Here is a 72,089-nt window from a genome sequence, read left to right on the forward strand (position 1 = left end):
TAGACATCACGGGAACATTCCTATGAAAACGTTAGTTAGTGACCTAATGAGACGCTTAAGGAAATGTTCTCTAACATTGTGGGAACGTTTGTTGTTACCTGGGTAGCCATGTTAGACAAAATAATGGCCTGCCCAACATTTTTATACATTACACTAAGCATGATGGGATGTTAATTGCTTAATTAACTCAGGAACCACACCTGTGTGAAAGCACCTGCTTTCAATATACTTTGTGTCCCTCATTTACTCAAGTGTTTCCATTATTTTGTCAGTTACCTGTACACCTGGACATCAAGATAAAAGACATCATGAACTACTGAGTGGCTAGTGAGAGAGTGCATCAACATTTTACATTTATATTTTAGTCATGTAGCAGACGCCCTTATCCAGAATGACTTACAGATAATCTTAAGATAGAGTAGCTAGGTGGGACAACCACGTATCACAGGCATAGTAAGTACATTTTTCCTCAATAAAGTTGATATCAGCAGAGGCAGAGCTAGTGCCGGGTCAGGATAATGTTTTTATTTATTTAAGATACTCTTTGAAGAGGTAGGGTTTCAGGTGCTTTCGGAAAATGGGGAGGGAATCTGCTGTCCTAGCTTCAGGGGGAAGCTGGTTCCATCATTGGGATGCCAGGACAGAGAAGAGCTTTGACAGGGCTGAGCAGGATCTGGGGTGGGAGGGCCAAGAGACCAGAGGTGGCAGAATGGAGTGTTTGGGTTGGCTAGTAGGGTTTGAACATAACCTGAAGATGGGGATGGGCAGTTCCTCTTGCTGCTCCATAGGCATCACCATGGTGTTGTAGTGGATGTGAGCCTCAACTGGAAGCCACTGGATGTGCGGAGGAGCGGGGTGACATGGGAGAACTTGGGAAGGTTGAAAACCAGGTGGGCTGCAGCGTTCTGGATAAGTTGCAGGGGTTTGATGGCACAAGCTCCTGAGTGGCGCAGTGGTCTAAGGCACTGCATCGCAGTGCAAAACTGTGCCACTAGATCCTGGTTCGAATCCAGGCTCTGTCGCAGCCGGCCGCGACCGGGAGACTCATGGGCGGCGCACAATTGGCCCAGCGTCGTCCAGGGTAGGGGAGGGAATGGCCGGCAGGGATGTAGCTCAGTTGATAGAGCATGGCGTTTGCAACGCCAGGGTTGTGGGTTCGATTCCCACAGGGGGCCAGTATAAAAAAAATAAAAAAAAATAATAATATGTAAGTCGCTCTGGATAAGAGCGTCTGCTAAATGACTAAAAATGTAAATGTAAACAAGCAGGGAGCTCAGCCAACAGCGAGTTGCAGTAGTCCAGATGGGAGATGAAAAGTGTCTGGATTAGGACCTGCGCCACTTGCTGTGTCAACCATTCAACCATATAAAGAAAGCCAGCTTGTCCAGACAAACCAGTCTGGAAAAGTCCCGAACCTTCTGAAGTTCCATTTTCTAAATCAGAACCAATAGAAAAATGGACGATGGCGTTATCATCAGTTACTAGGGTGAGAGATGTGTGTAGTCCCATCGACGCCCCAACTCAAATATCACATCAAAGAATGAGTGGCACAAGGCAACAAAAAAAAAAAAATACCTTTTGTTTCTTTGTAACAATTTTAAGTACAATTTCACCTCAAATTGCACATTATTTTGAATAAATATCAAGACGATGATAGGACCAAGTGTGTGTGTGTATGTGTGTGTGTGTGTGTTTCAGCTGTCATGGGCAGCCTCGCTGTTTGGAGAAGGAGGTGCTTTCTGTACCCTTGAGTGCCATGCATACAGGGACCTTTGAAATGTTTGGATCCTTTTTTAGTAAATTTGATTGGTGGATTCAAATAAAGTATTTAAAATGTGTGTGTGTGTGTGTGTGTGTGTGTGTGTGTGTGTGTGTGTGTGTGTGCTGTGTGAAGAGATCATATGAAAATGCAATCATGCACTTTTACGTTGATAATGAAACCAGTGTCAAACATATTAGAGTCAAATATGCAGAGGAGTGTAAGCGAAACTGCAAAATGAATCAAACCAGTACAGAGCATCAATGCCTGTTGATTACAAGCCCAGCAGTGTGCCCTGAGGAGGCAAAGACACCAAAGGGAACATACCTCCAACTGACCTGAGATTACCCTGTTCTGCAGAAATATGCCTGAGGCAGTTTGGGAAATCACCTGACATTACCAGTCTTCAAGGTTATTAAAAACCCATACATTGCTCCATTCCATTATTCAGGGTAGGCCTACCCTACATATATACATAAATACATAAATACATACTGTATGTACATACATACATACATACATACATACATACATACATACATACATACATACATACATACATACATACATACATACATACATACATACATACATACATACATACATACATACATACATACATACATACATACATACATACATACATACATACATAATACATAATTTGCAATACAAACCCTGCATAGAAGAAACACCAGAGGTTCACAAAATGGGAATTTACAATCCCTAGTGAAAGTCTACAAATCCCTTGCACAGCCTTCACATTTCACTGTCTTCAAATTTAACAAAAAAGGGATTGAATTAGATTTTTTCCCTACAGATCTACACAACCTACTCCACTTTCAAAGTGAAAGAAAAATTATAGAAAATGTTCAGAATTAATCAAATAAGAAAAATGAAGATGTATTGATGTCTTCACACCCCAGTTAATATTTGGTGGAAGCACCTTTGGCAACCATTACAGCTGTGAATCATTTTGAATAAGATTCTACTAACCTTACACAACTCTCATTCCTAATTGGCACATATCACTCCTCACCTCTCCACCTGATAGCTAATGTGTGATGAGCGTTCTGGCTCAAATTGGTTGCCATGTATCCGCCAAGTGAGTGCTACACATTGGTGGTGGGATGAGGTGAGTTTCCCCCTAACTATGTAAAGTGCTTTGGGTCTCTAGAAAAGCACTATATAAGTCAAATCAACTAATTAAAAAAGTCAACATATATCATTACAGCAACATACAGTATATCCATTGTTTTTGTCAAAATTGCTTAAGCTCAGTAAATTTGTTTGGGAATAATTGATGGACAGCAATATTCTAATCTTGATTTTCAATCAGATTAAGTCAGGACTGAGACTGGACCATTTAGGAACACTCAACACCTCTTGGAAAGCTATTCTGGTGTCTTTGGCATTAACACTTGTGTAATTGTCCCGCTGAAAAATAAAACTCTCTTTCAGGTTGAGGTTTTCAGAAGATTACGGCGGGTTTTCCTATAACTTTATACGTGGGATTTGCTCCTTTCATATTTATTTTGATACTGACAAACTCCCCAGTCCTTCCCAGTGACACGCATACCCAAAACATGATGTTGCTACCATAATACTTGAAAATACAGAGGATCAACCACATTGCATTCCCTCCACATTACTGGCCTGTATGACAAAGTGAAAAGAAGGAAGCCTGTGTTAAAAAAATACACTCCAGATCATCCATTCAGTTTGCTACAAGGCTACACTGCAAGACAACACGGCATGGAAATAAAGTGTTGTGCCTAAATTAAAGTATTGTAATATATAATATATACCATTTAGCATACAGTGGGGAAAAAAGTATTTAGTCAGCCACCAATTGTGCAAGTTCTCCCACTTAAAAAGATGAGAGAGGCCTGTAATTTTCATCATAGGTACACGTCAACTATGACAGACAAATTGAGAAAAAAAAATCCAGAAAATCACATTGTAGGATTTTTAATGAATTTATTTGCAAATTATGGTGGAAAATAAGTATTTGGTCACCTACAAACAAACAAGATTTCTGGCTCTCACAGACCTGTAACTTCTTCTTTAAGAGGCTCCTCTGTCCTCCACTCGTTACCTGTATTAATGGCACCTGTTTGAACTTGTTATCAGTAATAAAAGACACCTGTCCACAACCTCAAACAGTCACACTCCAAACTCCACTATGGCCAAGACCAAAGAGCTGTCAAAGGACACCAGAAACAAAATTGTAGACCTGCACCAGGCTGGGAAGACTGAATCTGCAATAGGTAAGCAGCTTGGTTTGAAGAAATCAACTGTGGGAGCAATTATTAGGAAATGGAAGACATACAAGACCACTGATAATCTCCCTCGATCTGGGGCTCCACGCAAGATCTCACCCCGTGGGGTCAAAATGATCACAAGAACGGTGAGCAAAAATCCCAGAACCACACGGGGGGACCTAGTGAATGACCTGCAGAGAGCTGGGACCAAAGTAACAAAGCCTACCATCAGTAACACACTACGCCGCCAGGGACTCAAATCCTGCAGTGCCAGACGTGTCCCCCTGCTTAAGCCAGTACATGTCCAGGCCCGTCTGAAGTTTGCTAGAGTGCATTTGGATGATTCAGAAGAGGATTGGGAGAATGTCATATGGTCAGATGAAACCAAAATAGAACTTTTTGGTAAAAACTCAACTCGTCGTGTTTGGAGGACAAAGAATGCTGAGTTGCATCCAAAGAACACCATACCTACTGTGAAGCATGGGGGTGGAAACATCATGCTTTGGGGCTGTTTTTCTGCAAAGGGACCAGGACGACTGATCCGTGTAAAGGAAAGAATGAATGGGGCCATGTATTGTGAGATTTTGAGTGAAAACCTCCTTCCATCAGCAAGGGCATTGAAGATGAAATGTGGCTGGGTCTTTCAGCATGACAATGATCCCAAACACACCGCCCGGGCAATGAAGGAGTGGCTTCGTAAGAAGCATTTCAAGGTCCTGGAGTGGCCTAGCCATTCTCCAGATCTCAACCTCATAGAAAATCTTTGGAGGGAGTTGAAAGTCCGTGTTGCCCAGCGACAGCCCCAAAACATCACTGCTCTAGAGGAGATCTGCATGGAGGAATGGGCCAAAATACCAGCAACAGTGTGTGAAAACCTTGTGAAGACTTACAGAAAACATTTGACCTGTGTCATTGCCAACAAAGGGTATATAACAAAGTATTGAGAAACTTTTGTTATTGACCAAATACTTATTTTCCACCATAATTTGCAAATAAATTCATTAAAAATCTTACATTGTGATTTTCTGGAGAAAAAAAATCTCATTTTGTCTGTCATAGTTGACGTGTACCTATGATGAAAATTACAGGCCTCTCTCATCTTTTTAAGTGGGAGAACTTGCACAATTGGTGGCTGACTAAATACTTTTTTCCCCCACTGTATATCCAAAGCGACTTGCAGTCATGCATGTATAAATTTTATGTATGGGTGGGCCCGGGGATTAAAACCTACTATCCTGACATTGTAAATTCCATGCTCTACCAACTGAGCTACTGAGCCACATCGTGTTATGGGTATACTTGTCACAGGCAAGGACTGGGGAGTTTGTCAGGATCAAAATAAATATGAAAGGTTAAAGGAAAACCCTTCTCAAACTACTGAAAACCCTGGGATAGAGTTTCATCTCTTGTTTCTCTTCTCTACTCTGCTGTGGCCACTTCTTCCTCATTCCAACCCTCATCCTGGGTTCAGACTAGGGAGGTGGTTGTTTACACTTCCCCTATTCAAAGGCCATGGTTTGGAAAGTCCCATCACTCTTCTGTTTCAGTTCAGTTGCTACATATTAGCCAATAGGAAAACAAAATGCATTGTTTTTCTCAAAGTATCAGCTGTTGTCAGGGAGAGGTGTAATTCTGGTCCGAGTGAATGAAACACAGCAGACTACAGTGAACGCTGAGGCTGAGGTAGGAGGACACAGTCTCCTCATGATGGACATAAGGGTACATTACAGCTACATGTTTGTCCATTTCCTTCTTATAAGGTCCACACATATTTTCACCATATTAGGATTATATTGGGATTTTATATAGGGATATTTTCAAATCCTACCACATGCTGTACTCATCCCAGATTCAGCTACCGTTTTCTGTTTACTAAAGGTTAATAAACTGATTTACTTAATGAACCTTGACCTGCAAATAAAGTTTAAAAATGTAAATAATACATAAAAATGTACAATCAAGTCCTTTCAGTTTTAATTATCCACGGTTGAGCCAATGGCAGAAGCAGAAGAAGATCATGTATGGATGCATCACTCATTGTCAAGGAAAGTTCCCTTTTCAGGTTCAAGTAGACCTGTGTTCTTCAAAAAAAAACATTGCATACCAATATAGAACGATCCGTTCACAAATGTTTCCTTACAGATATTGCGTGATCTGTACAGGAGTGCATACAAATGTAGCAGAGGTAGTTTACTGAATGATGCCTTTAAAAAGACAAGTAAACAACTTGTCTGAGACCTGTAAACCAACAAACCTAGTCAGTTACACAAACACAGCTTTAGTAGTCATAGAGGTACAGCATGGCAGCAAGTCTCATAGTTTCCAGGATGAGACAGAGCAACAGGTGAATGTATTAGGGCATACCATGTAGAGTACTGAGTATCAGATGGTACACTCCTACATAGCCATAGCCATACAGAGTGTATACAGTATGTAGTATTGAAATGATCCGAATGGATATAGAAAAGCAGCTTGTACATTGCAGTTTCTGGGTCCATGTGGCCCTCATACCTCTGTGTGTGTGTGTGTAATATGTAAAGATATGGAGAGTTCTAGCCCAGGGTTTCCCGGACTGAGGAGTTCCTTGGTGATTCACAGCACATTCTCACTGGGCTGTAGCTCAAGACTCACCATACGTGTCTAGAAACATGTACCGTAATTTTCGGACTATAAGCAGCGCCTTTTTTCCAATTTTTCGACCCTGCGGCTTATATAACGGTGTGGCTAATCTATGGATTTTTACAGCTAACGGCCACTAGAAGACCTCCTAAATCTATGGATTTTACAGGTTACAGTCCACCAACTTTAACTCTATGGGCTCTATGACCGGTCCGCGCCCCCCACCAAGCTGGAGGCCGGAAAAGAGTTAGACAGGTAGCGCGCAAAAGTAAAAGTGGAACCGAGAGTGGTACGAGAGACAGAACGAGAGCAAGACAGACAGACATTACTAGAGCGAGACAGTTTGTCTCTTTCCCGACAATCCCCTCTGTGCACGAACCCTTACATATGGTAATTAAACATTAAAACACCTGCGGCTTATAGTCCAGTGCGGCTTATATATGTACACATCATTCAATATCATTCAATTTAGCTGCTGTGGCTTATACTTATAATATGTCCCAGCCTTATAGTGCGGAAAATACGGTATTTTTATTATCTAGAAAATGACAAGAACATTTGAAAGCCTTTAGGTGGGTCACCACATTAAATTGTCGTCAGTCACTCTGCAGACTCTGGACTGATGGCTCTTGACCCTGTGTTGGACAGAGTAAAGCAGATGAAACCCATTCAGCCCTGACAGTGTTCTCTAGGACAGGTCTTGTGTCTAGACAATAACATGTCCGGTTCCTCAAACAGAAACTAAATATAGAGAGGTATGCACAGTATATGTACAGTTGACATGCAATATACTGTACATGCCAATAATTTGTACAATAACTAGATTAGTATATTATTGAAATGTAGCCTATAGTAGTAAAGAGCATAAGCTTATGAGAAATGCAACTGACAAATGTAATCCATTATGCCTAATAGCATCAGTCTACAACATAACCTTTGTACTGTGTTCATGACATCACCCTGGTCCCTGTGATCATATGTGATACCCTATCTGTCACGATCGTTCATAGACGGGTCAGACCAAGGCGCAGCGGGATATGCATACATGTTTATTTTAAACTTAATAAACAACGACAAAACAATAAACAAACGAAACGTGACGTCCAAAGGTAACACACAACAAACCTCACACGGAACAAGATCCCACAACTTAACGAGTGCCAATAGGCTGCCTAAGTATGATCCCCAATCAGAGACAACGAGTGACACCTGCCTCTGATTGGGAACCACACCGGCCAACATAGAACTACACATACTAGACTTATAACATAGACCTACACCACATAGAAAATACACACCCTGACTCAACAAATAAGAGTCCCCTGAGTCAGGGCGTGACACTATCAGAAGGCAGGTGAAGTAATGACCATACTGTTTAAACCTTCTTGATCCTTTCAGATCTAGAGGAGTTCCTAGGGAGTAGGGGATAGGGATCGATTTAGGATTCAGAACAAGAATGTCACACCAACCACAACCACAGGGGAGTTACAGATACACAACTTGTTCAAGGCCACTGTCATTTTGCCTCAGATACCAAGAAAACATCAAACCCAACCTTAGTAAACAGAGACACTACATCATGACATGTATAATGGTTTATTGAAAAGCTTGTATCATATCAAAGGAATGTCAAAAATATGTCCCAGTTATATAGAAGATCTGAAACCACAACCATGATTGAGCAGCAAATGAGCAACACGCAAATGAAGGGAGCTGAAATCAATCATATAAAAACGTTATCAATGTGACACCTAGGAGGTTACTTTCCAGGTGTGTAATGTCAGTACAGAGTGATATTTAGTCTAAAACATATAGAAGTTTAAACAAAGACTGAACCTATTTTCCATTCTCATCCAGCGTTTTAAAACTTCAGTATTACCACACAATATTTTCACCATTTAAATATTGCTCATTTAATTAAGAACAAGTTTGTATTTTAGTGAAAAAGACACAGAACAGTGCAGCTGAGTAAAGTACCCCAAGCACAGTGGACTGCTGTATATTCTGCCCACTCAAAATAACTTACAGTGTTATAGTAGGTCAGATAAAGCAGTTTTCTACCAGATCTATTAAGTTAATAAACAATTGATTGCATGATTCTCATAGCACTATTTGTCTTATTACTATCAAGCCTAAAGTTGTTAATGGATTGATTATGAAAGGAGTACGGATAATATATGTTATCAAAAATATGCATTAAGAAAGTATAGATTAATGTTCAGTTATACACTCCAGCAGTAGACGTCTTGTCAGGAACACTGGTTCATAACAAGCAAGAAAATCGCATTTTGGATCAATTTCTGCAGCAGATACAGCAATGTGCCTTCAAGGCTGAAAATATAGCAAACAAGTATTATTAGTGAGACATCAAATGATCATCATGACATCTTTGACATGAGCCATTGTAACTGGTAATTTATCAGAATAGGAGTCTCACCTTAGCTCGTTGCTTCTAGAGCACCCCTGTTATAGAAGGAAGAGCAAGAGAGAGAATAAGAATCATGTTATTCCAGTAAATGAATAGAGATACCATCCCATATGCTGTTACATACACTACTACATTACGTTTTCATAATTCCTTACATGTGCTGTATAAAGATACTATACTACTAGAAACTTCTATGACCTCTCCAGAGTGTATACAGTATGTATGTTTTCTACACACTGATGACCCTCACCAGAAGACTTCTTCTTGTAGTAGATCAGTCCTGCTAATGCTAAGATGGCTCCCAGCACCAGACCAGACGCTCCGATCGCTATCTTATTCCTCTCAGACTCAGGCAGGGACGGGTCTGTCAAAGAGAAAGGATCATTTCATCAACAATATTACTGTGATTCAATAACAGTATTTCTATTAAATACACAACACACACAGCATACTCTGTGTAGCACTCTTACCTCACTCACACCTCACACCTCACTCACACTCTTACCTCACTCACACTCTTACCTCACTCTTATCTCACTCACACTCTTACCTCACTCTTACCTCACTCATACTCTTAACTCACTCACACTCCTACTTCACTCACACTCTTACCCCACTCACACCTCCTTACTCCACATACACCCCTTAACCTACTCACACAACCTCACCCACTCACACCCCATTACCCCACTCAAACAATCTTACCCCACTCACACCCATAAACCTACTCTCAACCCATTACCACACTCACACACCTTTACCCCACTCATACCCCATTACCCCACTCACACCCCATTATCCCACACTATCACCCTTACCCCCTCACACCCCCATTATCCCACACTATCACCCTTACCCCACTTACACCCCATTATCCTCACACTATCACCCTTACCCCACTCACACCCCATTATCCCACACTATCACCCTTACCCCACTCCTCCCCCATTATCCCACACTATCACCCTTGCCCTACTCACACCCCATTATCCCACACTATCACCCTTACCCCACTCCTCCCTCATTATCACACACTATCACCCTTGCCCCACTCACACCCCATTACCCCACTCTCACACCTTTACCCCACACTATCACCCTTACCCCACTCACACCCCATTACCCCATACTATCACCCTTACCCCACTCACACCCCATTACCCCATACTATCACCCTTACCCCACTCCTCCCCCATTATCCCACACTATCACCCTTGCCCTACTCACACCCCATTATCCCACACTATCACCCTTACACCACTCCTCCCTCATTATCACACACTATCACCCTTGCCCAACTCACACCCCATTACCCCACTCTCACACCTTTACCCCACACTATCACCCTTACCCCACTCACACCCCATTACCCCACACTATCACCCTTACCCCACTCACACCCCATTATCCCACACTATCACCATTACACGACTCACACCCCATTACCCCACTCGCACACCCTTAACCCACTCACACTCCTTTACCCCACTCGTACCCCATTACCCCACTCACACCCCATTATCCCACACTATCACCCTTACCCCACTCCTCCCCTAGTATCACACACTATCACCTTTGCCCTACTCACACCCCATTATCACACACTATCACCCTTACCCCACTCACACCCCATTACCCCACTCTCACACCTTTACCCCACACTATCACACTTACCCCACTCACACCCCATTATCCCACACTATCACCCTTACACGCCTCACACCCCATTACCCCACTCACCCCCCATTATCCCACACTATCACCCTTATAACACTCACACCCCATTATCCCACACTATCACCCTTATCCCACTCACACCCCATTATCCCCCACTATCACCCCTTACCCCAGTGATACATCATGGGCTCAGTAAGGCTGATGTGCTCCACCATACAGGAGATCTTCTCTCCAGACTTGGGTGTGTACTCCAGGTTGGAGTGGATCTGGTAGTACCAGTCCCCGTTAGCCAGCTCCTCAGTGGAGGTCACATCAGATTTCACCTCTTGTCCGTCCCTCAGCCAGGTCACTCTGATTGGTTTGGGGTAGAAGTCATAGGCGCTGCACATCAGCATGGCAGGGTGTCTGCCACTGGGGGGAGTCACTGAGCTCAGTCTGACATGGGGCTCAGCTAATGGAGGAAACAAAACATTTGTCAGCACAGTTCACTTTATATGATTGGATGCATAATATATATTCCATAGTTTTGATATCATTGAACCTAGGCTGTGCTTTAGAAATGAGACTTCATTAGATAGATTAGCTGGAATGTACATATAGTAGATGATTAGGAATGAACTGTCAATACATAGCTGACTAAAGTCATACTGTATATGTTCTGTCTATTAATATTCTGTTTGTTGTCGGATGCAACTCAGAGGCACTAGAAGTATACTCAATGTTTTAAATATAGTTGCAGCTATATAACTATTCAAGAAAAAATATGTTATTTATCCATACAATTGAGATAATAAATCTTGTTTTAAGCTTTTACCTTTAGTCTAGCTAGCTAGATCTTTATGAATCCATACATTTTACATATATTTTACATTTTAGTCATTTAGCAGACGCTCTTATCCAGAGCGACTTACATATTATTATTATTATTATTATTTATTTATTTTTATACTGGCCCCCTGTGGGAAACGAACCCACAACCCTGGCGTTGCAAACGCCATGCTCTATCAACTGAGCTACATCCCTGCCGGCCATTCCCTCCCCTACCCTGGACGACGCTGGGCCAATTGTGCGCCGCCCATGAGTCTCCCGGTCGCGGCCGGCTGCGACAGAGCCTGGATTCGAACCAGGATCTAGTGGAACAGTTTTGCACTGCGATGCAGTGCCTTAGACCACTGCGCCACTCAGGAGAAACTCAGGAGAAACATACCAATATCATCAAATCAAATCAAATGTTATTTGTCACATACACATGTTTAGCAGATGTTATTGCGGGTGTAGCGAAATGCTTGTCGCAAAGTTTCCTAAGAGCTAGTCGTGATGCTGCCATCTTCGTCGGCGCCAGGATCAACCTATATATATCAACCTATATATAGAGATCATCAGACAGATTCTCCTGAATAAAATCAAGTAATTGTCTTCACTTGATCAGTCAGAGGACTGTAAGTGGTGCTAAGGAGCCCTGCTCACCTGTCTTATCCAGTATGGCCCTGTAGTAGATAGGATCGTTATGCTTACAGAAACGCTCCAGCTCCCCTAGCGCTCGTACCAGTTCCTGACCTTTGTTCCATGCTTCTGCATTCTTCACACCATGCTCAGTGTATCCAACATACTTTCCTACAGTGCTGTTGAATCTGATATGTTCAACCTTATTGAAAACATAAGAGTTTATATACTCTATACCATGCAGGTCCTTTGAGGTGAATTGGCACTGTGCCACCCTCTGATAAAAATATCCATCTAAAAGGAAAACATAAACACAGGTAATTGTTTTTTCAGATGAAAAGAGACCATCAATATTCCATATAGTTACTTATACTAGTATTCTGCCAATTGTATTCACTTTTTTATTTTCAATTTTTTACAAGGAATCATGTCACAATGTATACTCATTTACATAAAATATGGTCGATTTTTATCCAACCATGTTGTATTCCTATTCCACTATATCATGTTTGACAATATAGTTTAGTTGGCAGATTATTAATTCAGTGTAACTACGTGAAGCTTAAACAGAAGCTTAATATGAGGATTTAAAACCATCTCGTTCTATTGCTAATTGATGCTTTGTTATGGAAGGTAATGCTTACTAGTCTTATAGGACTACAAGCATTATTTAACTTGTGGCTGATGTTTGACATTACAAACACACTGGTTTACACTTAATGCAAGTATTGCACCATCACCATCACCTAGGCCTACACTGTCAGAGTCAAGAGAACAATTTCAGGGTTCTGAAGATTCTGCATATTATTGAATATTGCATAATTACTTATAATATCAGTCCTTCAGGTAATGTTGAACATACAAATAAAAATAACAACAACAACAATAATAATAATAATAATAATAATAATAACAACAACAACTCAGACATGATTTTAAGCATGAGCAACACACTTTTTTTTGTTCTCAACTTACCTGTTCCAGAGAATATGGACAAAAACAGGGTCAGGCAAATGTAGAAGGCAATTAGCATCGACATGTTCCTCTGCTGAGTGTGAGAGTAAAATAAAGACAGCAGCACAGTGGGAAAGGAATGAACTGTTGAGGAAATGGGCTACTCCTCTGCTGCAGACACACAGCGTCACATGTTACTAGGCAGACCCTACAAGATCACCTTAAATGAAATGGGGATAAACTGTCCCTAGGAAGATGTGTAATATTATGTAGCTAAATTGTATTTGAATCAATTGTATCAAACTTTTCAATATCCCTAGGCTAAGGGTCCAAATACCCTGAAAAATTAAAAACCCTTTTAATGAAACAATATATTGCGAGGACCTCTACACTGGCCGCTCCGAAAGGGAAGGCACATCCCTGTGCTTCGACCCCCTCACACATCCTGCCTCAAGGCTGCCATCCCCCCTGACACCAATGTAGCGAAAAGTGGGGTAGGGAAGTGAACCTGGATCACTGGGGTGAATGGCAAACACCCTACACATCACACCAGAAGAAGGGCCTAAAAATTGTCAAAGACTCCAGCCACTCAAGTCATAGAGTATTCTCTCTGCTACCGCACGGTAAGTGGTACCGGAGTGTCAAATCTAGGTCCAAAAGGCTTCATAACAGCTTCTACCCCCAAGCCATAAGACTGCTGAACAGTTAATCATCCGGACTATTTGCATTGACCCCCTGCTGCTACTCGCTGTTTATTATCTATGTATAGTCACTTTACCCCTACCTACATGTACATATTACCTAAATTACCTCGACTAACCTGTACCCAAGCACATTGACTTGGTATAGGTACCCCCTGTATATAGCCTCGCTATTGTTATTTTATTGTGTTACTTTTTTAAAAACTTTGTTTATTTAGAAAGTATTTTCTTACTCTGAATTGTTGATTAAGGGCTTATAAGTAAGCATTTCATGGGTAAGGCCTCAACCTGTTGAATTCAGCGCATGTGACAAATAACATTTGATTTGAATTTGATAAACTCACGTTGTGGTGGGAATTCACTACAGTATTTATAAATGTCAAGTAAAATAAAGTTTCAAAAAGCTTTTCAAAAGGTTTAAAGGGCGAATAAAATACTTTTCATTATCTAAGAATTTAACTGTGGGTAGAAAACAATGCACATGTTATATTCAGTAAAATATACCTTAAACAGGTCAGTCATAACTTTGATTGCAGTCCTCCCTACATGACCACCAAATCTTGGAACCTTTCGAGCTGCTGGATGCAGGTCTGCAGATTTCTTCTGTTAAAAATCTGAGAATCTGGCTACTCAGTTCAGCATAAATTAAAGTTTATTTATTAATGCATATGGTAGCAGAAGTGTTTCCGCTGAATTTCATGGTAATATTTACAATCGCATAATCCAAAAGTTTGAACAATAAAAATGCAACATTTAGCCAAGTCAGAACTGAGAAAAGAAACAAAAATGAAACACACTTGTTAGTATATTGCAGTGCATCTGGAAGCATAGCATTGTGATATGCAGCCACAAGTACATGATTTAATAATGACATATTCCTCTCCTGCTTTCCCAACATGAACACACATCCTTTTATGCCCTACTATGTTTGAATGAATGTCCAAATAATGTGGTAATACTTTATTTGGATAGACCACTACAGGTGGTTTACTAACTATTAAGACACTGTTAACTATCTACTAACTAACCCTAGCCCTAACCCTTTAACCCAGACACCATACCCAGTCCCTGGTCTAACCCTAACATGTAACAAGCTGTTGCATCAATAGAGTTGCATCTTATACTTACAGTATCGTTAACAGACACAGAGTCTAATACAGCGTAGAATAAATGTGATACTGTTGCAGCACTTGTCATATTCATAACCAAGGAGTTTCACTCGTGTTAATTTTAGTCACACAGTGTTCAACATGATCCATTTTAAACATTAGAAGCTCTCGAAAGCAAGTTTTTGGTGATATAATATAATATTTTCTTTCACTCATCAACTGAATAATATTTACTTACCTTTGGCTTCTGCATACACCTGACAGTAGAGGATGAGGACAATCACAGAGCTCTTCATGTTCAGACAACAGAGAGGCATGCAGGAGGACTATACAGTAGAGATACCTTCTGACTGGTGTGAACCTTCACTGGAGGGATTCAACTATTTTCCTCTAAATGCAAGCAGCTTCCTGAACAATATGACCAATCAGGTCACTTGTTTCATCCTTACTCAGCTGTAACTAGGTAGACACCATCACTCACATTTCTGTTTAGGCTTTAAGAATCTTCCTTCCCAGATTATGTACACACATACATATATATTGTATTATTTATTTTTTATTGTATTGTTTTATATTTATTGCAGAAATGAATAAATTGTAAATAAAATAAATGACATGTAGTATAGTTCACTGAACCACCTTCTCTATAACATTTCTCCCCCTTTGACCTACTCATATCCCATAACAACCCATGCAGCTGTTAATCAACTCTGTGATCAGGGTCACAGCACCAGTGTGACTGACCCAGTATCAAACCTGGTTGGCTGAGACCTGATGACTTAGCTCCAAAAGCTCATGGATAGGCTTTAGCACAGTAGGTTAACATAGTATTGAGTCGTGCAGATAACATGACAGGTACTGACACAGCCAGTTGAAAATACATCTAGTGCATGTGCATCCAGCACATTTAACAGGTAAGTATGATATCACTTGACATAAAATAAAACACTCCCTCATTGTTAAAGGCCCCCAAAGAGCAGACTTTGAGACCATCTTTACCGTGAATCTCTGTGAGTGGTCCACTTCACATCTCAGAACACAGAGAGGGAAACATGAACTACTGAGTGGAGAGTGAGAGAGTGCATCAACCATTCAACCATAGAAAGAAAGACAGCTTGTCCAAACAAACCAGTCTGGAAAAGTCTTGAACCTTGTGAAGTTTGATTTTCTAAATCTGAACCAATAGAAAAATGGACGATGGCGTTCTCACCAGTTACTAGGGAGAGATGTGAGTGTAGTCCCATTGGTGCCACAGCTGAACTGTCATGTCAAAGAATGAATCTAAAATAAACACTGACCTTTATAATACTGTTTATGTGTAACATTTGCAACATTGTCAACTTTAAGTAAAATGTCACCTCAAATGTCACATTATTTGTAATAAATATCAAGATGATGATAAGACCAAGTGTGTGTGTGTGTTGTGTGTGTGTGTGTGTGTGTATGTGTGTGTGTGTGTGTGTGTGTGTGTGTGTGTGTGTGTTTGTATGTGTGTGTGTGTGTGTGTGTGTGTATGTGTGTGTGTGCGTATGTGTGTGTGTGTGTGTATGTGTGTGTGTGTGTGTGTGTGAAGATTATGATTCTGCTTTGCTTTTCATGTACTGTTGTGTTTAATAACGTGTATTTTAATGTGTATATGGATATTTAGTTTCATGTATTTATTGTAATTGGATGTGTATTGTGGTGTTAACAGGGCTCATCTGGAAAAGAGACCTTGGTCTCAGTATTGACTCCCTGTCAAAATAAATGTTAAATAAAAATACATTTAAAAAAAGCTCTGAGCTACTGAGTGTGTGTCATGTGACCCAGCATGAGGAAGACAGAGAGAAGCCAAACACACGCTGGTGATGCTTGTGGAAATGCTGCCTACCATTATGAGGCTGTATCACTGTGATACCATTATTATTATTATTTTTAATTTAACCTTTATTTAACCAGGTAAGCCAGTTGAGAACAAGTTCTCATTTACAACTGCGACCTGGCCAAGATAAAGCAAAGCAGTGCGATAAAAACAACAACACAGAGTTACATATGGGGTAAAACAAAACATAAAGTCAAAAATACAACAGAAAATATATATACAGTGTGTGCAAATGTAGCAAGTTATGGAGGTAAGGCAATAAATAGGCCATAGTGCAAAATAATTACAATTAGTATTAACACTGGAATGATAGATGTGCAAGAGTTGATGTGCAAATAGAGATACTGGGGTGCAAATGAGCAAAATAAATAACAATATGGGGATGAGGTAGTTGGGTGGGCTGATTTCAGATGGGCTGTGTACAGGTGCAGTGATCGGTAAGGTGCTCTGACAGCTGATGCTTAAAGTTAGTGAGGGAGATAAGAGTCTCCAGCTTCAGAGAGTGTATTATGTTGACAACAGACTGGCCATGCCAGAAGAGTCTATGATATAAAGCCAATGAAAACCTCATACTGCAGTCAGGAAAAACTAATACACCATCAATCATTCACTCAATCACATTGTATTTTCATAATAATAATAATATATGCCATTTAGCTTTTAGCTTCTTATAGTCATCAAACCTAAACCCCCAAAGCATGCCAAGGGCAATGATGGCCAGGAAAACTCCAGCGAGAGTTTGTTTCACATGATCATTTTGCTAACAGAGATTATGCACTTTTATAATGATAATGAAACCAGTGTCAAACTTATTAGAGTCAAACAAGCAAAGGAGTGTAATCAAAACTGCAATATTAAATCAGTGTTCCATCCAACTATTCAGGGTAGGCCTACCCTACATACATACAGTACATACCCAATACCTAATGAATTAACAAACGCTTGTCTGTTGCATAAAATGCTGGGGCATTTTATAGGCCTGTCCTCTCTCATCTACAAACCCCAGGATGCTCTCTCTAGCACCCATTAACCTGGATGAGAAATGTATTGTTGATGAACTCCAGGCAGTATTTAATTGGTCAAACCCTGCTATAGTTGAAGGTTAGTGTTTTTTTTTTTTTTTTAGCATTGGGTTTAATTTTCAATAAATAGTTTTTTAAGAAACCATCGTAGAATCACAGACAAAATATAACAGTCTTACAATTCATAAAATACAGTTCAGCAACAAGACATTAGCAACTTCTATTTTTGAAAGACCAAGTTCATCATAGATCATGAGGGGAAACTGATACTTATATACTGTAACAAAATATATTTCAAAAACATGAATGTCATGCAGAATGACTGTTGCTTTCAGCACTAACTCCTGTCTAGTTTCTTCTGTGCCCCAGTACAGGCAGGGGGCTTGCCTCCCTTGTACATTTTGGAGACCAAGTAAAAAAGTGATGACATTGCTTTGTCCTGAAAGGCATCTGTGTATTCCCCATTAATAGTCACCCAGGGGATGTGTGTTTTGGCCAGATTGAGAGCTTTGGTCTTCAGGGTGTTCTCATGCATTAGTTTGAAGCCAAGCTCTCCCTTCACACAAGACGTGACACTGTCCCACATCATGGAGGGGACGTGCAGCTGCAAGCAAGGTTGGGCAGCATCAAGAACATTAGCTGCAGATTCCATGCAGTAAATTACCAGGAATGCTGAGTACAGACCCACTGAATATAGAATACATGCCTCAGTCATGTTACCATGACACTCTGGTTCTCCATGTTGACAGATGAAGGGAGAATTCCCTGAGGGAAGCTCCTGTTCATTGCCGTAGGGCACCAGTTTGACATCGATGATGTCGTGGAGCATGGCCCAGGTGGGGAAGAGCTGCTGGGTGAGGAAGGCCCTGCAGCCTCCACTCGGGGTACCGCCAAGTTGGGCCTGGTGGCATTGAGCTCTAGATACTGCTTCTGAACCCTACATTCTATTGCAATTTCCCAACTCCTACACCACTGTGACGGGGGGGGGGGGTTTGGGCTGTGTTACAACTCAAAATATGATGCCCTTTGGTAAATGTCTTGAGTGTAATAGCCTATCCTCTACAGCAGGGCTGCAAATCTCAGGCTTCCACAGTCCTGCTGGTGTTAAATGTTTCCCTGACAGTGGTACACGTCCCTCAATGACTGGAGCTATGCACCCCCTGGTCTAACACCACTAGTGTTTATCTTCTCTGCTCTGATCTGTGGCCACTTCTTCCTCATTCCAACCCTCACCCTGGGTTATGACTAGAGACGTGATTGTTTACACTTCCCCTATTCAAAGGCCATGGTTTGGAAAGTCCCATCACTCTTCTGTTTCAGTTCAGCCAATAGGAAAATCTAATTGAGAGTTTTTCTCAATGTATCACGTGTTGCCGGGGAGAGGTGTAATCCTACTGTACTGGGTGAGTGAATGAAACACAGCAGACTACAGTGAACACTGAGGCAGGACGATCAGTCTCCCCCTGATGGACATAAAGGTCAATTACAACTACATGTTTGTCCATTTCCTTTTTATAATGTCCACACATTTGACCATATTAGGATTGGGATTATGTATGGAATATTTTCAAATCCTACTATGCTGTATTAATCCCAGATTCAGATACCGTTTACTGTTTACTAAAGGTTAATACACTAAGTTACTCAAAGAACCCTGACCTCAACATTTCCCATAACAACCGCTGCAGCTGTTAATCAACTTTGTGATCAGTGTCACAGCACCAATGTGATTGACCCGGTATCAAACCCTGGTTGGTTGAGACCGATGACTTTATTTTAGCTTTCAAAGCTAATGCACTGGCTTTAGCTCAGTGGGTTAACACGGTATTGAGGCGCAGATAACATGACAGTAAATTGTAAATACACATAGTTTATGTGCATTTATCAGATTATACATGTGCAGGACATACTGTGCTCGAATTCAAGGGTTATGTGGTGGTACGCCATACCCCTTGTCAGAAAAAGTGTCAAAAAGCGTACCGCTTGTTAGCTTAAAAAAGGGGGAAATGGATCCCGATTATACCTAGAGTCGAAATCTAATTTGTATAATAAAAAATCTCCATCAAAATCCATCTGTTTAAATTAGAGATAGCTGAGAATTTGTTTAAACGAAATATTTTTTGCCTGGGCTGCGTCTCAATCCACCACATCTGCCGATGTCGGCTTTCCGCATATGCGGTGGAAGGTGGCAGAGCTACAGACCAGGAGACATCCCGAAAATGTGTCTTCTCACGAAAGAGTCAAAACGGTTTGGGCTAGACCCCCAACGTAGAACATTTTGCTCTATGACCCCCACAAGCGTCACGGGACTCGTCTGAAGTCGAGTCGTTACCGCTGATGTGACAACTTCTGTCTGTAGAATCTGAACGGTTTGAGCTACAAACCATTGAAAGCTGAGACTCTCACAAACACGTACATGTTGGTTGTTTTGCTCTACAATGCCCACAAGCCATACAAGCCTCATCTGAAATTAACCCGTTACCGGGCCGAAATTTTTTTTCTGCAATGCTTTAGATTGTAAATTCCACAAGAAAGACGTGACTCCGATACATATGTGAATATCTTTCATTTGTCTCTATGACATTGAGAGGCTGAGTTACGCTAACCCTTACCCTGCTAATGTTGAGGAGTAAACAAATACTTTGGAAGTATAACGCGCCATTTGGAGGGTTCGCATTGTGGAACATCAGCTATATTAAAGATAAGGTTGTGTTTTCCTGCTCAGACGATGCTGACGCATGCCAGATCTTACAACAATAAAAATGTTTACATTGTAGCCTATACTCTATACTCTATTTAGCACAGTTGTGCCTTACAGCACACATTAACATTGTAGCCCCAGACAAAACACACCTGATTCAACTCATTGAGGCCCTGATGATTAGTTGAGAAGCTGAATCAGGTGTGCTTGTCTGGGACTACAATAAAAATGTGTGCTGTTGGGGTACTCAAGGACTGGAGTTGGGAACCACTGATTTAGCAGACGCTCTTATACAGAGCAAAATTAAAGGAACAATCAGGGTTAAGCGCTCATCAGCAGATCTTTCACCTTTACGTATCAGCTAACTACATCATAGTTATATCAATCTGGCACCGACAGCACAGTCGATGAAATGCCACAAAACTATTGGTTGATGCATGCAACGCCTGACCAGGGGAACACGACTTAAGACTCGAACATGAGACAGCATACAGAGCTCTGCAGGACATTTCTTTATTCTGGGTCAGGCCGGAACGGCTCATAGGGGCAGGAACCTAGCTTCGGTTTCTGTAGCGTGAAGTAAACCCCCTGGACCGGATGCTAGTCTATTGCAGCAAGGCCATACCCCCAATCTATGTCATTAATGCTGAGTGTCAAGCACAGACACATCGGGTCCCATTTTTACTGTCTTTGGTATTACTCAGCCGGGGATCAAACTCCCAACCGTCTAATCTCAGGGTGGACATTCTAACCACCAGGACACTGTGTTGGGTCAGGCAAACTCCATATTAATTAGTTCATGTGAAAGACAGGAATTTATAGTCACACGTAAGGCATTTCTAATCAATCACGAACATCCAATTCTCATCCTTACAGAAGTAATCTAATGTGCTATCCATTGAGCTAATCACTTTCCTGAAAAAGATGCTTAACTAAATTGATACTTGATTGTTCATATAAATTACAATTGTATAACATATTTGTTAGTGAAAGAACATTTGTGAAAATAGTGTATACTTTATTTTCTCTATCCATATTATATATTATATGAAATTATAATAAATTCCCAAAAGATGTCATGAGTCATGTTTCACTAAGTAAAATTGCAGGAAATTAGCTTCAAAACAAACAAAAAATCCTAGTGTCCTGAATTAAACAGAACCAACTTTTGGTAATATATTTAACGTATCTCAATGCACAATAATTCAAATACACCCAAATGCTGTCACGTTCGTTTACACACGGGTCAGACCAAGGCGCAGCGTGATATGCATACATGTTTATTTAAATGAATAAACAACCGAAAAAACAACAAACCAACGAAACGTGAAGTCCAAGGCAACACAACATACCTTAACCGGAACAAGATCCCACAACCCACTAGTGCCAATAGGCTGCCTAAGTATGGTCCCCAATCAGAGACAACGAGCGACAGCTGCCTCTGATTGGGAACCACACCGGCCAACATAGAAATACACATACTAGAAAACCAACATAGAAATAAACAACATAGAACATACACACCCTGACTCAACATATACGAGTCCCCAGAGTCAGGGCGTGACAGTACCCCCCCCAAAGGAGGGGGCTGACGTCTGGGTCTGGACTGGAACCACTGACTGGAGCTGGACTGGACCCCGGTGGAGCGGATTGCTCTGGCTCCGGAGTGGAGCCGCTGACCGGAGCTGAACTGGGCACCGGTGGAGCGGACTGCTCTGGCTCCGGAGTGGATCCACTGACCGGAGATGGACTGGACCCCGGTGGAGCGGATTGCTCTGGCTCATGAGTGGAGCAGCTAACCGGAGCTGGATCAGGCACCGGTGGAGCGGACTGCTCTGGCTCCGGAGTGGAGCAGCTGACTGGAGCTGGATCAGGCACCGGTGGAGCGGACTGCTCTGGCTCCGGAGTGGAGCCGCTGACCGGAGCTGTACTGGACCCCGGTGAAGCGGATTGCTCTGGCTCCGGAGTGGAGCAGCTGACCGGAGCTGAACTGGGCACCGGTGGAGCGGACTGCTCTGGCTCCGGAGTAGAGCAGCTGAACAGGCACGGGCCGTGCCGGACTGGACACACGCACCACTGGCTTGGTGCGAGGGGCAGGAACAGGCCGGGCCGGGCTGGCGACGCGCACCACTGGCTTGGTGCGAGGGACAGGAACAGGCCGGACCGGGCTGGCGACGCGCACCACTGGCTTGGTGCGAGGGGCAGGAACAGGCCGGACCGGGCTGGCGACGCGCACCACTGGCTTGGTGCGAGGGGCAGGAACAGGCCGGGCCGGGCTGGCGACGCGCACCACTAGCTTGGTGCGAGGGGCAGGAACAGGCCGGACCAGGCTGACAACGCGCACCACTGGCTTGGTGCGAGGGGCAGGAACAGGCCGGGCCGGGCTGGCGACACGCACCACTGGCTTGGTGCGAGGGACAGGAACAGGCCGGACCGGGCTGGCGACGCGCACCACTGGCTTAGTGCGGGGAGCAGGAACGGGCCGGACCGGACTGGCGACACGCACCACTTGCTTGGTGCGAGGAGCGGGACTGGATTCCTTTATTAATCCCCGCTCCTTCTGCTGCCTAACCAGCTCCTCTCGCCGTGCCTCTACACTTTCCTTCTCCCTTTTAGCCTCCTGTAGCCTCGTCATCCACCCTGTGTGCCCCCCCCCAAAATGTTCTTGGGGTTGCCTCTCGGGTCTCCGTCGTCGGCGAAGGTAGATGCCCAGGCACGTCACCTCTCCTGCCTGGGCATCTACCTTCGCCCATGGCCCTTTCCCCGCAAATATCTCCTCCCATGACCACCATTTGCCCACCTGTGACATGGCTATTCGCTCTTCCTGGAAACGCTGCTTGGTCCTCGTTTGGTGGGATCTTCTGTCATGTTCGTTTACACACGGGTCAGACCAAGGCGCAGCGTGATATGCATACATGTTTATTTAAATGAATAAACAACCAACAAACCAACGAAACGTGAAGTCCAAGGCAACACAACATACCTTAACCGGAACAAGATCCCACAACCCACTAGTGCCAATAGGCTGCCTAAGTATGGTCCCCAATCAGAGACAACGAGCGACAGCTGCCTCTGATTAGGAACCACACCGGCCAACATAGAAATACACATACTAGAAAACCAACATAGAAATACACAACATAGAACATACACACCCTGACTCAACATATACGAGTCCCCTGAGTCAGGGCGTGACAAATGCAGGCATTTTTGCCTCCAACCTTGACAACCTCACATTTACCACACATCTGTTGAACCTATTTGTTCTTTCACAATAGGTAATGTAAGTCAGTGGAACAATTCTCATTCCTTATGATGGGCAAACATATAGGGTAATTAGAGTGCTTGTGTCAGGAAGAACATTACTGTTACTCTCCATACTTCTTCTATTAATCCGCTTCTGCACAGTTTTGCTGGTGCATCTACTTGTTTTAAGCTATGTCCTGGACAGTGTTGTAAGTCATTAAAATGACAAAATGCCTCAAGTATCTTGTTTTGTACTTTTAGTACTTCCAACCAAGTCGTCAAGTTTTGAATGTTCATTCAACTTTCAAACCATCCTGAATACACCTGACTTGTGATTTTATTGTAAATAAATGCCAGCCTGGTCATAAGCCTAACCCTCCCAGGAGTCCTCAGAATTGGCCAATTATCAGTTGACAGAAGAAAAAAAAACACTTCCACACTGCTAAAAGTCCCCAAAGAGCAGAGTTTGGGACCATCTTTACAGTAAATACCTGTGAGTGCTCCAGTTCACAGCTCAGACAACAGAGGGAAATAACTATATTATTAGATATTGCATTCATTGTCTGTGTATCAAGTTTACAAACTATCATTTCAAGTTGACCAAAGTTTCACATATTCAACTTTTCAGATTCATTTTTCAAATTCAGTTCTCTAAATTCAGATTCAAAACAACATCCAGCACTTTACCAGCCAGGAAAGGTAGAGGAGCACAGATAGAAGCAAACACTCTGTGGTAAACAGAAGCTAGCAGTACCAATGGAGCGGTTTCTGAAGCCAATATGGCATGTTAAATTTGTCTGTAGCATTTCAACCATTTGGGCTTTAAGCTACTATTTCATTCCTGAAAGCTAAGACTATCTGGAACATGCCTTCTGTTTCCCTCTATGATACTCACAGGCCGCACAAAACACATTAGAAGAGAGTGTGACCACAACAAAAATGCAATTTGGCCCCCATAAGAATATGTTGAATAGCCCTGTGTAGCAGAGCCTGGGGAGAGGCCACTGCTACGGACCAGAGCTAGGAGGGTTTCAGGGTACAACGGCTCAGTGAGACAGAGTAAACTGTTTAAACTTAGGGTTTTATTACATAACTTGTACTAACTAGGCTGAGTGTATGTTTGGTGTAACTCTGGACATTGTATATGGTAATGAGTTACAGCTGTTACAGTCTTCATAACCATTAAATAACAATTGTTTTCTTTACTATTTTTTTGACAAGATACAACAACCCTAAAAGCACCAACAGGGCCAATGTTTGCTGAACTATGGATATTGTATATGGTAATGAGTTACAGATATTACAACCTTCTTAAAGACTTGATCAGAATGCAGTTGACACACACACACACACACACACACACACACACACATACACACATACACACACACACACACATACACACATACACACACACACACACACACGCACACTTGTGACAAAAACACAATTTCCCCCATAAGAATATAGTTGAATAGCCCTGTAATAGCCCTTCTAAGGATAGCCTTTCCACTCCATATCTAAACTTGCTCTTGTGACTGACTGGGTTAGAACCAGGTCTCCTGCATTTCGCATGTCACAAAACTGTGTTAGCACACTTAACTAAAGCCCATAGGGATAAGTTCAGGAAACTAACACAAGTCTTCAAGTCTCCAGCAAGGTTACTCATCAAAAGAGTGTTGTTAATCAAACCAACTCTGTTACATTTCACCCCCCTTCGACCTTATACCCAGATATCACAGCACCAATATGTGACTGGGTTCGAACTCAGGCCCACTGCACAACAACACTTTCTGTGGCAAACAGAAGCAGAAGGATCTGTGCAACCCATTTAATGAGACCTGAAGATGTGTTAGTTTGACTCATGGGTGACCAAGGTCTCCTGTGCGCCAGACAGTCAGTGCAACTTTTAATTTCTCAGACAAGTTACTCATCTCAAAGGGCCTCGCGAGTGGTGCAGCGGTCTACGGCACTGTATCGCATGCAGTGCTAGAGGCGTTACTACAGACCTGGGTTCGTTTCCCGGGCTGTGCCACAACCGGCCGTGGCCGGGAGTCCCATAGGACGGCGCACAAATTGCCCAGTGTTGTCTTGGTTAGGGGAGGGGAGGGTGGGGCTTTACTTGGCTCATTGTGCTCTAGCAACTCCTTGTAGCGGGCCAGGCGCTATGTTACCCTTGTAATGAATACCCTTGCTGGACACGTCTAACACAAACTAAGGCCTAGATTCAATCAGCGTTAACTGGCGATAGCCGACACCAACATAGCTGGTGTTTTGGCGGTGTTGGAGGTGTAACTGCGTTAGAGCTGTCAAATCAGAGCGACTGCTCATATTGTCATTGTCAGGAAGTCACACCCTCCCACTCGCGCTAGAAGTTCAGAACGAGAAAGTGTAGGCTATAAAAATATTTTGCCTCAAATTGAAAATCATCAAATAATTAGGATTTCAGCCTAATCGAGGTGTAGAAAACATCTCACATTCCATTGTTTAGACTTGTAAATAAGCCTGCATGGGATTTCTCTTAATGCGACTTCGTGCAGCCAATGGCAATGTCCGCTTTAGCAGGGAGCGGCTTGTGGATTTGACAGCTCTAACGCAGTTCCAGTTCCGACACCACCAAAACAATGCGGGTGTCGGCTAGCGCGGATCTGATAGAATCTAGCCCTAGCACGTCAAACGAACACATCTTCAGGTCTCAGGCAAGGTTGCTCATCACATCAGCATGGATCACCAAACCATGCTTTTTGTATTTGTTTTTTTGGACTTAAAAATGAATGATATACAGTGCATTCGGAAAGTATTCAGACCCCTTCACTTTTTCCACATTTTGTTACGTTACAGCCTTAATCTAAAATTGATTAAATTGTGTTTTCCCCCTTCATTAATCTATACACAATACTCCATAATGACAAAGCAAAAACTGTTTTTTTGGAAATGTTTGCAAAAATAAATAAATACAACTGAAATATCACATTTACATAAATATTCAGACCCTTTAATCAGTACTTTGTTGAAGCACCTTTGGCAGCGATTACAGCCTCGAGTCTTCTTGGGTATGACGCTACAAGCTGTATTTGGGGAGTTTCTCCCATTCTTCTCTGCAGATCCTCTTAAGCTCTGTCAGGTTGGATGGGGAGTGTCACTGCACAGCTATTTTCAGGTCTCTCCAGAGATGTTAGATCTGGTTCAAGTCAGGGCTCTGGCTGGGCCACTCAAGGACATTCAGAGACTTGTCCCAAAGCGACTCCTGTGTTGTCTTGGCTGTGTGCTTAGGGTCGTTGTCCTTTTGGAAGGTGAATCTTCGCCCCAGTCTGAGGTCCTGAGCACTCTGGAGCAGGTTTTCATCAAGGATCTCTCTGTACTTTGCTCCATTCATCTTTCCCTCGATCCTGACTAGTCTCCCAGTCCCTGCTGCTGAAAAACATCTGCACAGCATGCCTCCACCATCATGCATCACCGTAAGGATGGTGCCAGGTTTCCTCCAGACGTGACGCTTGGCATTCAGGCCAAAGAGTTCAATCTTGGTTTCATCAGACCTAGGAATCTTGGTCTGCAAATCCTTTAGGTGCCTTTTGGCAAACTCCAAGCGGGCTGTCATGTGCCTTTTACTGAGGAGTGGCTTCCGTCTGGCCACTTTACCATAAAGGCCTGATTGGTGGAGTGCAGAGATGGTTGTCCTTCTGGAAGGTTCTCCCATCTCCACAGAGGAATTCAGGAGCTCTGTCTGAGTGACCATCGGGTTCTTGGTCACCTCCCTGACCAAGGCCATTCTCCCCCGATTGCTCAGTTTGTCCGGGCGGCCAGCTCTAGGAAGGGTCTTGATGGTTCCAAACTTCTTCTATTTAAGAATGATGGAGGCCACTGTATTTTTAGGGACCTTCAATGCTGCAGAAATGTTTTGCTACCCTTACCCAGATCTGTGCCTCGACACGATCCTGTCTCGGCGCTCTACGGACAATTCCTTCGACCTTACGGCCTGGTTTTTGCTCTGACATGCACTGTCAACTGTGAGACCATATTTAGACAGGTGTCTGCCTTTCCAAATCATGTCCAATCAATTGAATTTACCACAGGTGGACTCCAATCAAGTTGTAGAAACAACTCAAGGATGATCAATGGAAACAGGATGCACCTGAGCTCAATTTCTAGTCTCATAGCAAAGGGTCTGAATACTTAAGTAAATAAGGTATTTCTGTTTTTATTTTTAATACATGTGCAAAGAAATTCAAAAAACCTGTTTTCGCTTTGTCATGATGGGGCATTGTGTGTAGCTTGATGAGGGGAAAAGGCTGTAACGTAACAACAAGTGGAAAAAGTGAAGGGGGCTGAATACTTTCCGAATGCACTGTATATCATTCTTGAATATGATATGTATATGATTCTTGAAGAATATACAATTCCTTCAGAAAAGTATTCACACCCCTTTACTTTTTCCAAATGTTGTTGTCTTACAAAGTGGGATTAAAGTGTATTTAATTGTAATTTTTTGTCAACGATCTACACAAAATAATCTGTAATGTCAAAGTGTAAGAACAATTCTATTTTCATTTTAATTAATTATTATATCTTGATTAGATAAGTATTCAACCCCCTGAGTCAATACATGTTTGAATAACCTTTGGCAGCAATTACAGTTGTAAATCATTCTGGGTAAGTCTCTAAGAGCTTTGCACACCTGGATTGTACAATATTTGCCCATTATTCTTTAAAAAAATGTGTTAAGCTTGTTGATCATTGCTAGACAGCCATTTTCAAGTCTTGCCATATATTTTCCAGCCGATTTAAGTCAAAACTGTAACTAGACTACTCAGGAACATACAATGTCATCTTGGTAAGCAACTCCAGTGTAGATTTGGCCTTGTGTTTTAGGTTATTGTCCTGCTGAAAGGTGAATTTGTGACCCAGTGTCTGTTAGAAAGGAGTCTGAACCAGGTTTTCCTCTAGGATTTTGCCTGTGCTTAGCTATATTCCATTTATTTATATCCTAAAAAACGTCCTAGTCCTCGCACACCCATTGCATGATGCACCCACCACCATGCTTGAAAATATTAAGAGTGGTACTCAGTGATGTGTTGTGTTGGATTTGCTACAAACATAACGCTTTGTATTCAGGACATAAAGTTAATTTCTTTGCCACATTTTTTGCAGTATTCCTTTAGTGCCTTATTGCAAACAGGGTGCAAGTTTTGGAATATTTGTATTCTATACCTGTGCCTGTAGGCTTCCTTATTTGTGTTAGTATTGTGGATGTATGTTACTGTTGTTGATCCATCCTCAGTTATCTTCTATCAAAGCCATTAAACTCTGAAATTGTTTTAAAATCACCATTCGCCTCATGGTGAAATCCCTGAGCGGTTTCCTTCCTCTCCGGCAACTGATTTAGGAAGGGTGCCAGAATCTTTGTAGTGACTGGGTGTATTATTACACCATCCAAAGTGTAAAATCAATAACTACACCATGCTCAAAGAGATATTCAATGTCTGCTTAATTATTTTACTCATCAACCAATAGGTGCCCTTCTTTGTGAACCATGGGAAAACCTCTCTGGTCTTTGTGGTTGAATCTGTGCTTGAAATTCACTCTACTGAGGGACCGTACAGATAATTGTACGTTTAGGGGTACAGAGATGGGGTAGTCATTAAACACTATTATTGCACACAGAATGAGTCCATGCAACTTATAATGTGACTTGTTAAGCACATTTCTACTTGCCATAACAAAAAGGTTAACATTTTTATTAATTTGTAAACATTTCTAAAACATAATTCCACTTTGACATTATGGGTTATTCTGTGTAGATCAGTGACACAAAATCTCAATTTAATCAATTTTAAATTCAGGTTGTAACACAATAAAATGATGACAAAGTCAAGGGGTATGAATACTTTCTGAAGGCACTGTAACTTATAAATGCCTCATGAGCTAAGTTCAACTGCCGTACCCCATCAAAACCCAAAATATACTTTAAGCTTGTTTTACTTCATTGTTTTCAAACAATATAATTGTAAACAAATATTGTATATGGATGGTCAGTCCTTGCATTCATAGCTCTGTCTATGAATTTAAGAGTGGTTACATTTCTCCTGGCCCATCCCTCAGCTTTATATAAAAACAGAGGTGGGGTGGCCACTTTGTTATTGTTACAATTAAGGTCTCAAGCTTTAAGATAAACATTTTGTTACTGAGGTTAAACTTTAAGTTCTTCTTCTTGAGCATTTCTGTTTTTAAGTTATGTAATAAAAACCTACGTTAGAACCATGTACTCTAACTCACTGAGCCTCTGTACCCTGAGACACCTCCCTACCTTCAGGCTATGCTCAAACCCTACACCCCAACCTGAGCACTCCGTTCTGCCACCTCTGGTGTCTTGGTGTCACGCCCTGGCTCTGGGGACTCTAGTATGTTGAGCCAGGGTGTGAGTTTTCATTTGTTTATGTTCTAGTTGTTGTATATCTATGTTGGCCAGGGTGGCTCCCAATCAGAGACGGCTGTAGCTCGTTGTCTCTGATTGGGAGTCATACTTAGGTAGCCGTTAGGCATTCATTATTTGTGGTTTCTTGTTCGTATTTGGTTTGTGTATTACCATTGACTGTCACGTCATCGTTTTGTTGTTTTGATCGTGTGATCATTCTATAAATAAATATGTTCGCCTTCAACGCTGCGCCTTGGTCCTCCTCTATGTATGACGATCGTGACACTTGGCCGTCCCACCGCTAACAGAAATATGCCTGAGACAGTTTGGGAAATCACCTGGCATTACCAGCTTTAGGCTAAATGTTATTAAAAAATAACTGCATTGCTCCATCCCACTATTCAGGGTACCCTAAATACATACATACCCAATATGTAATGTGCAATTACGTGCAATTGAATAAATGATGAATTAACAAATGCTTGTCTGTTGCATAAAATGTGGGTGCATTTTATAGGCCTGTCCTCTCTCATCTACAAACCCCAGGATGCTCTCTCTAGCACCCATTAACCTGGATGAGAAATGTATTGTTGATGAACTCCAGGCAGTATTTAATTGGTCAAAACCTGCTATAGTTTAAAGTACATGTTACAACTCAAAATATGATGCCCTTTGGTCAATGTCTTGAGTGTAATTGCCTATCCTCTACAGCAGGGCTGCACAACTCAGGCTTCCAGTCCTGCTGGTTTAAAAATGCTCCCTGGCTAGGTACTCTGTTCTGCTCAGCCAACACAATCTCACACTCAATTCGTGCAAATATGTACAAAAGTATTTAATCAGATTTTGTGCATTTTTGTGTGGCTTAATTAGTGTGAAAATACACACATTTTTGTGCGACTTAACTCATAGGAAAATACTCACATTTTTGTACGACTTCATTCATAGCAAAAATAAATTGGGGGGGGGGCAAACTTCGGAACAATCTTTTGGAAGTTATTGGAGCAATGCATTTTGTGCAATGGTGTTCTACACTGCCTTTTTTGTGTCCATATTTATTTATATATAACAAATTAAAGTGTTAGCAACCCAATATTGTTAATCAACCAGGTTGTCACCAAAATACTTATAATACAATAGTAGCCTTACGTTTATTTTAATTTTTATTAATGCCAATGCTGTATTCTATGCTTGTTTTCACTTAATACTTTGGGATTCTGTTGCTATGTCGGATTTTACGGATTTTATGAGGGTTGCCAGATTAGAGTAAAAAGCTGTATTTGTCAGTTTTTTGTGTAGTATCGATTAAGGTATTTGATTGGGGAATGGGGATACATTTTCATGATGGGAAATGAATTCATCAATAAATGTGGGGAAAAAGAAGACCTGCAAAAAAAATCTGTTTGGTTTAAATTCCCCTGGTGCAACTGCATGGTATTTGCAACTATAACGAGTCTGGACTATGATCAATTAAGCCATATCAATGCAGTTAAACAGGTTAATGTAAAGTAATGAATTATGTTGGCTTACACTTTTGGCACTTCCAAGGCCGTTTCATGATGATTATTACGGTCGTGTCAATCATGTATATACTTAGGCTATTGTAACAAGGCATATGCCAGCATTGTAGGCCTACTGCCTCTGCCCAGAGGCCTACTAGGATTTCATGGCAACGGCCATTAGAGCTCACTTTGCCACGTATGAGGCCTGGTTATAGTCCCTGTTGCAGCTTTCACTTTCTTCCGCTACATTGGTGGCAGTGTTGGGATCACGTCCAGTTCACGTCTAGTTATGTGATCTAGTGGTTTGAAGCATTCTGTTTTTCAACATTGTGTTGGGTGTAATTACATTGATATATCTAGTGAACAATGGATAAGCAACAATGGGCTAACGGACAGATAGAAGTAGTCACTACAGGTGTGATCAAGCCTTAGATCAAAGTTGCCTGAAGCTGAATGGAAAGTGCTATGCCCTGACCAGTTATTCAGAAGAAAATCCTCTGTGACTGTCTAATTTACATAAGTTAACTTACCAGTGTGGACCCAAAACAAACACATTCTACACATTTACAAACTACCTGTTTAAAGTGTTATTACAACCATGGTGTTCTTTTGTTACTGAAGCTTAAATATCAAATAACCTGACAATGATCCACATCATATGTGTAGACAAATAACGTAAGTGTGTTATGCAGCAGAACACAACTATCCTTTTTTTAGGATGCAGACCAGTAATATTAATCACTGTTGATCCATCCGGTTCTGATCTAATGAGATGGATGTAGGATTTTCTACAGCTTAGAATCAAGGCCTTTCCAAGTCATGAATGACGAAGCTAGGCCCCTCTTCGTCCTCATTGGCGAAGACTGAACTCAAGTTAGGGGTTATATGTCAGACTCTCCTATTCCACTTTGCCCAACATGTTATACCCCAGAGGTTGTAAATAAACCCTTTTTAATGTGAAATAACTTGTATCATTATTATAGGGCTGTGAAACCCAAAGCCGAAAGGCTTCAGACTGAGCATTTCTCACTGGAAATTGCTGCTGACATTGAACATGCATGCTAGGGTTAGGGTATTTAATAATCTCACCATTTATTTACGAATATGTATTGCCTGAATATGTATAAAAATACCAAATATACCAAAAGCTTAATCAAGCTGAGATATACGACTATTTAACCATGTTAATCATTACTGAAACATGAAAACGACAAACATTTAACCAGTTTTTGCTTAATCTTGCATGCTTTCTCAAACAGCTGTAACTGTATATGCATTCATAAATCAGGTCCTTTCTTGAGTTGGGCTCTGGGATGTAACAACCGTTGAGCATCTAAGCTTATGGTTGATTGTGGAGGAAAGGGGTTGAGTGTGTTAGAGTATGTGTGTGTGTGTGTGTGTGTATCCCACATCTGTTGCAAGGGGGTAAGGATGTTAGGGAGAATATAGGATGAACCACAATAATTGTTTGCTAAAATAATAATTGCTTGACAAAAATGTAATGTAATACAATGGCAATCCGGGTTATAGGTAACAATCCTTCGCATGAACTGCCGACATTATTAATGATGGAAATTAAGATATGCAAGATATTTGAATAGATATATATTTTTAATAGCTACAGTGGGGAGAACAAGTATTTGATACACTGCCAATTTTGCAGGTTTTCCTACTTACAAAGCATGTAGAGGTCTGTAATTTTTATGCAACGGTACCCCCCTGTATATATAGCCTCCCTACTGTCACTTTATTTTACTGTATATATAGCCTCCCTACTGTCACTTTATTTTACTTCTGCTCTTTTTTTCTCAACACTTTTTTGTTGTTGTTGTTTTATTCTTACTTTTTTTGTTTAAAATAAATGCACTGTTGGTTAAGGGCTGTAAGTAAGCATTTCACTGCAATGTCTGCACCTGTTGTATTCGGCGCATGTGACCAATAAAATTTGATTTGATTTGATTTGATTCAACAGTGAGAGACGGAATCTAAAACAAAAATTCAGAAAATCACATTGTATAATTTTTAAGTAATTAATTTGCATTTTATTGCATGACATAAGTATTTGATCACCTACCAACCAGTAAGAATTCAGGCTCTCACAGACCTGTTAGTTTTTCTTTATGAAGCCCTCCTGTTCTCCACTCATTACCTGTATTAACTGCCCCTGTTTGAACTCGTTACCTGTATAAAAGACACCTGTCCACACACTCAATCAAACAGACTCCAACCTCTCCACAATGGCCAAGACCAGAGAGCTGTGTAAGGACATCAGGGATAAAATTGTAGACCTGCACAAGGCTGGAATGGGCTACAGGACAATAGGCAAGCAGCTTGGTGAGAAGGCAACAACTGTTGCCGCAATTATTAGAAAATGGAAGAAGTTCAAGATGACGGTCAATCACCCTCGGTCTGGGGCTCCATGCAAGATCTCACCTCGTGGGGCATCAATGATCATGAGGAAGGTGAGGGATCAGCCCAGAACTACACGGCAGGACCTGGTCAATGACCTGAAGAGAGCTGGGACCACAGTCTCAAAGAAAACAATTAGTAACACACTACGCCGTCGTGGATTAAAATCCTGCAGCGCACGCAAGGTCCCCCTGCTCAAGCCAGCGCATGTCCAGGCCCGTCTGAAGTTTGTCAATGACCATCTGGATGATCCAGAGGAGGAATGGGAGAAGGTCATGTGGTCTGATGAGACAAAAATAGAGCTTTTTGGTCTAAACTCCACTCGCCGTGTTTGGAGGAAGAAGAAAGATGAGTACAACCCCAAGAACACCATCCCAACCGTGAAGCATGGAGGTGGAAACATCATTCTTTGGGGATGCTTTTCTGAAAAGGGGACAGGACGACTGCACCGTATTGAGGGGAGGATGGATGGGGCCATGTATCGCGAGATCTTGACCAACAACCTCCTTCCCTCAGTAAGAGCATTGAAGATGGGTCGTGGCTGGGTCTTCCAGCATGACAACGACCCGAAACACACAGCCAGGGCAACTAAGGAGTGGCTCCGTAAGAAGCATCTCAAGGTCCTGGAGTGGCCTAGCCAGCCTCCAGACCTGAACCCAATAGAAAATCTTTGGAGGGAGCTGAAAGTCCGTATTGCCCAGCGACAGCCCCGAAACCTGAAGGATCTGGAGAAGGTCTGTATGGAGGAGTGGGCCAAAATCCCTGCTGCAGTGTGTGCAAACCTGGTCAAGACCTACAGGAAACGTATGATCTCTGTAATTGCAAACAAAGGTTTCTGTAACAAATATTAAGTTCTGCTTTTCTGATGTTTCAAATACTTATGTCATGCAATAAAATGCAAATTAATTACTTAAAAATCTTAGATTCCGTCTCTCACAGTTGAAGTGTACCTATGATAAAAATGACAGACCTCTACATGCTTTGTAAGTAGGAAAACCTGCAAAATCGGCAGTGTATCAAATACCCACTGTATATATACAGTTGAAGTCGGAAGTTTACATACACTTAGGTTGGAGTCATTAAAACTATAGTTTTGGCAAGTCGTGCATGACACAAGTAATCTTTCCAACAATTGTTTACAGACAGATTATTTCACTTATAAGTCACTGTATCACAATTCCAGTGGGTCAGAAGTTTACATACACAAAGTTGACTGTGCCTTTAAACAGCTTGTAAAATTCAAGAAAATGATGTCATGGCTTTAGAAGCTTCTGATAGGCTAATTGACATCATTTGAGTCAATTGGAGGTGTACCTGTGGATGTATTTCAAGGCCTACCTTCAAACTCAGTGCCTCTTTGCTTGACATCATGGGAAAATCAAAAGAAATCAGCCAAGACCTCAGGAAACAAATTGTAGACCTCCACAAGTCTGGTTCATCATTGGGAGCAATTTCCAAACGCCTGAAGGTACCACGTTCATCTGTACAAACAATAGTGCGCAAGTATAAACACCATGGAACCACGGAGCCGTCATACCGCTCAGGAAGGAGACGCGTTCTGTCTCCTAGAGATGAACGTACTTTGGTGTGAAAAGTGCAAATCAATCCCAGAACAACAACAAAGGACCTTGTAAAGTTGCTGGAGGAAACAGGTACAAAGGTATCTATATCCACAGTAAAACGAGTCCTATATCGACATAACCTGAAAGGCCGCTCAGCAAGGAAGAAGCCACTGCTCCAAAACCGCCATAAAAAAGCCAGACTACGGTTTGCAACTGCACATGGGGACAAAGATCGTACTTTTTGGAGAAAAGTCCTCTGGTCTGATGAAACAAAAATAGAACTGTTTGGCCATAATGACCATCGTTATGTTTGGAGGAAAAGGGGGGAGTTTGCAAGCCGAAGAACACCATCCCAACCGTGAAGCACGGGGGTGGTAGTATCATGCTGTGGGGGTGCTTTGCTGCAGGAGGGACTGGTGCACTTCACAAAATAGATGGCATCATGAGGAAGGAAAATTATACGGATATATTGAAGCAACATCTCAAGATATCAGTCAGGAAGTTAAAGCTTGGTCACAAATGGGTCTTCCAAATGGACAATGACCCCAAGCATACTTCCAAAGTTGTGGTAAAATGGCTTAAGGACAACAAAGTCAAGGTATTGGAGTGGCCATCACAAAGCCCTGACCTCAATCCTATAGAACATGTGGGCAGAAATGAAAAGGCGTGTGCGAGCAAGGAGGCCTACAAACCTGACTCAGTTACACCAGCTCTGTCAGGAGGAATGGGCCAAAATTCACCCAACTTATTGTGGGAAGCTTGTGGAAGCCTACCCAAAACGTTTGACCCAAGTTAAACAATTTAAAGGCAATGCTACCAAATACTAATTGAGTGTATGTAAACGTCTGACCCACTGGGAATGTGATTAAATAAATAAAAGCTGAAATAAATCATTCTCTCTACTATTATTCTGACAATTCACATTCATAAAATAAAGTGGTGATCCTAACTGACCTAAGACAGGGAATTTTTACTAGGATTAAATGTCAGGAATTGTGAAAAACTGAGTTTAAATGTATTTGGCTAAGGTGTATGTAAACGACTTCAACTGTATATTGAGGTGAGAGCATTGGAAATGCTTTTGGCGGTTGACCTGCTTCTGTTTTGACCTGCTTCTGCTTCTCTAACAGAACAGATAGATAGCAATAAAAACTGTAACATTGAGGCTCAGAATAAATTAGAGGAAAAACAAAAATAAATTGAGAAACTTATTCAAGAAAGATCAAGTATAATATATTATAAAAATAAAGCAAACTGGATGGAATATGGGGAAAAATGCACCAAATTATTTTTTAATCTTCAACATAGAATTTCTACCAAAAAGAATTTACTGAAACTGGTTACAAATGACAGAGTCACCCATGATTCACCAAATTATATTTTGAAGGAAGAAGCAAAGTACTATATGTTTTCGTTTCAGTCGCCTCCATCTCCTCTAACTGAAGCTAATTGTAGGGATTTTGTTTTCTATTGATAATGTAAAATTAACAGCAATACAGAAAGACTCATGTGAAGGTGAAATTACAGAGGAGGAACTTCTGGATGCAATTAAAGACTTTAAGTCCGGGACAACTCCAGGGTTGGATGGAATACCAGTCGAGGTATACCAAACCTTTTTGATATACTCAGAGGACCGTTATTAGCATGTTTTAACCACTCCTATGTAAATGGTAGATTATCAGACACTCAAGAAGAAGGTCTGATTTCATTATTACTGAAACAGGATACAAGTGAGAAATATAAAGATCCAGTCCATTAAAAAAATTGGAGGCCCCTTACACTTCAGTGTTGTGATGCAAAAATTCAAGCAAAATGTATAGCGCATAGAATTAAAAAGGTATTGTCGGACATTATTCATTCTAATCAGACAGGTTTTTTACATGAACGATACATTGGAGATAATATAAGGCAAGTACTGGAAACAATAGAACACTATGAAAAATCTGGGAAACCAGGCCTGCTATTCATAGCAGACTTTGAAAAGGCATTTGATAAAGTACGACTGGGGTTTATATATAAATGCCTGGAGCATTTCAATTTTGGAGAATCTCTTATAAAATGGGTTAAAATCATTTATAGTAACCCTAGGTGTAAAATAGTAAATAATGGCTATTTCTCCTAAAGTTTTAAACTGTCAAGAGGAGTAAAACAAGGTTGTCCACTATCGGCCTATCTATTTATTATGGCCATCGAAATGTTAGCTATTAAAATCAGATCCAACAATAATATCAAGGGATTAGAAATCCAGGGCTTAAAAACAAAGGTGTCATTGTACGCTGATGATTCATGTTTTCTTTTAAATCCACAACTTGAATCCCTCCACAGCCTCATAGAGGATCTAGATACATTTTCTAACCAAATTATGATAAATGTACTATATTACGTATTGGATCACTTAAAAATACAATATTTACATTACCATGTATTTTACCAATAAAATGGTCTGATGGTGACGTGGACATACTCGGAATACATATCCCAAATGAAATAAATGATCTCACTCCAATCAATTTTAATAGAAAGTTAGTAAAAATAGATAAGATCTTGCTACCATGGAAAGGTAAATACCTGTCTATTTGTGGAAAAATCTCCCTGATTAACTCTTTAGTATTATCCCAGTTTACCTATTTGCTTATGGTCTTGCCAACGCCTAGCGAACAGTTTTTTAAATTATATGAGAAAAAACTATTCCATTTTATTTGGAACTGCAAGCCAGACAAAATTAAACGGACCTATTTATATAATGAATATGAATTCGGAGGACAGAAATTATTAAATATTAAAGCATTAGACCTATCACTAAAAGCTTCAGTCATACAAAAGTTATACTTAAATCTGAACTGGTTCTCTAGCAAATTAGTAAGATTGTCTCACCCCATGTTCAAGAATGGCCTTTTCCCCTTTATTCAGATTACAACCTCTCACTTTCAGTTATTTGAAAAGGAAATCATCTCCCAAATATCACTATTTCTAAAACAAGCCATAGAAAGTTGCTTGCAATTTCAATTTAATCCTCCAGAAACTACAGAACAAATAATGCAACAAATATTGTGGTTAAACTTAAATATACTAATTGATCAAAACCATTATTTTTTGAAAAAATGTTTTAAAAAGGAATAATCTTCGTAAGTGATATCATAGGTAAGACTGGTGGAGTTATGTCGCACTTGCAGCTAAAAATAAAATATGGTAATGTCTGCTCTACCCAAAATTACAACCAAATAATTGCAGCATTACTGCAAAAATGGAAGAGGAAAGTGGAAGGGGGAAAAAGTAAGGAACTTGTCTGTCGGCCCTGCATTAAAGAACATAATTGGTTAAAGAAAATTGTGATAAATAAAAAAGTATACCAGTTTCATTTAAGGACCAAAGGATTGACAGCCATCCCATATAGATTTCAAAATAGTTGGGAAGAGATTTTTGACGTACCGATTCCATGGCATAGTGTTTATGAACTGATAAGCAAAACAACGCCGGATTCAAAACTTAGAATTGTTCAATTTAAATTATTATACAAAATTCTTGCTACCAATAGAATGTTATTTATATTGGGGATACAATCTTCTCAGCTCTGCAGATTTTGCTGCGAAGAGACAGAATCATTAGATCATTTGTTTTGGTACTGTCCATTTGTAGCTTGTTTTTGGACACAGGTCCAGGAATGGCTGAAGGATTGCAATATTTACCTGGAGCTAACCCTGCAGATAGCACTACTGGGTGATCTGAAAAGTCATAGTAAATCGATCAATAATATAATAATACTTTTAGCAAAAATGTTTATTTTCAATTCACAATCTGTAGAAACAATGAGAATAGAAGGGCTCAGAACTTTTGTGAAACATCACAGTACAGTTGAAAAAAATATGGCAAATAGAAATCCAATATGGATGGTGTTAGGAGATAGATGGGAGATGTTGAATGGAGCTGAAGGATGGGACTAATAACAACTAACAACAACTAATAACAACAAGATGACTAATGTAAAGCATACTGTGTCCATAATAAGTATATGGGTTATAGGTTGAGAGCTTTTGTGAAAGAGCACAGTTAGAAAGATATGGCATATAGAAGCAAACCGGTTGGACATCATGAAAATGATCGGAGAGGTTGAGGGTAGAGGAAGTTCAGGAGTAAAAACAAACAAAATAGAATTATTGTGAAATTTACTGTGTCCATAAAATGTATATAGTATGTATAAGCTGGAAGTAGAAGCCTAAGCGTTGTTCACTAGTTTACTCCAATTAGGGAAGGTGTGGTGGGGTTGGAAAGTAATAAAGGGAAATATATATTTTTTAAGGATATGTATATATATGTACAGTGGGGAAAAAAAGTATTTAGTCAGCCACCAATTGTGCAAGTTCTCCCACTAAAAATTATGGTGGAAAATAAGTATTTGGTCACCTACAAACAAGCAAGATTTCTGGCTCTCACAGACCTGTAACTTCTTCTTTAAGAGGCTCCTCTGTCCTCCACTCGTTACCTGTATTAATGGCACCTGTTTGAACTTGTTATCAGTATAAAAGACACCTGTCCACAACCTCAAACAGTCACACTCCAAACTCCACTATGGCCAAGACCAAAGAGCTGTCAAAGGACACCAGAAACAAAATTGTAGACCTGCAACAGGCTGGGAAGACTGAATCTGCAATAGGTAAGCAGCTTGGTTTTAAGAAATCAACTGTGGGAGCAATTATTAGGAAATGGAAGACATACAAGACCACTGATAATCTCCCTCGATCTGGGGCTCCACGCAAGATCTCACCCCGTGGGGTCAAAATGATCACAAGAACGGTGAGCAAAAATCCCAGAACTACACGGGGGGACCTAGTGAATGACCTGCAGAGAGCTGGGACCAAAGTAACAAAGCCTACCATCAGTAACACACTACGCCGCCAGGGACTCAAATCCTGCAGTACAAGACGTGTCCCCCTGCTTAAGCCAGTACATGTCCAGGCCCGTCTGAAGTTTGCTAGAGTGCATTTGGATGATCCAGAAGAGGATTGGGAGAATGTCATATGGTCAGATGAAACCAAAATAGAACTTTTTGGTAAAAACTCAACTCGTCGTGTTTGGAGGACAAAGAATGCTGAGTTGCATCCAAAGAACACCATACCTACTGTGAAGCATGGGGGTGGAAACATCATGCTTTGGGGCTGTTTTTCTGCAAAGGGACCAGGACGACTGATCCGTGTAAAGGAAAGAATGAATGGGGCCATGTATCGTGAGATTTTGAGTGAAAACCTCCTTCCATCAGCAAGGGCATTGAAGATGAAACGTGGCTGGGTCTTTCAGCATGACAATGATCCCAAACACATCGCCCGGGCAACGAAGGAGTGGCTTCGTAAGAAGCATTTCAAGGTCCTGGAGTGGCCTAGCCAGTCTCATAAATGCAATACTGTGTCAAGGCCTATAGGGCACAGAACAGTATTGTACTGTCTGTGGGTAAGCTAGTGGGCCACTCAGCTCAACATTTGTGGCACAAGAGAACGATAGGAAGAAGATTGTAGTACTAGTAGAAAGACTACTGAAAGCTTCTCTGATTACTGGTAGTAGAAGTAGAAGTAGCTACATAAAGGTCTTACACTTGGACATCATGATAAAATACATCATGAACTACTGAGTGGATAGAGAGAGTGCATTACCCATTCAACCATATAAAGAAAGCCAGCTTGCCCAGACTAACCAGTATGGAAAAGTCCTGAACCTTCTGAAGTTCCATTTTCTAAATCTGAACCAATAGAAAAATGGAAGATAGCGTTTTCATCAGTTACTAGGGAGAGCCGTGAGTGTAGTCCCATTGGTGCCCCAGCTGAACTATCAAATCAAGGAATGAGAATGGCACGAGGCTAAAATGAACACTAACCTTTACAATATTGTTTATTTTATAACATTCACAACAACATCAACTGTCTGTAACATTTCACCTCAAATCTCACATTATTCTGAATAAATATCAAGACAATGATAAGATTCTGTGTATTTCTAGTATGTGTGTGTGTGTGCTTTTGTGCTGTGTGAAGAGAGAATATGAATCTCTTGAGCTACTGAGCGTGTGTTTAGCGACTCTCAGTGTCATGTGACCCAGCATGAGGAAGACAGAGAGAAGCCAAACACACGCTGGTGATGCTTGTGGAAATGCTGCCTACCATTATGAGGCTGTATCACTGTGATACCATTATTATGCTGACAAAAGACTGGCCATGCCAGAGGAGTTTATGATATAAAGCCAAAGAAAACCTCATACTGCAGTCAGGAAAAACTAATACAACAACATGAATCATTCATATTTTGTATTTTCATAAAGCTTCTTATAGTCATCAAACCTAAACCCCCAAAGCATGCCAAGGGCAATGATGGCCAGGAAAACTCCAGAGCGAGTTTGTTTCACATTATCATTTTGCTAACAGAGATTATGCACTTTTACATTGATAATGAAACCTGTGTCAAACTTTATTAGAGACAAACAAGCAGAGGAGTTTAAGTGAAACTGCAATATGAATCAAATCAGTACCATGCATCAATTCCTTTGTTGATTACAAACCCAGCAGTGTGCGCTGAGGAGGTAGAGACAGCAAAGTGAAAGTACCTCCAGATGACCTGAGATGACCCTGTTCTGCAGAAATATACCTGAGGCAGTTTGGGAAATCACCTGACATAACAAATCTTAAACTATACAGAAAATACCTACATTGCTCCATCCCACTATTCAGGGTACCCTACATACATACATACATACATACATACATACATACATACCCAATAAGTAATGTGCAATTCAAACCCTGCATAGAGGAAACGTTAGAAGTTCACAAAATAGGGCAAAGAAATATGGTTTATTGAATAAATCATTTTATTTGGGGACATTATCAAATCCTATTACATGCTGAATTCATCCCAGATCCAGCTACCGTTTTCTGTTTACTAATTAATACACTGTAATTTGTGTCTATTTCATGATAATTTGCAATATTGGGTTGATTCAAAGACCCTGGTTTGGAAAGTCCCATCACTCTTCTATTTCAGTTCCGTTGTTACATACTAGCCAATAGGAAAATCAAATTGGCAGTTTTTCCTCACTGTATCACCTGTTGCCAAGGAGAGGTCATATTGCTATTGCAAGGGAGAGATGTAATCCTTTTGAACAGGGAGAATGCAGGGAAACACTGAGGCTGAGGTAGTCTCCCCGTGATGGACATAAGGTCCACTACAACTACATGTTTGTCCATGGCCCTCCTGCATGCTATTTTATAAGGTCCACATGTTTTCTCCGTAGGATTAACTGTGGTTATTTTGAGATTTCATAAAGTGTGGAACTGTGCCAGAAAATGTGAACGGAACCTTGGGAGAGGTGAATGCAGACAAGGGGGAAGCCAGGGTGCTGTAACCCCGGTTAAAGCGTCGATAAAAGTTGCAGAATCCCAGGAAACGTTGCAGCTGCCCTCTGGACGTAGGCTGGGGCCAATCCACCACCGCTCTCACCTTCCCAGGATCCATCTGTACACTCCCTGCAGTGATGATGTAGTCCAGGAAGGGGATGGTGGAGCGATGGAATTCACATTTCTCTGCTTTCACAAAAATCTGGTTCTCCGGAGGTGTTGGAGGACCTGATGGATGTGGATCACGTGTTCTTGGGCAGAGCGGGAGAAGACGAGGATGTCTTCGAGGAAGACAAAGACGAACCGGTTCAACATGTCACGGAGAACATCATTAACTAGGGCCTGGAACACAGCTGGAGCATTGGTAAGGCCAAATAGCATGACCAGATACTCGTAGTGACCGCTGGCTGTGTTGAAGGCAGTCTTCCACTTGTCCCCCTCCCGTATCCGCACCAGGTGGTAGGCATTCCTTAGGTCCAGGTTGGAGAACACGTTGGCCTCCTGGAGCGGCTCGAAGGCCGAGGAGATGAGTGGTAGCGGGTAGCAGTTCTTCACCGTGATGTCGTTGAGGCCCCGGTAGTCGATGCACGGGCGCAGGGTTTTGTCCTTCTTCTCAAAAAAGAAGAACCCAGCACCGGCATGGGAGGCAGAAGGACGGATGAACCTGGCAGCTAGGGAGTCCTCAATGTAGGTCTCCATAGCCTTGGTCTACGGACCCGACAGTGAGTACAGTCGTGCCCGGGGCGGAGTGGTGCCTAGGAGAAGGTCGATTCCACAGGGTCCGTAGACCAAGGCTATGGAGACCTACATTGAGGACTCCCTAGCTGCCGGGTCGGTGCGGCGGAAGCGCAGTGGCCCGGGCCTTACTGAACACCTCCCGGAGGTCCTGGTACTCCGCGGGAATGGCAGAGAGGTCAGAGGCAACTTCCGAGCCCCCAGGAAGATGTCCTGGGGCAGGCTGCGCTGACTTCAGGCAATGAGCGTGGCAGAACGGGCTCCAGCCCATGATGGCACCAGTAGACCAGTTAATAAAGGGGTTGTGTCACTGGAGCCAAGAGAAACCCAATACCACGGGAACCTGAGGAGACTTAATTAGCAGGAATTGGATCGTCTCGCTGTGGTTCCCCGATACTCGTAGGTTGATGGGGGTGGTATTGTGGGTGACCCGGCCTATAGAGCGCCCGTCCAGCGCTCTAACGTGCATGGGAATGGAGAGGGGCTGAGTGGGGATGCCCAGCTTGGACGCCAGGGTAGCGTCCATAAAGCTGTCATCGGCCCCAGAGTCGATGAGTACCTGGTGAGACTTCGACTGGTTCCCCCACAGCAAGATGGCATGAAAAGGGGTGTGAGTATGGGGAGAGGAAAAGTTATCCGTATGGCCCACCAGAGCACCAGAGTCTCCCGAGTGGCGCAGTGGTCTAAGGCACTGCATCGCAGTGCTAGCTGTGTCACTAGAAATCCTGGTTCGAATCCAGGCTCTGTCGTAGCCGGCCGCGAACGGGAGACCCATGGGGCGGTGCACAATTGGCCCAGCGTCGTCCAGGGTAGGGGAGGGAATGGCCGGCAGGGATGTAGCTCAATTGGTAGAGCATGGCGTTTGCAACGCCAGGGTTGTGGGTTCGATTCCCACGGGGGGCCAGTATGAAAAAATAATAATGTATACACTCACTAACTGTAAGTCGCTCTGGATAAGAGCGTCTGCTAAATGACTAAAAATGTAAATGTAGTACTCGCTCCTACCGGTGAGCCTGGTCTTTTAGTGGACAGGTGGACACAAAATGACCAGTAGTGCCGCTATATAGGCAACTCTTTGTGTGAAGCCTGTATTGCCGTTCGGCTAGTTGCATCGGCTTGGGAAGAGGTGAATCGGCAGACTTTGGAGACTCTCGGTGGAACTCGGGTACCTCAGGTTCCATCGACAACGGAATGGAATCGGACTTCCTCTCCTTCCTTCGTTCCCGTAGTCGCCCATCGATCCGAATGGTAAAGGCGATGAGCGAGTCGAGATCCGTCGGTAGTTCCCGGGCTTCAAGCTCGTCCTTTACTTCCTCCGATACTCCGGGCAGGAACGTGTCGAACAGCGCTTCCGGGTTCCAGGCACACTCAGATGCCAACGTGAGGAAATCCACTGCATAGTCTGCCACACTGCGGGATTCTTGCCAAAGCTGGAGTAACTTCCAGGCAGCTTCTCTCCCGGACAATGGAGCATCCGAAACCTTCTTTACCTCCTGCATGAACTCCTCCAGACTGAAGCAAACGGCCGACTGTTGTTCGCACACTGTCGTAGCCCAGGCGAGAGCCCTCCCGGACATCAGCGTGATGAGGTACGCTATCTTAGAGCGGTCAGAGGGGAAGGAGGAGGGCTGCAGCTCGATGATGAGCGAACACTGAGCGAGAAATGCCTGACAGGTTCCCGACTCTCCAGCGCAGCGTTCCAGAGGAAGTAAGCGGGTTTCTACCTGGAACCAAAAAGGGTTCTCCTATGGGGACAGCCAAATAACCCTTTTGGAACTATTCTTTCTACGAGTAAGCTCATCCCAGATCTCACCACATTTTACTGTTTACTAATAGTAAATAAACTGATTTACTTAATGAACCTTGACCTACAAATAAAATTATACCCATGTTTAAAAACGTAAATAATACATATCAATGTATGACTAAAAAATTTACAATCAATACACTGTGCTGCAGTGAAGTCCTTTCAGTTTAATTTCTCCACTGTTGAGCCAATGGCACAAGTAGAAGAAGATCCTGTATGGATACATCACTAGCTGTCAAGGAAAGTTTCCTTTTGAGGTTCAAGTAGACCTGCATGTGTTCTTCATAAAAAAACATTGCATACCAATGTAGAATTATCAGTTCACTAATTTCTCTGTACAGATATTGCCTGATCTGAACAACAGTGCAGACAAATGTAGCAGAGGTAGTTCACTGAATTATGCATTTAATAAGACAAGTAAACAACTTGTCTGAGACCTGTAAACCAACAAACCTAGTCAGTTACACAAACACAGCTTTAGTAAGTTCTAGAGGTACAGCATGGCAGCAAGTCTCATAGTTTACAAGATGAGACAGAGCAACAGGTGAATGTATTAGGGCATACCATGTAGAGTACTGAGTATCAGATGGTACACTCCTACATAGCCATAGCCATACAGAGTGTATACAGTATGTAGTATTGAAATGATCAGAATGGATATAGAAAAGCAGCTTGTAAATAGCAGTTTCTGGGTCCATGTGACCCTCCTTCCTCTCTCTGTGTGTGTGTGTAATATGTAAAGATATGGAGAGTTCTAGCCCAGGGTTTCCCGGACTAAGGAGTTCCTTGGTGATTCACAGCACATTCTCACTGGGCTGTGGGTCAAGACTTACCATAAGTGTCTAGAAACATGTATTTTTATTATCTAGAAAATTACAAGAACATTTGAAAGCCTTTAGATGGGTCACCACATTAAATTGTCTTCAGTCACTCTGCAGACTCTGGTGTCACGGTTTCGGCCGAGGCTGCTCCTCCTCCTGGTTCGGGCAGGCTTCGGCGTTCGCCATCCCCGGAATACTAGCTGCCACCGTTGTATGTTTCGTGTGTTGATTGCTTTGGTCTGTCTGGTACACCTGTGTCTGTTTGTGTCCTAATTACGTGTCCTATAAGTTCCTTGTTTTGTGTTAGTTAATTTGTGTGTTGTTGTCCGCGTGTCGGTTGAGCTGCGTGTTTTGCGCTCTACATGTTTTGTTTTACGTATGTTGCGTACTGTTCTCGCCTCTGTGTTTTCGAGGTCGTGTACTATTATTGATCACTTTACTATAGTAAAGTTTGTTGGACTAAACCTCTGTGTCCTGCGCCTGACTCCTCATCACATCCACATCAGTACCAGACTGACAGAACAACACACCATCTATGGAGTCAGCAGGATCAGCGATGACAACCTGGTCGCTGGAAGAACGGCTCAGTCAGCAGGACTCCATGATCCGGCAACTGGAGGCCGTTCTAGGCGAGGTGTCCAACACTCTGCACCGGTTGGCTAGTGGAGAGGTGCCCACGTCCTCATACACCATCCCATCGCCACCGGTCAGTCCTCCTCTCTCAGCGCCGGAACCCAGTGGTATTCGGCTCTCGCTCCCGAGGGCATATGACGGTTCTGCAGCCGGGTGTCAGGGGTTCCTCCTGCAGATAGAACTATACCTGGCTACTATACACCCTGCGCCCTCGGGATACGAGAGCGTCTCCGCCCTCATCTCCTGTCTATCCGGAAAGGCGTTGGAGTGGGCCAACGCCGAATGGAGGAGAATAGACGCAGCTACCATCACCTACGCTGAGTTCTCCCGCCGCTTCCGGGCAGTCTTCGATCACCCACCTGAAGGGAAGGCGGCGGGGGAGCGTCTGTTCTACCTCCGACAGGAGAAGAGGAGCGCACAGGAGTTCGCACTGGAGTTCCGGACGTTAGCTGCGGATGCGGGATGGAATGAGAGGGCCCTCATCGACCAGTACCGGTGTAGCCTGCGAGAGGACGTTCGTCGTGAGCTGGCCTGCAGGGACACCAACCTATGCTTCGACCAGCTGGTGGACATCTCCATCCGGCTTGACACCCTGCTGGCCACCCGCGGACCTCCCGAGTGGGGGTCGTCCATTCCATCCTCCAGCACCTCCGAGCCAATTCCTATGGAGCTCGGGGGTGCTGGCGCTAGAGAGAGGAGGAGGGAGAACCCGAGGAGGGCCACCCCCTGCACCAACTGTGGCCGTGGAGGACACACCGCGGCCAGGTGCTGGGGAGGGTCTTCTGAGAGAGGGGACAACAGGTCACGCACTGGGGAGTCATTTCAGGTGAGTAGGCGCCCCACTTACCCAGAGCTCTCTGTTGGTCACATGAGTATTCCTGTGCGTTTTCCACAGGTGGCACCTCATTCCCAGCATAAGGCGCTAGTAGATTCAGGCGCAGCTGGGAACTTTATTGATCGGGCATTTTGTGCTAGGTTAGGAATTCCCCTTCGGCCGGTAGAAGTTCCATTCCCTGTCCATGCATTAGACAGCCGGCCGTTGGGGTCGGGTCTGATCAGGGATGTCACAGCACCGCTGACGATGACTACGCAGGGGGGTCATGAGGAAATCATTCAGTTCTATCTGATTGACTCTCCTGCGTACCCAGTGGTGTTGGGGCTTCCCTGGTTAAGCACCCACGATCCTACCATAGCGTGGCAACAGAGGGCTCTTATGGAGTGGTCTGCCCAGTGTGTAGGGAGATGTCTAGGTGTTTCCATAGGGGCGACCTCGGTAGAGAGTCCGAACCAAGTGCCCGCACTGCGCATTCCCCCCCGAGTATGAGGATTTAGCACTAGTGTTTAGCAAATCGAGGGCAGCACGGCTACCTCCTCATAGACAGGGGGACTGTGCGATAAATCTCCAGACCGGAGCAGCTCTTCCCAGAAGTCTTGTGTATCCCCTGTCTCAAGAGGAAACTGCGGCTATGGAGACTTACATAGCCGAGTCCTTGGCACAGGGATACATACGGCCCTCTACTTCTCCGGTCTCCTCGAGTTTCTTCTTTGTGAAGAAGAAGGACGGGGGATTGCGCACGTGTATTGATTACCGTAGTCTCAATCAGATCACAGTAAAATACAGTTACCCACTTCCACTGATTGCGACGATGACGGAGTCATTACGCGGAGCGCGGTTCTTCACAAAGTTGGATCTCAGGAGCGCGTACAATTTGGTGCGCATTAGGGAGGGGGATGAATGGAAAACAGCATTTAGCACCACCTCGGGTCATTACGAGTATCTCGTCATGCCATACGGGTTAATGAATGCTCCTTCAGTCTTCCAATCCTTTGTTGAGGAGATTTTCCGGGACATGCATGGGCAGGGTGTAGTGGTGTACATTGACGACATTCTAGTGTATTCTTCTACACGAGCCGATCATGTAGCCCAGGTGCGCCGAGTATTGAGACGACTGTTGGAGCATGACTTGTATGTCAAGGCAGAGAAATGCCTGTTCTTCCAGGAGTCCGTCTCCTTTTTGGGTTATCGGTTGTCCGCGTCTGGCGTGGAGATAGAGGTAGATCGGGTATCGGCTGTGCGTAATTGGCAAACTCCAACCACCGTAAAAGAGGTGCAGCGGTTCTTGGGTTTTGCTAATTACTACCGGAGGTTTATCCGGGGCTTTGGACAGGTTGCAGCTCCCATTACGTCCCTGCTAAAGGGGGGTCCGGTGCGCTTGCAGTGGTCAGCTGAGGCGGACAGGGCATTTGTCAAGCTGAAGAACCTGTTTGCCTCGGCCCCGGTGCTGGCGCATCCGGATCCCTCTTTGCCTTTCCAAGTAGAGGTGGACGCGTCCGAGACCGGTATTGGGGCAGTCCTGTCACAACGGTCCGGCACGCCACCTAAGCTCCGCCCCTGTGCGTTCTACTCCAAGAAGCTCAGCTCGGCGGAGCGCAATTATGACGTTGGGGACAGGGAGCTGTTAGCTGTAGTTCAGGCCCTAAAGGTGTGGAGGCATTGGCTTGAGGGGGCTCAACACCCTTTCCTCATTCTGACTGATCACCGTAACCTGGAGTACATCCGGGCAGCTAGGAGATTGAACCCTCGTCAGGCTAGGTGGAACATGTTCCTGACCCGGTTTGTTTTTAAGATCACATACATCCCTGGGTCCCAGAACGGTAAGGCAGACGCCCTGTCCCGGCAGTATGACACAGAGGAGAGGTCCATTGAGCCTACTTCCATACTGCCGGAGTCTTGTCTGGTGGCTCCGGTAGTATAGGAGGTCGATACGGAAATCGAGCGGGCGCTGCGTACCGACCCTACTCCCCCCGAGTGTCCTGTGGGGCGGACGTACGTTCCGCTCGAGGTTCGTGATCGGCTTATTTCTTGGGCTCATACATCACCCTCCTCTGGACATCCTGGTATTGGTCGGACGGTGCACTGCCTTAGCGTGAAATACTGGTGGCCAACGTTAGCCAGGGATGTGAGGGTTTATGTCTCCTCCTGCTCGGTGTGTGCCCAGTGTAAGGCACCTAGACATTTGCCCAGGGGTAAGTTACATCCTCTGCCCGTTCCACAACGACCATGGTCCCACCTCTCGGTGGATTTTGTGACCGATCTACCCCCGTCCCAGGGTAATACCACCATTTTGGTCGTTGTGGATCGGTTTTCTAAGGCCTGTCGTCTCCTCCCACTGCCGGGTCTCCCTACTGCCCTACAGACCGCCGAGGCCCTCTTTACCCACGTGTTCCGGCACTATGGGGTCCCCGAGGATATTGTGTCCGACCGAGGTCCCCAGTTCACCTCCAGAGTCTGGGGGGCTTTCATGGAACGCCTGGGGGTCTCGGTTAGCCTTACCTCGGGGTATCACCCAGAGAGCAATGGGCAGGTCGAACGTGTGAACCAGGATGTGGGTAGGTTTTTGAGGTCCTATTGCCGGGACCGGCCGGAGGAGTGGTCGAGGTATATCCCCTGGGCAGAGATGGCCCAGAACTCTCTCCGCCACTCCTCCACCGGATTAACACCTTTCCAGTGTATTTTAGGGTATCAGCCGGTCCTGGCACCGTGGCACGAGAGCCAGACCGAGGCCCCTGCGGTGGACGAGTGGATTCGGCGCTCGGAGGAGACGTGGGACGCTGCCCATGTCCATCTGCAGCGTGCCATCCGTCAACAAAAGGCGAGCGCCGATCGCCACCGCAGTGAGGGGCCGGTGTACGCACCGGGAGATCGAGTCTGGCTCTCGACTCGAAACCTGCCCCTCCGCCTGCCCTGCCGGAAGCTGGGTCGGCGGTTTGTGGGGCCCTTCAAAGTCCTGAGAAGATTGAACGAGGTGTGTTACAGATTACAACTGCCTATTGAGTACAAAAATATTAACCCCTCGTTCCATGTGTCTCTTCTCAGGCCGGTGGTAGCTGGTCCACTCCAAGAGGAGGAGATAGGAGAGACCCCTCCACCCCCTTTGGACATCGAGGGGGCACCGGCGTACAGGGTCCGGACTATATTGGACTCAAGGCGCCGGAGGAGTGGTCTCCAGTATCTCGTGGAGTGGGAGGGGTACGGTCCGGAGGAACGGTGCTGGGTGCCTAGGTGGGACATCCTCGACCCATCCCTCCTGACAGAGTTCCACCGTGGGCATCCCACGCGCCCGGGTCCGCGTCCTCCTGGCCGTCCCCGAGACCGGGGTCGGCGCACGGCTGGAGCCGCGCGTCAAGGGGGGGGTACTGTCACGGTTTCGGCCGAGGCTGCTCCTCCTCCTGGTTCGGGCAGGCTTCGGCGTTCGCCGTCCCCGGAATACTAGCTGCCACCGTTGTATGTTTCGTGTGTTGATTGCTTTGGTCTGTCTGGTACACCTGTGTCTGTTTGTGTCCTAATTACGTGTCCTATAAGTTCCTTGTTTTGTGTTAGTTAATTTGTGTGTTGTTGTCCGCGTGTCGGTTGAGCTGCGTGTTTTGCGCTCTACATGTTTTGTTTTACGCATGTTGCGTACTGTTCTCGCCTCTGTGTTTTCGAGGTCGTGTACTATTATTGATCACTTTACTATAGTAAAGTTTGTTGGACTAAACCTCTGTGTCCTGCGCCTGACTCCTCATCACATCCACATCGGTACCAGACTGACATCTGGACTGATGGCTCTTGACCCTGTGTTGGACAGAGTAAAGCAGATGAAACCCATTCAGCCCTGACAGTGTTCTCTAGGACAGGTCTTGTGTCTAGACAATAACATGTCCGGTTCCTCAAACAGAAACTAAATATAGAGAGGTATGCACAGTATATGTACAGTTGACATGCAATATACTGTACATGCCAATAATTTGTACAATAACTAGATTAGTATATTATTGAAATGTAGCCTATAGTAGTAAAGAGCATAAGCTTATGAGAAATGCAACTAACAAATGTAATCCATTATGCCTAATAGCATCAGTCTACAACATAACCTTTGTACTGTGTTCATGACATCACCCTGGTCCCTGTGATCGTATGTGATACCCTATCAGAAGGCAGGTGAAGTAATGACCATATTGTTTAAACCTTCTTGATCCTTTCAGATCTAGAGGAGTTCCTAGGGAGTAGGGGATAGGGATCGATTTAGGATTCAGAACAAGAATGTCACACCAACCACAACCACAGGGGAGTGACAGACACAACTTGTTCAAGGCCACTGTCATTTTGCCTCAGATACCAAGAAAACATCAAACCCAACCTTAGTAAACAGAGACACTGCATCATGACATGTATAAAGGTTTATTGAAAAGCTTGTATCATATCAAAGGAATGTCAAAAATATGTCCCAGTTATATAGAAGATCAGAATCCACAACCATGATTGAGCAGCAAATGAGCAACACGCAAATGAAGGGAGCTGAAATCAATCATATAAAAACATTACCGATGTGACACCTAGGAGGTTACTTTCCAGGTGTGTAATGTCAGTACAGAGTGATATTTAGTCTAATACATATAGAAGTTTAAACAAAGACTGAACCTATTTTCCATTCTCATCAACCAGCGTTTTAAAACTTCAGTATTACCACACACAATATTTTCACCATTTAAATATTGCTCCTTTAATTAAGAACAAGTTAGTTTTTTGTTAGTGAAAAAGACACAGAACAGTACAGCTGAGGAAAGTACCCCAAGCACAGTGGACTGCTGTATATTCTGCCCACTCAAAAGAACTTACAGTGTTATAGTAGGTCAGATAAAGCAGTTCTCTACCAGATCTGTTAAGTTAATAAACAATTGATTGCATGATTCTCATAGCACTATTTGTCTTATTACTATCAAGCCTAAAGTTGTTAATGGGTTGATTATGAAAGGAGTACGGATAATATATGTTATCAAAAATATGCATTAAGAAAGTATAGATTAATGTTCAGTTATACACTCCAGCAGTAGACGTCTTGTCAGGAACACTGGTTCATAACAAGCAAGAAAATCACCTTTTGGATCCATTTCTGCAACAGATACAGCAATGTGCCTTCAAGGCTGAAAATATAGCAAACAAGTATTATTAGTGAGACATCAAATGATCATCATGACATCTTTGACATGAGCCATTGTAACTGGTAATTCATCAGAATAGGAGTCTCACCTTAGCTCGTTGCTTCTAGAGCACCCCTGTTATAGAAGGAAGAGCAAGAGAGAGAATAAGAATCATGTTATTCCAGTAAATGAATAGAGATACCATCCCATATGCTGTTACATACACTACTACATTACGTTTTCATAATTCCTTACATGTGCTGTGTAAAGATACTGTACTACTAGAAACTTCTATGACCTCTCCAGAGTGTATACAGTATGTATGTTTTCTACACACTGATGACCCTCACCAGAAGACTTCTTCTTGTAGTAGATCAGTCCTGCTAATGCTAAGATGGCTCCCAGCACCAGACCAGACGCTCCGATCGCTATCTTATTCCTCTCAGACTCAGGCAGGGACGGGTCTGTCAAAGAGAAAGGATCATTTCATCAACAATATTACTGTGATTCAATAACAGTATTTCTATTAAATACACAACACACACAGCATACTCTGTGTAGCACTCTTACCTCACTCACACCTCACTCACACTCTTACCTCACTCACACTCTTACCTCACTCACACTCTTACCTCACTCACACTCTTACCTCACTCATACTCTTACCTCACTCATACTCTTACCTCACTCACACTCTTACCTCACTCACACTCTTAACTCACTCACTCACACTCTTAACTCACTCACACCTCACTCACACTCTTAACTCACTCACACTCCTACTTCACTCACACTCTTACCCCACTCACACCTCCTTACTCCACATACACCCCTTAACCCCTTAACCTACTCACACAACCTCACCCCATTACCCCACTCAAACAATCTTACCCCACTCACACCCATAAACCTACTCTCAACCCATTACCACACTCACACACCTTTACCCCACTCATACCCCATTACCCCACTCACACCCCATTATCCCACACTATCACCCTTACCCCCTCACACCCCCATTATCCCACACTATCACCCTTATCCCACTCACACCCCATTATCCTCACACTATCACCCTTACCCCACTCACACCCCACACTATCACCCTTGCCCTACTCACACCCCATTATCCCACACTATCACCCTTACCCCACTCCTCCCTCATTATCACACACTATCACCCTTGCCCCACTCACACCACATTACCCCACTCTCACACCTTTACCCCACACTATCACCCTTACCCCACTCACACCCCATTACCCCACACTATCACCCTTACCCCACTCACACCCCATTATCCCACACTATCACCCTTACACGACTCACACACCATTACCCCACTCGCACACCCTTAACCCACTCACACTCCTTTACCCCACTCGTACCCCATTACTCCACTCACACCCCATTATCCCACACTATCACCCTTACCCCACTCCTCCCCTATTATCACACACTATCACCTTTGCCCTACTCACACCCCATTATCCCACACTATCACCCTTACCCCACTCCTCCCCTATTATCACACACTATCACATTTGCCCTACTCACACCCCATTATCACACACTATCACCCTTACCCCACTCACACCTTTACCCCACTCTCACACCTTTACCCCACACTATCACCCTTACCCCACTCACAACCCATCATCTCACACTATCACCCTTACACGACTCACACCCCATTATCCCACTCACACCCCATTATCCCACACTATCACCCTTATCCCACTCACACCCCATTATCCCACACTATCAATCTTACCCCACTCATATCCCATTACCCCACTATCACCCCTTACCCCAGTGATACATCATGGGCTCAGTAAGGCTGATGTGCTCCACCATACAGGAGATCTTCTCTCCAGACTTGGGTGTGTACTCCAGGTTGGAGTGGATCTGGTAGTACCAGTCCCCGTTAGCCAGCTCCTCAGTGGAGGTCACATCAGATTTTACCTCTTTTCCGTCCCTCAGCCAGGTCACTCTGATTGGTTTGGGGTAGAAGTCATAGGCACTGCATATCAGCATGGCAGGGTGTCTGCCACTGGGGGGAGTCACTGAGCTCAGTCTGACATGGGGCTCAGCTAATGGAGGAAACAAAACATTTGTCAGCACAGTTCACTATATATGATTGGAAGCATAATATATATTTCATAGTTTTGATATCATTGAACCTAGGCTGTGCTTTAGAAATTAGACTTCATTAGATAGATTAGCTGGAATGTACATATAGTAGATGATTAGGAATGAACTGTCAATACATAGCTGACTAAAGTCATACTGTATATGTTCTGTCTATTAATATTCTGTTTGTTTTCGGATGCAACTCAGAGGCACTAGAAGTATACTCAATGTTTTAAATATAGTTGCAGCTATATAACTATTCAAGAAAAAACATGTTATTTATCCATACAATTTAGATAATAAATCTTGTTTTAATAATAATAATAATAATATGCCATTTAGCAGACGCTTTTATCCAAAGCGACTTACAGTCATGCGTGCATACATTTTTTGTGTATGGGTGGTCCCGGGGATCGAACCCACTACCTTGGCGTTATAAGCGCCGTGCTCTACCAGCTGAGCTACAGAGGACCAAGCTTTTACCTTTAGTCTAGCTAGCTAGATCTTTATGAATCCATACCAATATCTTCAAATCAAATCAAATCAAATGTTATTTGTCACATACACATGTTTAGCAGATGTTATTGCGGGTGTAGCGAAATGCTTGTCGCAAAGTTTCCTAAGAGCTAGTCGTGATGCTGCCATCTTCGTCGGCGCCAGGATCAACCTATATAGATCAACCTATATATAGAGATCATCAGACAGATTCTCCTGAATAAAATCAAGTAATTGTCTTCACTTGATCAGTCAGAGGACTGTAAGTGGTGTTAAGGAGCCCTGCTCACCTGTCTTATCCAGTATGGCACTGTAGTGGACAGCAGCGTTAGGCTTACAGTAACGCTCCAGCTCCCCTAGACGTTGAGGCAGCTCCTGACCTTTGTTCCATGCTTCTGCATTCTTCACACCATGCTCAGTGTATCCAACATACTTTCCTACAGTGCTGTTTAATCTGATATATTCAACCTGATTGAAAACCAAACTTTCTATTAACTCTATACCATGCAGGTCCTTTGAGGTGAATCGGCACTGTACCACCCTCTGTTCAAAATATCCATCTAAAAGGAAAACATAAACACAGGTAATTGTTTTTTCAGATGAAAAGAGACCATCAATATTCCATATAGTTACTTATACTAGTATTCTGCCAATTGTATTCACTTTTTTATTTTCAATTTTTACAAGGAATCATGTCACAATGTATACTAATTTACATACAATATGGTTGATTTTTATCCAACCCTGTTGTATTCCTATTCCACTATATCATGTTTGACAATATAGTTTAGTTGGCAGATTATTAATTCAGTGTAACTACGTGAAGCTTAAACAGAAGCTTAATATGAGGATTTAAAACCATCTCGTTCTATTGCTAATTGATGCTTTGTTATGGAAGGTAATGCTTACTAGGCTTATACAACTACAAGCATTATTTAACTTGTGGCTGATGTTTGACATTACAAACACACTGGTTTACACTTAATGCAAGTATTGCACCATCACTATCACCTAGGCCTACACTGTCAGAGTCAAGAGAACAATTTCAGGGTTCTGAAGATTCTGCATATTATTGAATATTGCATAATTACTTATAATATCAGTCCTTCAGGTAATGTTGAACATACTAATAAAAATAACAACAATAATAACAATAATAATAACAACAACAACTCAGACATGATTTTAAGCATGAGCAACACACTTTTTTTTGTTCTCAACTTACCTGTTCCAGAGAATATGGCCAAAAACAGGGTCAGGCAAATGTAGAAGGCAATTAGCATCGACATGTTCCTCTGCTGAGTGTGAGAGTAAAATAAAGACAGCAGCTCAGTGGGAAAGGAATTAACTGTTGAGGAAATGGGCTACTCCTCTGCTGCAGACACACAGCGTCACATGTTACTAGGCAGACCCTACAAGATCACCTTAAATGAGGAAGGGATAAACTGTCCCTAGGAAGATGTGTAATATTATGTAGCTAAATTGTATTTGAATCAATTGTATCAAACTTTTCAATATCCCTAGGCTAAGGGTCCAAATACCCTGACAAAATTAAAAACACTTTTCATGAAACAATATATTGCGATGACCTCTACACTGGCCGCTCCGAAAGGGAAGGCACATCCCTGTGCTTCGACCCCCTCACACATCCTGCCTCAAGGCTGCCATCCCCCCTGACACCAATGTAGCGAACGGTGGGGTAGGGAAGTGAACCTGGATCACTGGGGTGAATGGCAAACACCCTACACATCACACCAGAAGAAGGGCCTAAAAATTGTCAAAGACTCCAGCCACTCAAGTCATAGAGTATTCTCTCTGCTACCGCACGGTAAGTGGTACCGGAGTGTCAAATCTAGGTCCAAAAGGCTTCATAACAGCTTCTACCCCCAAGCCATAAGACTGCTGAACAGTTAATCATCCGGACTATTTGCATTGACCCCCTGCTGCTACTCGCTGTTTATTATCTATGTATAGTCACTTTACCCCTACCTACATGCATGGGCGGTGTGTTCAATAGGGCGATATGGGCGACGCACTGCCAAACGGGAAAAGGAAGGGAATTTTTTTCTAATCAATTATATCACGGCAACAGTAGTTATCAGTGTTCACGTCTGATCTGCCAGCCACTAAATATCAAATCAGGCTAAAGTCGTGCTTCAAATGGCCCCGCCCGTTTTTGGGGCGATTTCAGTCAAGTTGAAAATCGCCCAGAAGTCTCTCATAGCCTGTCATGTAAAATCTATTTTTTTCAAATTTCAAAGCTTTCAATACATTCTCTATGGGTGTCTGTGGGCATGCACTTACGCGCTTTCGTCATACGTGACGTAACCATGAACGTAACTAAGACAATGGCGGCTAGCAGCGTCTCTGTTGTGACCTGCAGTGTGGCGTTATTTTATGTTTTTAATTTGTAGACTTAGTTTACAAACATTCTGCAAACATTCTGCTTTGAACTGATCTTTCGGTTTTGGACTGATCTTGTTGATCGTGTACATACCCGCTACGAACGGACTAAATAATGAAAACGCTGCAGGCAGCTGTAATCCCAATACAGCTGGGAGACTTGGCTGGATGACAGAGTCCCGGACAGAGAAGTGGAGCCGGCCACCTTCACCCTGGTCAGAGCGGACCGCGATCCTGGTAAGAGAGCGACTCTGTACCCCGACATTGAACTGCTTTCTGTGTCATTGCGACCTTACTATCAATTCAATTCAATTTAAGGGCTTTATTGGCATGGGAAACGTGTGTTAACATTGCCAAAGCAAGGGAAGTAGATAGTAAACAAAAGTGAAATAAACAATAAATATTAACAGTAAACATTACACTCAGAAGTTTCAAAAGAATAAAGACATTTCAAATGTCATATTATGTATATATACAGTGTTGTTACAATGTGCAAATAGTTAAAGTACAAATGGGAAAATAAATAAACATAAATATGGGTTGTATTTACAATGGTGTTTGTTCTTCACTGGTTGCCCTTTTCTTGTGGCAACAGGTCACAAATCTTGCAGCTGTGATGGCACACTGTGGTTTTTCACCCAGTAGATAAGGGAGTTTATCAAAATTGGGTTTGTTTTCGAATTCTTTGTGGATCGCTGTAATCTGAGGGAAATATGTGTCTCTAATATGGTCATACATTTGGCAGGAGGTTAGGAAGTGCAGCTCAGTTTCCACCTCATTTTGTGGGCAGTGTGCACATAGCCTGTCTTCTCTTGAGAGCCAGGTCTGCCTACGGCGGCCTTTCTCAATAGCAAGGCTATGGTCACTGAGTCTGTACATAGTCAAAGCTTTCCTTAAGTTTGGGTCAGTCACAGTGGTCAGGTATTCTGCCACTGTGTACTCTCTGTTTAGGGCCAAATAGCATTCTAGTTTGCTCTGTTTTTTTGTTTGTTCTTTCCAATGTGTCAAGTAATTCTCTTTTTGTTTTCTCATGATTTGGTTGGGTCTAATTGTGTTGTTGTTGTTGTTGTTGTTGTCCTGGGGCTGTGTGGGGTCTGTTTGTGTTTGTGAACAGAGGCCCAGGACAAGCTTACTTAGGGGACTCTTCTCCAAGTTCATCTCTCTGTAGGTGATGGCTTTGTTATGGAAGGTTTGGGAATCGCTTCCTTTTAAGTGGTTACTATCTGCCCCGTGAGTTCCCCCAATTGTTTGTTACCGTTGTGTACTGTTGATAATCACAAGTTTACTGGAGAACTGAGACCAAGTAGAGACTTTGGACAGGGTGGATATGGTATAATAAAGGCAGTTTATTCAGAGGTAAAGATATCTGGAATCGCGTGCACGGACTCGTTCGTGCACGCGAGTAAAGTAAAAGTGTCCTGTCTTAGGTCAGCTAGGATCACCACTCCTTGGCCACCTGCTGACAAGGCTGACAAGATAGGACTCTTTTGTCCATTGTTATAGGATAGGAACAGAAACAAACGCCCAACACAAAATGGGTCATGCACAAGATTTTAGTCAGACCAAGCTATAACATTATATATTTACTACGACAGTACATTCAACCAAAAGCTAATATAACAAAGGCATCAGAGATTATTTATAATCTGTCACAGAAACTGGAATCCATCTCCCCAGATCAGTCAATAAATGCTTCTGGTATTGACTTATATGCTGCCCCTGTCTTCATGTTGTTGCTGGACATATCTTTTTTAAAATGTGTGTAGGTCACCTAAATCATCAGAAAAATTGCCCCTCCTGAGAATTTTTTCAGGAGCCGCCACTGCCTACATGTACATATTACCTAAATTACCTCGACTAACTTGTACCCAAGCACATTGACTCGGTATAGGTACCCCCTGTATATAGCCTCGCTATTGTTATTTTATTGTGTTACTTTTTTAAAAACTTTGTTTATTTAGAAAGTATTTTCTTACTCTGAATTGTTGATTAAGGGCTTATAAGTAAGCATTTCATGGGTAAGGCCTCAACCTGTTGAATTCAGCGCATGTGACAAATAACATTTGATTTGAATTTGATAAACTCACTTTGTGGTGGGAATTCACTACAGTATTTATAAATGTCAAGTAAAATAAAGTTTCAAAAAGCTTTTCAAAAGGTTTAAAGGGCGAATAAAATACTTTTCATTATCTAAGAATTTGACTGTGGGTAGAAAACAATGCACATGTTATATTCAGTAAAACATCCCTTAAACAGGTCAGTCATAACTTTGATTGCAGTCCTCCCTACATGACCACCAAATCTTGGAACCTTTTGAGCTGTTGGACGCAGGTCTGCAGATTTCTTCTGTTAAAAATCGGAGAATCTGGCTACTCAGTTCAGCATAAATTAAAGTTGATTTATTAATGCATATGGTAGCAGAAGTGTTTCCGCTGAATTTCATGGTAATATTTACCATCGCATAATCCAAAAGTTTGAACAATAAAATGCAACATTTAAAATATCATCATCATCCTAAGAAAACTAAATGTATATGTCACGATCATCGGGTACAGAGGACCAAGGCGCAGCGTGGAAGGTGAACATATTTATCAAATAATGATACACGAACAAAACAACAAACGATACGTGACATCCAAAGGTGCACAACACAAACCTACACAGGAACAAGATCCCACAACACCTGTGGGAACACAGCCTGTCTAAATATGGCTCCCAATCAGAGACAACCAGCAACAGCTGACACTCGTTGCCTCTGATTGGGAACAACTCTGGCCAACATAGAAACACAATACTAGATAGAATCTACACACCCTGGCTCAACATAACAGTGTCCCCAGAGCCAGGGCGTGACAGTATAGCCATATTTTAATAGCTTTATCTCAAGTTTTGCACCATATTTAATATGTTTTGAGCTTTTGCTATCAAAGGAAGCATGCAAAAACGTAGGCTGTTATTGTCAGTTAAGAGTATGAGTGTTGCTTTGTCATGACTGTCTTTTTCTCATTTTCACCTTGTGGAGCTATGCAGGCAATGCTTTGTGTGACCAGATAAAAAAAATGTGGAACTTGGTTGTGTCATTCCACGAATAGAGAGAGTGCCTTTTGGGTAGTGTACTTTTGTCAAAAGTACAATAATCTTCAGGAATTACTTTGTCAAAGCAACACAATAACTAGGGCTTTACAATGATGCTGAAAACTTGGGGACATTTTGGGTTAGGTGGGTTAACATCTTCCTAGAAATGGGACATGTCAAAATGGGGATTTTCAGAGAAAACAACAAATGTATTTAAATGAAAACACACTATTAATCACTATATATACAAAAGTATGTGGACACCCCTTCAAATTAGTTGATTCGGCTATTTTAGCCACACCTGTTGCTGAAAGGTGTATAAAATCAAGCACACCGCCATGCAATCTCCATTGACAAACATTGTCAGTAGAATGGCCTTACTGAAGAGCTCAGTGACTTTCAACGTGGCACCGTCATAGGATGCCATCATTCCACTGGTGTCCCCCAGGGCTCAGTTCTAGGCCCTCTCCTTTTCTCCCTATACACCAAGTCACTTGGCTCTGTCATATCCTCACATGGCCTTTCATATCATTGCTACGCTGACGATACACAACTAATCTTCTCCTTTCCCCCTTCTGATAACCAGGTGGCGAATCGCATCTCTGCATGTCTGGCAGACATATCAGTATGGATGACGGATCACCACCTCAAGCTGAACCCTGGCAAGACGGAGCTGCTCTTCCTCCCGGGGAAGGACTGCCCGTTCCATGATCTCGCCATCACGGTTGACAACTCCGCTGTGTCCTCCTCCCAGAGTGCGAAGAGCCTAGGCGTGACCCTGGACAACACCCTGTCGTTCTCCGCCAACATCAAGGCGGTGACCCGATCCTGCAGGTTCATGCTCTACAACATTCGGAGAGTACGACCCTGCCTTACACAGGAAGCGGCACAGGTCCTAATCCAGGCACTTGTCATCTCCCGTCTGGACTATTGCAACTCGCTGTTGGCTGGCCTCCCTGCCTGTGCCATTAAACCCCTACAACTCATCCAGAATGCCGCAGCCCGTCTGGTGTTCAACCTTCCCAAGTTCTCTCACGTCACCCCCCTCCTCCGCACACTCCACTGGCTTCCAGTTGAAGCTCGCATCCGCTACAAGACCATGGTGCTTGCCTATGGAGCAGTGAGGGGAACGGCACCTCTGTACCTTCAGGCTCTGATCAGTCCCTACACCCAAACGAGGGCATTGCGTTCATCCACCTCTGGCCTGCTGGCTCCCCTTCCTCTGCGGAAGCATAGTTCCCGCTCAGCCCAGGCAAAACTGTTCGCTGCTCTGGCACCCCAATGGTGGAACAAGCTCCCTCACGACGCCAGGACAGCGGAGTCACTCACCACCTTCCGGAGACATTTGAAACCCCACCTCTTTAAGGAATACCTGGGATAGGATAAAGCAATCCTTCTACCCCCCCCCACCCCCCCCCCCCACACACACAGCGGAGTCGCTCACCACCTTCCGGAGACATCTGAAACCCCACCTCTTTAAGGAATACCTGGGATAGGATAAAGTAATCCTTCTACCCCCCCCCCCCCCCCCCACCCCACAGCGGAGTCACTCACCACCTTCCGGAGACATTTGAAACCCCACCTCTTTAAGGAATACCTGGGATAGGATAAAGTAATCCTTCTACCCCCCCCCCCACCCCACAGCGGAGTCACTCACCACCTTCCGGAGACATTTGAAACCCCACCTCTTTAAGGAATACCTGGGATAGGATAAAGTAATCTTTCTACCCCCCCCCCCCACACACACACACACACACACAGCGGAGTCGCTCACCACCTTCCGGAGACATTTGAAACCCCACCTCTTTAAGGAATACCTGGGATAGGATAAAGTAATCCTTCTACCCCCCCCCCCCACCCCACAGCGGAGTCACTCACCACCTTCCGGAGACATTTGAAACCCCACCTCTTTAAGGAATACCTGGGATAGGATAAAGTAATCCTTCTACCCCCCCCCCCCCAAATTGTAAAGTGGTTATCCCACTGGCTATAGGGTAAACGCACCAATTTGTGAGTCGCTCTGGCTAAGAGCGTCTGCTAAATGACGTTAATGTGCCCTTGAGCAAGGCACTTAACCCCAATTGCTCCTGTAAGTCGCTCTGGATAAGAGCGTCTGCTAAATGACTAAAATGTAAAATGTAATTCCAACAAGTCAGTTCGTAAAATTTCTGTCCTGCTAGAGCTGCCCCGGTCAACTGTAATTGCTGTTATTGTGAAGTGGAAACATCTAGGAGCAACAACGGCTCAGCCGCGAAGTGATAGGCCATACAAGCTCACAGAATGGGACCGCTGAGTGCTGAAGCGCACAGCGCGTAAAAATCGTCTGTCCTTGGCACAACACTCACTACCGAGTTCCAAAGTGCCTCTGGAAGCAGCACAATAATTGTTCGTAGGGAGCTTCATGAAATGGGTTTCCATGGCCGAGCAGCCACACACAAACCTAAGATCACCATGCCAAGTGTCGGCTGGAGTGGTGTAAAGCTCACCGCCATTGGACTCTGGAGCAGGGGAAACGCGTTCTCTGGAGTGATGAATCACGCTTCACCATCTGGCAGTCCGACGGACGAATGTGGGTTTGGCAGATGCCAGTAGAACACTACCTGCCCGAATGCATAGTGCCAACTGTAAAGTTTGGTGAAGGAGGAATAATGGTCTGGGGCTGTTTTTCATGGTTCGGACTAGGCCCCTTAGTTCCAGTGAAGGGAAATCTTAACACTACATCATACAATGACATTCTAGATGATTCTGTGCTTCCAACTTTGTGGCAACAGTTTGGGGAAGGCCCTTTCCTGTTTCAGCATGACAATGCCCCTGTGCACAAAGCGAGATCCATACAGAAATGGTTTGTCGAGATCGGTGTGGAAGAACTTGACTGGCATGCAAAGAGCCCTGACCTCAACCACATCGAACACCTTTGAGATGAATTGGAACGCCGACTGCAAGCCAGGCCTAATCGCCCAACATCAGTGCCCGACCTCACTAATGCTCTTGTAGGTGAATGGAAGCAAGTCACTGCAGCAATGTTCCAACATCTAGTGGAAAGCCTTCCCAGAAGAGTGGAGGCTGTTATAGCAGCAAAAGGGGGGACCAACTCCATTTTAATGCCCATGATTTTGGAATGATGTGTTCAACAAGCAGGTGTCCACATACTTTTGGTAATGTAGTGTAGAAATGTTGAACATGGTTTAGTTTATTTCGAGCATAGATGTAGCCTATATGATCCAACTGTTAAATGGAGTGTTTCATCAAAACGTACACACAATGTCAGATAGACATAAAAGGCACTCCATTTGTGGAACGACCCGGTTATTGTTTTAATATGCACATCACGGAAGTTTCATTCAGTCCCATAATGCTAGTTTATAGTTTATTTATTCCAAACTGTGCAGGCGTATGTTTCTCTGTAAACATCCAATGGACCCAATGGAATGTGCTGTGGCACACCCATAGGTGGGGGAGGTGTCACGTGTGTGACAGTGGAACTGAAGACACAGACCAGGGGTTTAAGGGCTAATAAGCAAGCTTTAATAAAAACATATAAGGCTGCAAAGGGAAAAATGAAACACAAACACCAACTATAACTCAAGCTGGAGGTACACTCGTACCCCAGGCATACATCAATGTGGGGGAGCTAATCCCTTTCCCCAATCAATCTTCTTAGCAGGAGGAGCTATAGCTTCTTACCTCCATCTGGCTTCTTCATTAGGGTGGCCAGGTTGGGTCCTTTGGCTTTCAGCAGTTTGTAACACACACCATAACCCTTAGCACTCAATGGTGCCTGTAATTAGTGATGACTGACAAACAAGTTAGCATAATCAGAAATTATTTATTTAGCTAGGGTCTTCGCAACATGACCTACGGAGATCCCGAGGATCAACAGTAACCACATAACATCGCCCCTACTTTTTAAATTGTTTTATCCCTGTTGAGTGATTGCACTTACAGTATATGTAATTATATCATACTGTATATTATTATGTCAATTTAATTATATTAGTTTAAAAAAAATGATAGTAATAATAATTAGCATAGACTGGAATGTGCTTATGTATACTACATAGTATACTATGTATAGTACATAAGACTATCGTTATGCTCTATCTTTGATAGTGTGATTGAGAGTTGTGAGTTGATAAGTGATACATCTCCAGTGTGTACACGTGTGTATTTCATGTACATACATAACCCCTCCTTAAACTAAATTAGCTGCAAAGTTTAACCTCACATTCTAAAAAGGCTAAAAAGGCTCTTTGCCATCTACAGTATATACACAGTTTTAACAATACAAAGATACTTTAAATGACAGCAAAGTCCTCTATATTTATACAGATTTGCCATGATGCTCTGACAGCTGTAGTCTCAGTTGCACTGGTTTCCTTTGATGAGGAAGAATGTTCCGGTAGCCACTCCCAGCAGCCCCAGAGTCAGACCCACTCCACAGAACACAGAAGGACCCACACTGGGCTGGCTCACCTCAGGTTCTGTGGACACACACACACACACACAGACACACACATACACACACACACACACACACATACACACACACACACACACACAGAGACACAGACACAGAGGAAGAACATCAAGCGATGAACTGATGCTTTCAAGCTAGTTTTATCAATTGCAAATTAAATTGTGACACTAAAATATTCACAAGAAGTAAAAAGTAATGCAGGCTTAATGTAATGTAATTCTCACCCCAAATCCGTGTCAGGGGCTCAGTAAGGCCCTTGTGCTCCACGGTACAGCCATAGATGTCTCCCTCCTCTGGGGTGAAGCTCAGACTGGAGAACTGGTTGAGGGTGAAATCACTGTTGGGGTATGGAGTGCTGATACGCACTCCCTCTGTCACATTCTGATTGTTCCTGGTCCACCTGACTCTGACAGGTGCAGGGTGGAATCCACTGACTTGGCAGATGAGAGTGTTCTCCACCCCCAGCTCCACATCATCCCTGGGGTAGATGCTGCTGTGAGGAGGGTCTGTGGGAACACATTTAATATCACATTCATTCTTCCTTGTTGTGTTGTCATAGCTTTGGGCTAAAACAATTTGACATCTGTCATTAGGTCACATGATATGAGTCTAGAAGTGTAGTGGAGCATTGATTAGGCCTCATCTTTTTGTGTTGTAGTAATATAAACAGTGATCATATTTGGAGCTCTATACCACAGATGATTCATATGAAAGGTTATAGTGAGTTTACTATATTACTACTTGAATTCTATTGATTCATTCACTCTAGATTACTTTTTGCTCTCTTACCTATTGTCTCTGGTGGGTTCTTGTTAACTTTTATAGATAAGGCCAGGTTTCCTTTGCATACCCCCTGATCACCTACAGCCTGTTCATAAATTCCAGGGACGTAGCTAAATGGATCTGCAAATGGAGGCAGTGCCATCACTCCCTTCCCTTTGTTGAAGTCTGCATACCACATCTCTTCACCATCCAGTCCATACATATTCACTCCATCTGAATCACTGCATCCATTAATATATAAATCAATATGCAGAACTGAGAAAAGAAACAAAAATGAAACACACTTGTTAGTATATTGCAGTGCATCTGGAAGCATAGCATTGTGATATGCAGCCACAAGTACATTATTTAATAATGACATATTCCTCTCCTGCTTTCCCAACATGAACACACATCCTTTTATGCCCTACTATGTTTGAATGAATGTCCAAATAATGTGGTAATACTTTATTTGGATAGACCACTACAGGTGGTTTACTAACTATCAAGACACTGTTAACTATCCACTAACTAACCCTAGCCCTAACCCTTTAACCCAGTCCCTGGTCTAACCCTAGCCCTAACCCTGTAACCCAGTCCCTGGTCTAACCCTAGCCCTAACCCTGTAACCCAGTCCCTGGTCTAACCCTAACATGTAACAAGCTGTTGCATCAACAGAGTTGCATCTTATACTTACAGTATCGTTAACAGACACAGAGTCCAATACAGCGTAGAATAAATGTGATACTGTTGCAGCACTTGTCATATTCATAACCAAGGAGTTTCACTCGTGTTAATTTCAGTCACACAGTGTTCAACATGATCCATTTTAAACATTAGAAGCTCTCGAAAGCAAGTTTTTGGTGATATAATATAATATTTTATTTCACTCATCAACTGAATAATATTTACTTACCTTCGGCTTCTGCATACACCTGACAGTAGAGGATGAGGACAATCACAGAGCTCTTCATGTTCAGACAACAGAGAGGCATGCAGGAGGACTATACAGTAGAGATACCTTCTGACTGGTGTGAACCTTCACTGGAGGGATTCAACTATTTTCCTCTAAATGCAAGCAGCTTCCTGAACAATATGACCAATCAGGTCACTTGTTTCATCCTTACTCAGCTGTAACTAGGTAGACACCATCACTCACATTTCTGTTTAGGCTTTAAGAATCTTCCTTCCCAGATTATGTACACACATACATATATATTGTATTACATATTTTTATTGTATTGTTTTATATTTATTGCAGAAATGAATAAATTGTAAATAAAATAAATGACATGTAGTATAGTTCACTGAACCACCTTCTCTATAACATTTCTCCCCCTTTTACCTACTCATATCCCATAACAACCCATGCAGCTGTTATTCAACTCTGTGATCAGGGTCACAGCACCAGTGTGACTGACCCAGTATCAAACCTGGTTGGCTGAGACCTGATGACTTAGCTCCAAAAGCTCATGGATAGGCTTTAGCTCAGTAGGTTAACATAGTATTGAGTCGTGCAGATAACATGACAGGTACTGACACAGCCAGTTGAAAATACATCTAGTGCATGTGCATCCAGCACATTTAACAGGTGATAGTATGATATCACTTGACAGAAAATAAAACACTCCCTCATTGTTAAAGGCCCCCAAAGAGCAGACTTTGAGACCATCTTTACCGTGAATCTCTGTGAGTGGTCCACTTCACATCTCAGAACACAGAGAGGGAAACATGAACTACTGAGTGGAGAGTGAGAGAGTGCATCAACCATAGAAAGAAAGCCAGCTTGTCCAAACAAACCAGTCTGGAAAAGTCTTGAACCTTGTGAAGTTTGATTTTCTAAATCTGAACCAATAGAAAAATGGACGATGGCGTTCTCACCAGTTACTAGGGAGAGATGTGAGTGTAGTCCCATTGGTGCCACAGCTGAACTGTCAAAGAATGAATCTAAAATAAACACTGACCTTTATAATACTGTTTATGTGTAACATTTGCAACATTGTCAACTTTAAGTAAAATGTCACCTCAAATGTCACATTATTTGTAATAAATATCAAGATGATGATAAGACCAAGTGTGTGTGTGTTGTGTGTGTGTGTGTGTGTGTGTGTGTGTGTGTGCATGTGTGTATGTGTGTGTGTATGTGTGTGTGTGTGAAGATTATGATTCTGCTTTGCTTTTCATGTACTGTTGTGTTTAATAACGTGTATTTTAATGTGTATATGGATATTTAGTTTCATGTATTTATTGTAATTGGATGTGTATTGTGGTGTTAACAGGGCTCATCTGGAAAAGAGACCTTGGTCTCAGTATTGACTCCCTGTCAAAATAAATGTAAAATAAAAATACATTTTAAAAAAGCTCTGCGCTACTGAGTGTGTGTCATGTGACCCAGCATGAGGAAGACAGAGAGAAGCCAAACACACGCTGGTGATGCTTGTGGAAATGCTGCCTACCATTATGAGGCTGTATCACTGTGATACCATTATTAGTATTATTATTTTTATTTTTTATTTCACCTTTATTTAACCAGGTAAGCCAGTTGAGAACAAGTTCTCATTTACAACTGCGACCTGGCCAAGATAAAGCAAAGCAGTGCGATAAAAACAACAACACAGAGTTACATATGGGGTAAAACAAAACATAAAGTCAAAAATACAACATAAAATATATATACAGTGTGTGCAAATGTAGCAAGCTATGGAGGTAAGGCAATAAATAGGCCATAGTGCAAAATAATTACAATTAGTATTAACACTGGAATGATAGATGTGCAAGAGATGATGTGCAAATAGAGATACTGGGGTGCAAATGAGCAAAATAAATAACAATATGGGGATGAGGTAGTTGGGTGGGCTAATTTCAGATGGGCTGTGTACAGGTGCAGTGATCGGTAAGGTGCTCTGACAGCTGATGCTTAAAGTTAGTGAGGGAGATAAGAGTCTCCAGCTTCAGAGAGTGTATTATGTTGACAACAGACTGGCCATGCCAGAAGAGTCTATGATATAAAGCCAATGAAAACCTCATACTGCAGTCAGGAAAAACTAATACACCATCAATCATTCACTCAATCACATTGTATTTTCATTATAATAATATATGCCATTTAGCTTTTAGCTTCTTATAGTCATCAAACCTAAACCCCCAAAGCATGCCGAGGGCAATGATGGCCAGGAAAACTCCAGCGAGAGTTTGTTTCACATGATCATTTTGCTAACAGAGATTATGCACTTTTATATTGATAATGAAACCAGTGTCAAACTTATTAGAGTCAAACAAGCAAAGGAGTGTAATCAAACTGCAATATTAAATCAGTGTTCCATCCAACTATTCAGGGTAGGCCTACCCTACACACATACAGTACATACCCAATACCTAATGAATTAACAAATGCTTGTCTGTTGCATAAAATGTGGGTGCATTTTATAGGCCTGTCCTCTCTCATCTACAAACCCCAGGATGCTCTCTCTAGCACCCATTAACCTGGATGAGAAATGTATTGTTGATGAACTCCAGGCAGTATTTAATTGGTCAAAACCTGCTATAGTTGAAGGTCAGTGTTTTTTTTTTTTTTTTAGCATTGGGTTTAATTTTCAATAAATAGTTTTTTAAGAAACCATCGTAGAATCACAGACAAAATATAACAGTCTTACAATTCATAAAATACAGTTCAGCAACAAGACATTAGCAACTTATATTTTTGAAAGACCATGCAAGTTCATCATAGATCCTGAGGGGAAACTGATACTTATATACTGTGACAAAATATATTTCAAAAACATGAATGGCATGCAGAATGACTGTTGCTTTCAGCACTAACTCCTGTCTAGTTTCTTCTGTGCCCCAGTACAGGCAGGGGGCTTGCCTCCCTTGTACATTTTGCAGACCAAGTTAAAAAGTGATGACATTGCTTTGTCCTGAAAGTCATCTGTGTATTCCCCATTAATAGTCACCCAGGGGATGTGTGTTTTGGCCAGATTGAGAGCTTTGGTCTTCAGGGTGTTCTCATGCATTAGTTTGAAGCCAAGCTCTCCCTTCACACAGGACGTGACACTGTCCCACATCATGGAGGGGACGTGCAGCTGCAAGCAAGGTTGGGCAGCATCAAGAACATTAGCTGCAGATTCCATGCAGTAAATTACCAGGAATGCTGAGTACAGACCCACTGAATATAGAATACATGCCTCAGTCATGTTACCATGACACTCTGGTTCTTCATGTTGACAGATGAAGGGAGAATTCCCTGAGGGAAGCTCCTGTTCATTGCCGTAGGGCACCAGTTTGACATCCATGATGTCGTGGAGCATGGCCCAGGTGGGGAAGAGCTGCTGGGTGAGGAAGGCCCTGCAGCCTCCACTCGGGGTACCGCCAAGTTGGGCCTGGTGGCATTGAGCTCTAGATACTGCTTCTGAACCCTACATTCGATTGCAATTTCCCAACTCCTACACCACTGTGACGGGGGGGGGTTTGGGCTGTGTTACAACTCAAAATATGATGCCCTTTGGTCAATGTCTTGAGTGTAATAGCCTATACTCTACAGCAGGGCTGCAAATCTCAGGCTTCCACAGTCCTGCTGGTGTTAAATGTTTCCCTGACAGTGGTACACGTCCCTCAATGACGGGAGCTATGCACCCCCTGGTCTAACACCACTAGTGTTTATCTTCTCTGCTCTGTTCTGTGGCCACTTCTTCCTCATTCCAACCCTCATCCTGGGTTCAGACTAGAGACCTGGTTGTTTACACTTCCCCTATTCAAAGGCCATGGTTTGGAAAGTCCCATCACTCTTCTGTTTCAGTTCAGCCAATAGGAAAATCTAATTGAGAGTTTTTCTCAATGTATCACGTGTTGCCGGGGAGAGGTGTAATCCTACTGTACAGGGTGAGTGAATGAAACACAGCAGACTACAGTGAACACTGAGGCAGGACGATCACAGTCTCCCCCTGATGGACATAAAGGTCAATTACAACTACATGTTTGTCCATTTCCTTTTTATAATGTCCACAAATTTGACCATATTAGGATTGGGATTATGTATGGAATATTTTCAAATCCTACTATGCTGTATTAATCCCAGTATCAGATACCGTTTACTGTTTACTAAAGGTTAATACACTGAGTTACTCAAAGAACCCTGACCTCAACATTTCCCATAACAACCGCTGCAGCTGTTAATCAACTTTGTGATCAGTGTCACAGCACCAATGTGATTGACCCGGTATCAAACCCTGGTTGGTTGAGACCGATTACTTTATTTTAGCTTTCAAAGCTAATGCACTGGCTTTAGCTCAGTGGGTTAACACGGTATTGAGGCGCAGATAACATGACAGTAAATTGTAAATACACATAGTTTATGTGCATTTATCAGACTTTACATGTGCAGGACATACTGTGCTCGAATTCAAGGGTTATGTGGGGGTACGCCATACCCCTTGTCAGAAAAAGTGTCAAAAAGCGTACCTCTTGTTAGCTTAAAAAAGGGGGAAAATGGATCCCGATTATACCTAGAGTCGAAATCTAATTTGTATAATAAAAAATCTCCATCAAAATCCATCTGTTTAAATTAGAGATAGCTGAGAATTTGTTTAAACTAGAGATTTTTTGCATGGGCTGCGTCTCAATCCACCACATCTGCCGATGTCGGCTTTCCGCATATGCGGTGGAAGGTGGTAGAGCTACAGACCAGGAGACATCCCGAAAATGTGTCTTCTCACGAAAGAGTCAAAACGGTTTGGGCTAGACCCCCAA

At 43.0% G+C, this 72,089-nt stretch overlaps 3 protein-coding genes and 2 pseudogenes across 8 annotated transcripts in view; all 5 read right to left on the reverse strand.

Moving 5' to 3' along the window:
- Window positions 1-8,222: 8,222 nt before the first annotated feature.
- Window positions 8,223-13,276, reverse strand: LOC311137928 (HLA class II histocompatibility antigen, DQ beta 1 chain-like). Of its 2 annotated transcripts, none has more exons than XM_084172544.1 (6): window positions 13,166-13,276; window positions 12,215-12,484; window positions 10,917-11,198; window positions 9,321-9,434; window positions 9,080-9,105; window positions 8,223-8,973 (listed from the first exon to the last, which is right to left on the reverse strand). In XM_084172544.1, exons 1-5 carry the CDS (start codon window positions 13,227-13,229, stop codon window positions 9,095-9,097), a joined length of 741 nt encoding a protein of 246 aa, XP_084028670.1. In that variant the 5' UTR covers window positions 13,230-13,276; the 3' UTR covers window positions 8,223-8,973; window positions 9,080-9,094. The 2 variants fall into 2 exon arrangements, with proteins under 2 accessions (XP_084028670.1, XP_084028671.1); XM_084172545.1 differs by having other exon boundaries at window positions 8,223-8,974; window positions 9,089-9,105; window positions 13,166-13,261.
- A 4,898-nt stretch (window positions 13,277-18,174) lies between these two features.
- On the reverse strand, window positions 18,175-43,357 carry LOC311138790 (gamma-interferon-inducible lysosomal thiol reductase-like; annotated as a pseudogene). The gene is made up of 2 exons: window positions 43,239-43,357; window positions 18,175-18,834 (listed from the first exon to the last, which is right to left on the reverse strand). The product of its transcript is annotated as a gamma-interferon-inducible lysosomal thiol reductase-like (transcript).
- Window positions 43,358-52,245: 8,888 nt separating this feature from the next.
- Window positions 52,246-56,942, reverse strand: LOC311137929 (H-2 class II histocompatibility antigen, E-S beta chain-like). Of its 3 annotated transcripts, XR_014613997.1 has the most exons (7): window positions 56,853-56,942; window positions 55,918-56,187; window positions 54,811-55,092; window positions 53,350-53,463; window positions 53,109-53,134; window positions 52,957-53,002; window positions 52,246-52,376 (listed from the first exon to the last, which is right to left on the reverse strand). XR_014613997.1 is itself a non-coding variant. In XM_084172547.1 (6 exons), the coding sequence occupies exons 1-5, from the start codon at window positions 56,914-56,916 to the stop codon at window positions 53,124-53,126; spliced, it is 741 nt and encodes a 246-aa protein (XP_084028673.1). In that variant the 5' UTR covers window positions 56,917-56,942; the 3' UTR covers window positions 52,246-53,003; window positions 53,118-53,123. The 3 variants fall into 3 exon arrangements, 2 of the variants coding, with proteins under 2 accessions (XP_084028673.1, XP_084028672.1); XM_084172547.1 differs by having other exon boundaries at window positions 52,246-53,003; window positions 53,118-53,134; XM_084172546.1 differs by having other exon boundaries at window positions 52,246-53,002.
- Window positions 56,943-65,110: 8,168 nt separating this feature from the next.
- Window positions 65,111-67,396, reverse strand: LOC311137930 (H-2 class II histocompatibility antigen, A-U alpha chain-like). The gene is made up of 4 exons (XM_084172548.1): window positions 67,261-67,396; window positions 66,372-66,620; window positions 65,807-66,088; window positions 65,111-65,586 (listed from the first exon to the last, which is right to left on the reverse strand). The coding sequence occupies exons 1-4, from the start codon at window positions 67,337-67,339 to the stop codon at window positions 65,465-65,467; spliced, it is 732 nt and encodes a 243-aa protein (XP_084028674.1). The 5' UTR covers window positions 67,340-67,396; the 3' UTR covers window positions 65,111-65,464.
- A 2,763-nt stretch (window positions 67,397-70,159) lies between these two features.
- LOC311138791 (gamma-interferon-inducible lysosomal thiol reductase-like) overlaps window positions 70,160-72,089 on the reverse strand; it is a 35,956-nt pseudogene continuing 34,026 nt past the window's right edge. The window contains exon 3 of the transcript in view: window positions 70,160-70,816. The product of the transcript in view is annotated as a gamma-interferon-inducible lysosomal thiol reductase-like (transcript). The remainder of the gene's footprint in view (window positions 70,817-72,089) is intronic.

This window comes from Coregonus lavaretus, assembly GCF_964263955.1.
Source record: "Coregonus lavaretus genome assembly, chromosome: 12".
In the NCBI taxonomy this organism is placed as follows: domain Eukaryota; kingdom Metazoa; phylum Chordata; class Actinopteri; order Salmoniformes; family Salmonidae; genus Coregonus; species Coregonus lavaretus.

Coding starts and splice junctions, on each gene's coding strand:
- LOC311137928 (XM_084172544.1), bottom strand. CDS start 13,229: ATGTCGATGCTAATTGCCTTCTACATTTGCCTGACCCTGTTTTTGTCC. Junction 12,485..13,165: donor GTCCATATTCTCTGGAACAG/GTAAGTTGAGAA, acceptor TTTTCCTTTTAG/ATGGATATTTTTATCAGAGG. Junction 9,435..10,916: donor GCCCATGATGTATCACTGGG/GTAAGGGGTGAT, acceptor TCTCTTTGACAG/ACCCGTCCCTGCCTGAGTCT.
- LOC311137930 (XM_084172548.1), bottom strand. CDS start 67,339: ATGCCTCTCTGTTGTCTGAACATGAAGAGCTCTGTGATTGTCCTCATC. Junction 66,621..67,260: donor GGTGTATGCAGAAGCCGAAG/GTAAGTAAATAT, acceptor TTCTTTTCTCAG/TTCTGCATATTGATTTATAT. Junction 65,587..65,806: donor GCCCCTGACACGGATTTGGG/GTGAGAATTACA, acceptor GTGTGTCCACAG/AACCTGAGGTGAGCCAGCCC.
- LOC311137929 (XM_084172547.1), bottom strand. CDS start 56,916: ATGTCGATGCTAATTGCCTTCTACATTTGCCTGACCCTGTTTTTGGCC. Junction 55,093..55,917: donor TGCCATACTGGATAAGACAG/GTGAGCAGGGCT, acceptor TTCCTCCATTAG/CTGAGCCCCATGTCAGACTG. Junction 53,464..54,810: donor GCCCATGATGTATCACTGGG/GTAAGGGGTGAT, acceptor TCTCTTTGACAG/ACCCGTCCCTGCCTGAGTCT.